This window comes from Nicotiana tabacum, chromosome 4 (genome assembly GCF_000715075.1).
Source record: "Nicotiana tabacum cultivar K326 chromosome 4, ASM71507v2, whole genome shotgun sequence".
NCBI classification, from domain to species: domain Eukaryota; kingdom Viridiplantae; phylum Streptophyta; class Magnoliopsida; order Solanales; family Solanaceae; genus Nicotiana; species Nicotiana tabacum.
Window position 1 is genome coordinate 68,738,877 of NC_134083.1, and position 72,089 is coordinate 68,810,965.

At 38.6% G+C, this 72,089-nt stretch overlaps 2 protein-coding genes and 1 long non-coding RNA gene across 6 annotated transcripts; all 3 read left to right on the top strand.

Moving 5' to 3' along the window:
* The first annotated feature begins 33,274 nt into the window (after positions 1-33,274).
* LOC107760527 (E3 ubiquitin-protein ligase BIG BROTHER-like) lies at positions 33,275-38,087 on the top strand. Of its 4 annotated transcripts, none has more exons than XM_016578588.2 (8): positions 33,275-33,601; positions 34,650-34,837; positions 34,937-35,156; positions 36,323-36,363; positions 36,455-36,511; positions 36,647-36,771; positions 37,110-37,218; positions 37,800-38,087. In XM_016578588.2, exons 2-8 carry the CDS (start codon positions 34,712-34,714, stop codon positions 37,836-37,838), a joined length of 717 nt encoding a protein of 238 aa, XP_016434074.1. In that variant the 5' UTR covers positions 33,275-33,601; positions 34,650-34,711; the 3' UTR covers positions 37,839-38,087. The 4 variants fall into 4 exon arrangements, with proteins under 4 accessions (XP_016434074.1, XP_016434075.1, XP_075108083.1 ...); XM_016578589.2 differs by having other exon boundaries at positions 33,583-33,714; XM_075251982.1 differs by lacking the exon at positions 33,275-33,601 and adding an exon at positions 33,721-33,873.
* A 10,425-nt stretch (positions 38,088-48,512) lies between these two features.
* Positions 48,513-51,529, top strand: LOC107760528 (F-box protein PP2-A13-like). The gene is made up of 3 exons (XM_016578591.2): positions 48,513-49,148; positions 49,461-49,576; positions 50,812-51,529. Exons 1-3 carry the CDS (start codon positions 48,819-48,821, stop codon positions 51,212-51,214), a joined length of 849 nt encoding a protein of 282 aa, XP_016434077.1. The 5' UTR covers positions 48,513-48,818; the 3' UTR covers positions 51,215-51,529.
* Positions 51,530-58,417: 6,888 nt separating this feature from the next.
* Positions 58,418-59,177, top strand: LOC107797314 (uncharacterized). The gene is made up of 2 exons (XR_001650663.2): positions 58,418-58,589; positions 59,001-59,177. It is a non-coding gene; the product is annotated as an uncharacterized LOC107797314 (long non-coding RNA).
* Positions 59,178-72,089: the final 12,912 nt, after the last annotated feature.

Genomic DNA, 72,089 nt, shown 5'->3' on the forward strand with positions numbered 1-72,089 from the left:
ATATGAGGATGATTTTGATACTAGAAGCTGTTATTTTAATATCGCCGGTTGAAGTTGGACTACATGTAATTTTAATTTTTATTGTCACTTAGTCATACATTTAACCGATACATCGCCCAGTAATTACTAATCTGATACCGAACCGCCTGCTATCTTATTGGTTGGCTAACAGATTAGTACATTTAAAAATCGATAAGCCAAACCGTTAAGCGTATTATCGACCCGATCCGCCCGATAAGCACCCCTAGTGTCTGTGAAGAGGAAACAAAATTTGCACATCGTGATCGCGAGGTTTTGGCCGCGATTGCAAAGAAGAAAACCATGCTAGAACTTTTGTTAATCGCGATCGCATGAATAATGACCGCAATCGCGAAGATGGAGGCCTGACAGGTGTATTAAACATCTAATTTTGGGATTTTGAGTTCATTTCATCACTTTTAAGTTCTTGGAGCTCATGTGGGGCGATTTGGGGTGATTCTTGAAGATCATTTTTGCCATATATTATAAGGTAAGTTATTCCTACTTCGTTCGAGTTAAATACATGGGTTATATATGGATTTTAATACGGAAATTTGATAGAAATTATGGAAATTATGGAAGAACACCTAGAAATGGTATTTTTAGATTTTGACCACAAAATTGGACATGAAATTAGGAATAAATTATATACTTGAGTTCTTGGTATTATGGGTAATGTTTATTTTAGAAAATTTTTAGAATCCGGGCACGTGGGGCCGAGTGTTGACTTAGTTGACTTTTTGAGCGGAATTGAAAATTATTATAAATTGATTACTTATGAGTATGGGAGTATATTTTTATTGGTTTGCACGTTGTTTGACTAGTTTCGGATCGATGGGCATTTATTTGAGGTGTTAGAGAGGCGTTGGAGCTGGTTATGGAACTTCGTTGCGAGGTAAGTCTCTTGTCTAACTTTGTGAGGGAGAATCTGCCTCATAGGTATTAAAATTATTATGTGCTACTAGTTGTGGGTGCTACGTACGTACGACGTGACGAGAGTACGTACGTAGCTAAAAGCATATTTATGTCCGGGTAGACTTAGGACTTTATCATGTAATATTTTAATTATGTTCGGGCAGTCATGTTTACTTTATGCTCCTGCACCTGTGTTGTAAGCACGTGACTCGCAATTCGATAAGTTTCTTCCTTTCCTGTAGATTGGGCCGAACGCCTCGGCGGTATATTAAGATGCATATCTGATTCGCGCCATTGGACTCTCTACAGTGTACACAACACTCTGGATTGAGCCGTACGACCTCGGCATAATCATGCGTTATACCTTTAGAATTTCGGATATTCATGAGATCCCCCTTCTATTGAGGCCTGGCATTTTATATGGTATTCCTTATCCGTTTGAGATTGCACTTGATATTTCAGATCTGTTGAGATGGCACATGAGATTTGAGAGATTTATATCGTTAAAAGAAATTTTTGGAGCATTATGTTAGTTACAGTTTTTATCCCACTACTACTGTTGTGCTTCATATATGTTATGAGTTATCATATTGATTTATTGGACCACGAGTAAGTGTCGATGTCGACCCCTCGTCACTACTTCTCTGGGGTTAGGCTAGATACTTATTGGGTACGTGTTGATTTACGTACTCATGCTACACTTCTACACTAAATGGGCAGGATCTGATAGGTTCATTTGGTGGCCATATTGGTGCGTAGGCACAACTGTTGAGGGGACTTTATGGTGAGCTGCTTTTTATGCTATGCAGCGCAGCCCATAGAGTCTCCATCTTATTTATTTACTTTATCCTGTCTATTTTATATTCCAGACAGATGTTGTATTATTATTATACTCTTCAGTAGACGCTCATGCACTTGTGACACCGAGTTTTAGGATGTTCTAGAAGTTGTTTGTGGTTTTGCTTAGCATTTACACACTTTTATTATCTATTCTATTTAAATTGTAAGTTTTCATAATTTTAATATGTTGATTTCTTTATCTAATAAAATTCACGATTTCGAAAATAATAAAATGCATAATTAAGTTAATAGTTCATTGTTGGCCTAACGGCGATGTTGGGCGTCATCACGACCTATAGTGGGTTTTGGGTTGTGAAATATCACGTATAAAATCCGTTGTGGCACGCAACCTGATCCTACCATATCATCATCCTCCTTTATTCCACCATATCATCATTATCAATATCAATTAATACATATACAAACTGTTGTGGCGCGCAACCCGATCCCGCCATATCAGTATTAATCAATTTCATAATCCTCCATTATTCAACCATATCATCATTATCAATACCAATTAATACATACACAACCGTTGCGATGTGCAACCCGATCCCAACATATCATTATTCATCAATATCATAATCCTCCCTTATTCCACCATATCATCATTACCAATATTTTTACGGCGTGCAACCGCTCCCCAAGCTATATGAACTAAGCAAACAAATTACAACCAACTATGGCATATCAGAAAATCAATGCAATAACGAAGCTACACACAAGAAGTCACAACGGATGAAGAAGTTGCACAATAACTTACAAAATCAAATAGCAAGAATGTCGATTCATAAACCAAGACATGATTTTTGAGAATCAATTAACAATGAAGGGTGAACTTGTACAAACGAAAGATAGAACATGTACTAACAACTTCAAGTATAGCACGTAAGGGCATGCCTAACAACAAAAGGTATAATATGAAACGATAACTTTAATTAAATACATGAAAGAAGCCTAATAGTCTAAACCAGTCAAATACCACATATAATCCCGTGTACACACTCGTCACCTCGTGTACATACCTTCCACATAATACAAATAGTACCATCAATCTAAAACCTAAGGGGTAATTTTTCCCACACAAAGTTAGGCAAGACACTTACCTCAATTTGGCCAAATCAAAGCTCAAATTAGCATTTCCTTTACAAATTCTCCTCCACTCGGTTCAATCTAGCCAAAGATGACTTAAATACATCAAACAATGCAAGAGAAAACAATTTCAATTAACAAAGCTATTATACAATTTCCAAAAAGTCAACAAAAGTCAACTTCGAGCCCGCCGGTCAAAACCCGGGTCCAAGGATAGGTCTTCACTACCCATAACCCCACAAGACCATATACGTGTTTTGTTTCCAAATCCGAGTCCAATTCGACTCTCAAATTCCAAATTTTTATTTTTCAAAACTTTGACAAGAATCCCCAAATTTCCTCTTAGATTCTCATGAATTTGATTTTAAATCTAATATATAATCATGAAATATAATTGAAAATTGATTAAAATCACTTACCCGGTAGTTTGGTATGAAAATCTCTCCATAAAATCGCCTCCCACTGAGTTTAGGGTTCAAAATATGTTAGAATGAAGCTAAGTCCCGAAATGAAAGTCTTAATACCATCCTCAGATGTCACATTTGCGATATGAGGTTCGCAAATGTGACAATGGCGTCCAAGACTCATCCAAACCCTCGAGGCTCTAAACCAAACATCCACACAAGTCTAAAAACATAACACGAACTCGTTCGCGCGATGAAAACACCAAAATAACATCTAGAATCATGAATGGAATGCTAAAACGCATGAAAATCACTACGAACTTCAAGAACTCCTAGAATTACAACCAAGCGTCCAAACCACATCAAATTAACTCCAAATGACACCAAATTTTGCAAGCCAGTTCCAAATGATGAAATAGGTCTATTCCAAGTCTCGAAACCAAAATCTGAACCCAATAGACCTAAAGTCAAACCATGGTTAAACTTAGGAAAATTCCAAACCTTTGAATTGCCAACTTCCGCCAAATGGTGCCGAAACCTTCTAGAAATATCCAAAATGCAAATTCGGGCATACGCCCAAGTCCAAAATCACCATCCGGGTCTACCGGTACCATCAAAACTTCAAACCGATGTCAAATACTCAAAAAGTCAAACTTGGTCATCTCTTTCAACTTCAAGCTTCTCAAGTGGGAGTCCACCTTCAAAATCAACTCCGAATCACTCAAAACCAGCGCCGACCATGCACGCAAGGCATAATACACTATGTGAAGCTACTCATGACCTTAAACTTCCTAACTGGACGCAATTGCTCAAAACGACAGGCAGGGTCGTTACATTCTCCCCCACTTAAACATACATTTGTCCTCGAACGTGCCAGGAGTTGTTCCAAATCTATCAAATCACTGCATGAGGTCACCATACGTACACCCGAGGGTGATCGCACATCACCACAATCCACGTAGTCCTGACAACACAACTTAACTGAAGATCCCACCTCATCCTTAGTCCATAAACCTTAGAACCCAATCCTCAACAACTGAAGCTCATCATATTACCCGAATCTCGCATCAATACACTGTATAAGCCTGAACAAGCTATATTAAGTCACTACTTCAACCCAAGGTATAATCACCTAATATTTCTCATAACTTAGACGTCCCTGGCAGTAACTTCCGACCACCATAGCTGCCCAATAGCAATCTCAGTACTGGTAATACACTTCATATCGAAGAAAACCTCGTTTCGGACCTCCGCAACGCTGCCAATGATAAAAGAAACAACCAAAAACTCATAACCACCCATGAAATCAACAAGCCAAGAAGCTCTCTCGTTTGGCAAGGGACATTGCCCAAATTCTAAGCGGAAATATAGCATCATCCTTCCAAACACTCCTCATCCCGATACGATAGTGCAAATCTCAGGTCTAGAAATCTCATCTCAGCCCATATATGCAGCCCACTGACAAGTCACACCAAACGCATGGATATTCACACAACACGATCTGTACACTAAACAAGCAATAACTCAGAAAAAGAAATTATCTAAAAATAGGAAGAAATCAAGGTAGGAAGACTATTTAACAAGTACAACAGATATAACAACAAAAGTACAATTTCATTAACTCATCCCACAGAAGAAAGATAAAACACGAAATAAGCACAAGGAAGGGTATCCCGCATAACATTCGTTGCGGCGTGCAATCCGATCCCAAATATATCAATTCACATAGGGATACCCTTCGAGCCAAAGTGCTCGGGTTCACTTATCACATGTATGCCAACATCAAACATGATAGAGTGCACAAATATAATTGTGGGAAGATGAATAGAAATAATATAACATGGAGAAAAGCAAGCACAACTAAGGTGTAATGAGCAAATCAACATCACGAGGGTCATCTTGCCCATATCACCATAATGCCTCAACAGGATTACAACATGTGTGCGAATAATCATATAACTTCACAACCCATCATAGTGTATGAGGGAAGCACATAACACATACTGGGCACGAATACATCCATTTTGCCGCTAAACCCAGGATATCAATTTCACAAGATTAACCAAACCAGATCTGAGATAGAATACACATTCTCATTGGGCTTTCAAATACCCCCAAACCAATTTCGATCATTCCCAAACAGGTAAATAACCTTCCAAAAGTCTATAGCAACCTGCCCATAACATATGCCATTAGTTATCACATTCTAAACATTTCTTCACAATCCGCAATCAAGGGATAACCCGCCTACGAGAACATCCAGTTCTGAAACCTCATGAATACCAGAATTTCCATACACAATCTCAACTACGCTGCACAAATGGCTGATACATCACTCACACCCCATCATCTTACGGAAACACCCACATAGATCTTCCATACTGCGTAGCAAAATCTGAAGTTCAGAAACCCCAAAACCCAGCAATCACCGTACCACTAGTCAAGCATCCGCAAACCAAAACACAAGGTGCCCTCCTAAAATGCACGCTCTCCACATGTGATACCTAATAGTGACAATATTCTCTTAACTTCTAATAACCATCTAGGAGAAAACCGTAATGCACAATATATTCCTTATGACAATAGCAGACAACAGGCTTAAGTCGTGGTCGACACCATCGAGAACTCTCCGAGACCTGCCCGCACATAACTAAGCCATCATGATTGAATCTCCCTAACTAAACCAAGTCACGCAAACCGTCCAACTCACGAGTACTATCAAAAAGATCAGTAGAGAATTACCACCCAAAAAGGACCAATTACCTCTATTGCTATGCTGGCCTAACACCACCAAGCAGACCCATTTCTTCGGATCCTCCTTGGCCTTTCTTCGGGGTAACACTTCTCCCCGTGGTACACAATGATCCTAAAACCAAAGCTCAATGCAAAAGATCCCAGCACGAACCACATAGCCTGGAAGCTCACAAACCATTGAATTTCCTCCGAAGCACCCCATAATGCCGCAACTGAGATGCCCACGCTGAAGAGACCTTTTGTGAATCTGAAGTTGCTTCTCCGACCTTTCTAATACTAAAATGTAGAATTATTAATGACTCAGAAATACCGTAAGTCCCAGCATTATCCCATGCTAATATTAGATTTTAATCATATACAAATTTTGAGGAACACTTCAATACCCCATATACATCTCAGGCCAAAACTGATATAACACATGACCCTCCAATATAATCGTCGATAGTGGACTCCCCCACTTGGCGCAAAGCCATAGGACATAGCATCTGATGATTCACAATACTAACCTTCTTAGATCCTACAACATCGATCATAAGATACCTCAAATCATCTGCTAAGTGCATGCCCATCCTCGTGACAGTCAAATTCGCTTCCTCCAGTGCCTTGAATGATAATATGTACCTTCCAATGAGTAGAAATCCTATACGAACCACATATTCCCTAATACCACCAACTATCCTCAAATCAACATCCATCTCGTGACCCTACCATGACCGCGATGATTAGACAACCAATTAAACCTTCCCAAGCTTGTACTTATCAACTAGATGCCAGAACCCGCTTCACCCCCATGTGAACAACTGAATGATAGATCAATACATCTGCATCCACAGTCCAGACGACACGTTGGGACAATGTTTGAGCATCCATTGCTCCCTCGTAGCTCATCCGCAGCAATCACGAACCATCGGCGCATAGCTAATACCGAGTGCGCAATATCATACACGAGTGGATGCAAAGGAATATTAAATATACGCTTCAAGCCAAATCAATGTCGCACGATAAGGAATTAAAGAAGTAGAGTTTTCTAATAGTTACGTAGCCTCTCGAAGATAAGTACGGACGTCTCTATACTGATCCGCAAGACTATACTACACTTACTTATGACTGGTAGCACCTATGAACCTAGGGCTCTGATGCCAACTTGTTACGACCCCAATCTCCCACCTTAGGATGTTGTGATGGCACCTAGTCTTTAAGACTAGGTAAGCCTAACACATGCTGATTATTAATGGAATTTAACTAACTTAACTGCAATACATTAAATAATATCTAAAACAACATAGCTGAACAAACATCAGTTACATAATTTCAAAATCGGTAGTATAAGTCATAAGCTTTTCTCTAAGTAATTAGAGATAACAAGTACATCGTTGTCCCGAAATAATAGGAAACAATGGTAAAATACAACAGAATGTGACTTTGGGGCCTACGAACATCGAACAGCTATACCTTGAAGTCTCCACCCGTGCAGCCATAAGTCTCAAACCAAGTCGATCTGAAGTACTTGGATCTGCACAAAAAATGTGTAGAAGCGTAGCATGAGTACACCACAACGGTACCAGTAAGTATCAAGCCTAACCTCTATAGAGTAGTGACGAGGCTAGGTCAAGACACCTACCAGACATGTAAACATGTGCAGGATATAACATAAAGCTAACAATGGAAAGAACATCAATGTAAGAAAAACAACAAAAGGATCACAAATTTACAATCAGCAGTGAAGGTAATAGAAGCACGAATGGAAACAAATAATAACCAGGTAATAAAGCAACAACATAGTAAGAATACAGATAAATTGTGAATGAATTCAAGTAAGGAGAACCGATGACAACTCAATCAATCAAATCATTCCTAATGCACGAATTACAACAAGCCTAGGGTTCAAAGTATGTTAAAATGAAGCTAAGTCCCGAAATGAAAGTCTTAATACTAGCCTCAGATATCGCATTTACGATATAAGGTTCGCAAATGCGACAATGGCATCGCAAAAGCGAAGCCTAACCAACTCTGCCTAAATCGCAAATGCGACATAAGTCTCGTAAAAGCGAGCTCAGAGTCTTCGCAAAAGCGACAGTTTGTGTCGCAAATACGGAAGGTGGTTCAATCATAAATGTGATGAAGTTGTTCACAAATGCGAACTCCCCTATCCTAGTCGATCGTCACAAAAGCAAGAATGATCTCACAAATGCGAACATTGCAAATGCGATGAAAACCTCGCAAATGAGAGAACAAAGCACTAGAACCAATCGAACTTCTACAAACTCTTCCGGAACGCGTCCAAGACTCATCCGAGCCCTCGGGGCTCTAAACCAAACATCCACACAAGTCTAAAAACATAACACGAACTCATTCGCGCGATCAAAACACCAAAATTACATCTAGAATCACGAATCGGATGTCAAAACGCATGAAAATCACTATGAACTTCAAGAACTCCTAGAATTCCAACCAAGCGCCCAAACCACATCAAATCAACTCCAAATGATACCAAATTTTGTACAAAAGTTCCAAATGATAAAACGGGCCTATTCCAAGTACCGAAACTAAAATCCGAACTCGATATCCTTAAAGCTAAATCATGGTCAAACTTAAGAAAATTCCAAACTTTAAATTGCCAACTTTCACCAAATTGTGTTGAAACCTTCTACAAATATCCAAATGCAAATCCGGGCATACGCCCAAGTCCAAAATCACTATCAGGACCTACCGGTACTATCAAAACTCTGATCTGATATCAAATACTGAAAAAGTCAAACTTGGTCAACTCTTTCAACTTCAAGCTTCTCAAGTGAGGGTCCTCCTTCAAAATCAATTCTGAATCACTCAAAAACCAATGCCGACCATGCCCGCAAGTCATAATACACTATGTGAAGCTACTTATGACCTTAAACTGCTGAACTAGATATAATTGCTCAAAACGACCAACCGGGTCATTACATGCTCCCCACTTAAACATATGTTCGTCCTCGAACTTGCCAGAAGTCGTACCCAAGCTATCAAATCATTGCATGAGCTCGCCATACGTACACCCGGGGGTGATCCCACGTCACCCCAATCCACTTAGGCTTGACAACACAACTTAACTAAAGATCCCACCTCATCCTTAGTCCATAAACCTTAGAACTCAATCTTCAACATCTGAAGCTCATCATATGACCTGGATCTCGCATGAATACACTGTATAAGCCGGAACAAGCAAGATTAAGTCACTACTTCAACCCAAGGTATAATCACCTGATATTCCTCATAACTCAGACATCATTGGTAGTAACTTCCGACCACCATAGCTTCCCAATAGCAATCTCAGTACCAGTAATACACTTCATATCGAATAAAACCTCATTCCGGACCTCCGCAATGCTGCTTGTGATAAACGAAACATGCAGAAACTCATAACCACCAATGAAATCAAGAAGCCAAAAAGCTCTCTCATTTGCCAAGGGTCATTGCCCAAATTCTGAGCGGAAATATAGCATTATCCTTCCAAACACTCCTCATCCTGATACGATAGTGAAAATGTTAGGTCTAGAAACCTCATCACAGCCAATACAAGCATCCTACTAACAAGTCACACCAAACATATGGATTCTCACAAAACATGATCCGTACACCAAACAAGCAATAACTCAAAAAGAAATTATCTAAAAATAGGAAGAAAGCAAGGTAGGAAGACAATTTAACAAGTACAACAGATATAACAACAAAAGTACAATTTCATTAACTCATCCCACATAAGAAAGATAAAACTTGAAATAAACATAAGGAAGGGTATCCCGCATAACATTCATTGCGGCATGCAACCCGATCCCAAATATATCAATCCACATAGGGATACCCTTCGAGCCAAAGTGCTCGGGTTCACTGGTCACATGTATGCCAACATCAAACACGATAGAGTGCACAAATATAAATGTGGGAAGATGAATAGAAATAATACAACATGGAGGAAAACAAGCACAACTAAGGTGTAATGAGCAAATAAACATCATGAGGGTCATCTTGCCCATATAACCATAAAGCTTGAACGGGATTACAGCATGCGTGCGAATAATCATATAACTTCACAACCCATCATAGCATAAGAGGGAAGCACATAACACAGACTAGGCATGAATAACATCCATTATTCCTGGTGCTAAACCCATGATATCAATTTCACAAGAGTAACCAAACCTGATCAGATATAGAACACACATTCTCATTAGGCTTTCAAATAGCCCCCAAACCAATTTCGATCATTCCCAAACAGGTAAATAACCCTTCAAAAGTCTATAGCAACCTACCCATAACATACGCCATTAGTATTTCATTCTCAACATTTCTTCACAATCTGCAATCAAGGGATAGTCCGCCTACGAGAACATCCAGTCCCGAAACCTTATGAATACCAGAATTTCCATACCCGATCTCAACTATGCTGCTCAAATGGCTGATACATCACTCACACTCCATCATGTTATAGAAACACCCACATAGATCTTCCATACCGAGTAGCAAAATCTGAAGTTCAGAAGCCTCAAAACCCGGCAATCACCGTACCACTAGTCAAGCATCCGCAAACCAAAACACAAGGTGCCCTCCAAAAATGCACGCTATTCACATGTGATACCCAATACTGCCAGCATTCTCTTAACTTCTGATATCCATCCAGGAGAAAACCATAATGCACAACATATTCCTTATGATAGTAGCAGACAGAAGGCTCAAGCCGTGGTCGACAACATCGAGAACTCTCTGAGACCCCCCCCTCCCCCCCGCACATAACTAAGCCATCAGGACTGAATGTCCCCAACTCAGCCGAGTCACGCAAACCGTCCAACCCATGAGTACTGCCACAAACACCGGTGGAGAATTACCACCCAAAAAGGACCAATTACCCATATTGTTATGTTTCCCTAACACTACCGAGCTGACCCATTTCTTTGGATCCTCCTCGACCTTTCTTCGGGGTAACACTTCTCCCTGTCGGTACACAACGATCCCAAAACCAAAGCTCAATGCAAAAGATCCTAGCATGAACCACGTAGCCCAAAAGCTCACAAACCACTATATTTCCTCCGAACCATCCCATAATGCCGCAACTGAGATGCCCACGTTGAAGAGACCTTCTATGAATCAGAAGTTGCTTCTCCGACCTCTCTAATTCCGAAATGTAGAATTACTAATGACGCAAAAATACCGCAAGTCCCAGCATTATCCTATGCCAATCATATCTTAATCATATACAAATTCTGGGGAACCTTTCACTACCCCATATACATCTCAGGCAAAAATTGATATAACACATGACCGTGCAATCTGATCGTCGATAGTGGACTCCCGCACTTGGCTCGAAGCAACATGACATAACATTTGATGATCCACAATACTAACCTTCTTAGCTCGTACAACACCGATCATAAGATACCTCAAATCATCTACTAAGTGCATGTCCATCCTCGTGACAGTCAAATTCGCTTCCTCCAGTGCCTTGAATGATAATATGTACCTTCCACTGAGTAGAAATCCCATACGAACCACATAGTCTCTAATACCACCAACTATCCTCAAATCAACATCCATCTCGTGACCCTACCATGATCGCGATGATTAGGCAACCAATTAAACCTTCCCAAGCGCGTACTTATCAACTAGATGCCAGAACCCGCTATACCCCCAGGTGAACAACTGAATGATAGCTCAATACATCTGCATCCATAGTCTGGACGACACGTTGGGACAATGTTTAAGCATCCATTTCTCCCTTGTAGCTCATCCGCAGCAATCACGAACCATTGGCGCATAGCTGATACCGAGTGTGCAATATCATACACGAGTGGATGCAAATGAATATTAAATATACGCTTCAAGCCAAATCAATGTCGCACGATAAGGAATGAAAGAAGTGGAGTTTCATAATAGTTATGTAGCCTCTCGAAGATAAGTACGGACATCTCTATACCGATCCGCTAGACTATACTAAACTTACTTATGACTGGTAGCACCTATGAACCTAGGGCTCTGATGCCAACTTGTCACGACCCCAATCTCGCACCTTAGGATGTTGTGATGGCACCTAGTCTTTAAGACTAGGTAAGCCTAACACATGCTAATTATTAATGGAATTTAACTAACTTAACTGCAATACATTAAATAATATCTAAAACAACATAGCTGAACAAACATCAGTTACATAATCCCAAAATCGGTAGTACAAGTCATAAGCTTTTCTCTGAATAATTAGATATAACAAGTACATCGTTGTCCCGAAATAATAGGAAACAATGGTAAAATACAACAGAATGTGACTTTGGGGCCTACGAACATCGAACAGCTATACCTTGAAGTCTCCACCCGTGAAGCCATAAGTCTCAAACCAACTCGATCTGAAGTACCTGGATCTGCACAAAATAATGTGCAGAAGCGTAGCATGAGTGCACCACAATGGTACCCAGTAAGTATCAAGCCTACCCTCAATACAGTAGGGACGAGGCCAAGTCAAGACACCTACCAGACATGTAAACGTGTGCATGATATAAGATAAATCTAATAATGAAAAGAACATCAATGTAAGACCCACAACAGAAGGATCACAAATTTACAATCAGCAGTGAAGGTAATAGAAGCACGAATGGAAACAAGAAACAACCAGGTAATAAAGCAACATCATAGTTAGAATACAAATGAAATGTGAATGAATTCAAGTAAGGAGAACCGATGATAACGCAATCAATCAAATCGTTCCTAATGCATGAATTAAAACAAGAACTACCCGAAGTACCACTCCTCGTAATCTCAAATCATAAGTCACAACTTTCAAATCTTACACGTATGGCACCTCGTGCCCATATTTCCCAAATCGCTTTAGCACGGCAAAGATTACGTGCTACCATGTACATTGTATCCGTGTCAAATGCTAATAAAAATATTCAAGAGATTTATTTATATGCAATAAGGCATAATAACAATCTGGAATAAAGTAGGGAATCAAATGAGAACATGAGTTTTATTTAGGAACCAAATACCATGAAATAAGATACAATTCATACAAGATATTGTATCAAAGGAGTTTGGTTTAGGAGTCATTTGGGTAAAGAAAATATCATTTTCAAATAAAATAAAGCATCGAGTAAGTCACCGAATTAAATATAGAATTTTTTAAAACAAAACATAATAACGATTTTTAAGTAAAGTAAAAAATGCCAGGTAGGATAAGGATTTTAATTCGAGAAATCAATTAAAGTAAAATATGACAACTATTAAGAATCATAAAATACCGAATGAAACGACGAATTTTAACATAAGAATCACATAAGGTAAGCATGCTCCTAATTCTTTCATTTTAAACTGTTATGTTACCAACAACTCAACAGGGCATGAGATAATGACTATGCACAGTAAATTCATCTTGAAAATCAATTCACCAAGTAACCATGGGAGCACAAGTTGGCACATTGAAGTAATACAATGGTTCACATAGGAAGCATGACTCATAGAAGACACAATAACAACAACAACAACAACAACACACACACACAATCTGTTGCGGTACGCAACCCGATCCCATCGTATCATCATACATCAATATCATAATCCTCTCTTATTCCATCATAGTATTATTAATCAATATCAAATATCATGTATACAATTTGTTGCGGCTCGCAACGAGATTCGATTATATCATCATTTATCAATATCATCATCCTTCCTTATTCCACCATATCATCATTCTCAATATCAATTAATACATACATAAACCGTTGCGGCGCGCAACCCTATCCCACCATATCATTATCAATAAATATCATAATCCTCCCTTATTCTATCATATCATCATTATCAATACCAATTAATACATACACAACCGTTGCGATGTGCAACCCGATCCCATCATATCATTATTAATCAATATCATAATCCTCCCTTATTCCACCATATCATCATTACCAATACTGTTGCGGCGTGCAACCCGCTCCCCAAGAAATATGAACTAAGAAAATAAACTACAACCAACCACGGCAAATCACAAAATCAACGCAATAACGAAGCTACACACAAAGAAGTCACAACGGATGAAGAAGTTACACGATAACTCACAAAATCAAATAGCAAGAAATGACAATTCATAAACCAAGACACGATTTTCGAGAATCAATTAACAATGAAGGCATGTGACAAATAAGGCATATATTCGACAAATAATTACAATTAACAATTAAAACATATAAGGGTGAACTTGACAAATGAAAGATAGAACATGTACTAACAAGTTCAAGTAAAGCACGTAAGGGCAAGCCTAACAACAAAAGGTATAATATGAAACGATAACTTCAATTAAATTCATGAAAGAAGCCTAATAGTCTAAACTGGTCAAATACCACATATAAACCCGTGTACACACTTGTCACCTCGTGTACGCACCTTCCACATAATTCAAATAGTACCATCAATCCAAAACCTATGGGGTAGTTTCCCCCACACAAAGTTAGGCAAGACATTTACCTCAATTTGGCCAAATCAATACTCAAATTAGCTTTTCCTTCACAAATTCACCTCCGGTCGGCTCAATCTAGCCAAAGACGACTTAACTACATCAAACAATGCAAGAGAAAATATTTTCAATTAACAAAGCTATGATCTTTATACAATTTCTAAAAAGTCAACAAAAGTCAACCCCGGGCTCACCCGGTCAAAACTCGAGTCCAAGGGCAGGTCTTGACTACTCATAACTCCACGAGTCCATATATGTGTTTTGTTTTCAAATGTCCAATTCGACTCTCAAATCGCAAGTTTTCATTTTTCAAAACTTTGAAAATAATCCCCAAATTTCCTCTTAGATTCTCATGAATTTTATGTTAAATGTAATATATAATCATGAAATATAATTGGAAATTGATTAAAATTACTTACACAATAGTTTGGTAAGAAAATCTCTCCACAAAATCGCCTCCCATCGAGTCTAGGATTCAAAATATGTTAAAATGAAGCTAAGTCCCAAAATGATAGTCTTAATACCAGTCTCAGATGTCACATTTGTGATATGAGGTTCGCAAATGCGAAAATGGCATCGCAAAAGCAAAGCCTGACCAACTCTGCCTAAGTCTCAAATGAGACACAAGTCTCGCAAAAGCGACAGTGTGTGTCGCAAATGCGGAAGCTCCTTCTATCGCAAATGCGATGAAGTTGTTCGCAAATGCGAACTCCCCTATCCCAGACCATCATCGCAAAAGCGAGTATGATCACGCAAATGCGGACATAGCAAATGCGAGAACAGAGCACCAGAACCAACTGAACTTCTACAAACTCCTCTGGAACGTGTCCAAGACTCATCCGAGCCCTCGGGGCTCTAAACCAAACATCCACACAAGTCTAAAAACATAACACGAACTCATTCGTGCGATCAAAATACCAAAATAACATCTAAAATCACGAATCGGACTCAAAAACGCATAAAAATCACTATAAACTTCAAGAACTCCTAGAATTGCAACCAAGCGTCCGAACCACATCAGATCAACTCCAAATGACACCAAATTATACAGGCAAGATCCAAATTATGAAACGGGCCTATTCCAAGTCCCGATAACAAAATCCAAACCTGATAGCCTTAAAGTCAAACCATGGTCAAACTTATGAAAATTCCAAACCTTTAAATTGCTAACTTCCGCCAAATGGTGTCGAAACCTTCTAGAAACATCCAAATGAAAATTCTGACATATGTCCAAGTCCAAAATCACCATCCAGACATACCGGTACCATCAAAACTATGATCCAATGTCAAATACTCAAAAGGTCAAACTTGGTCAACTTTTTCAACTTCAAGCTTCTCAAGTGGGAGTCCTCCTTCAAAATCAATTCTGAATCACTCAAAAACCAACGCCGACCATGCACGCAAGTCAAAATACACTATGTGAAGCTACTTATAACCTTAACTGCCGAACTGGATGCAAATGCTCAAAATGACCGGCCGGATCGTTACATGTATGGTGGTTTATGTAGATGTTTGGAATCAGCTCTTAGAGAAGTGAAACACCGCTGAGTGGAAGAAGAAGAGCGAACAGAGAAAGTTAAATAGAGATTCTACTAAGGGTGGAGCGTTGCATACTGGAGGTTCTATTAGTTTTGCAGTCCATCGTCTGAGATTGGTAATTTCATTATAAAATATTTCTTAGTTTTACAAGTATGCACATAGAACATATATATCTCTAATTACTTTATGTACATAGAACATATATATATATCTAATTACTTTTTAATTTTTAGGAAAAGGAACGTGGGGGAGATGTGACTTATGTTGAGGTCTTTGCAGAGACCCACAAGAAGAAGGACGACACAAGAGAAGGATGGGTCGAACCGCGTGCTTCAAAGACATTTATATGATCTTAACTCCAACACTATATTATTTTTTTAGGATTATTTTATTTATATAACATGTATTATTTTTATTTCAGGACAAGTATCATAATGATCTTGATGCATGGCGATAAACTCAGTCGGCCCCAGAGGATATGACTGCAATATAGACACACGCGGCAGGTGGCATGAATAAAGGTATAGATATTATATAATTATCTATTTTGGTATTAGTTTGAAAGTTGCATGTTTGTTTTCTTATTCATTTTACTTTCTTTTCTTTATTTCTCGTGAAAATAAATAAAGGTCGAGTCTATGGGCTTGGAGTACAGTCATCCTCGAGTCATCCAACAACATTATTCGCTAGTGCATCAGTTTCCCAAGAAGACATGGAATCTATGAGTCTAAGAATGGATCAAATATTGCAAGAATGGGACGCAACTCTAGCTTTGATCCAAAAATTGTTAAAAAGGAAAAGCAAGAAAGGCAGTCAATCTACAATGGAGTTTGAATCTGAGAAGGAGACTGAGTCTGACTAGGATTAGCTATTTGAATGTTCATGTTATATGTTAGAGTTGAAGTTAGAGACATATTTAATTTATGAATTTAAGTTAGTAATTTGATAACTGGTTGATCATAATTAATGTTGTTTGATTAGTTGGTTGGATTGTTATAAATATTACTATTCGGTGTTTATAAGACGGGTTGGATCGGGCTGGACATGAGAAAAATAACATGTCTCATTAGTGGGGCGGGCTGGTTAGTGGACTGGGGTTCTAGGTAGGTAGTGGGTTAGGATATTCCGGGTTTTGTTGGGGTCGTTCGGGTTCGGGCTTATCGGGTCCGGACCGGGTTAAATTTATTTTTAGTGTATTATGTTTCCTTATTCAATATAATTGATACTTAAGTGTTTGTAAACTTTTAAATAATAATATAATTATTTTAAGGCATAAAATTAAACTTTTAAAGTTTTAAATTTGAAATTTAAATTTTGAAAATTGAAATTAAGTAGCTACATAAAATTATTCAATAAGACCAATATGTAAGGATCAAATTTCAAAGACTTTCATTTGATATTTTCATTGCATAATAATACTTCAAATTAATTTATCTAATAAACTAACACATTAAGCTTAAATAAGTCAAACAAATTCAAAATAATACAAATTGTCTCAAATTAACTTAAATACGAATTTCTGGAGGACGCTCAAGACAACCCTTGATATGCCTCCTTAAACCAGTTGTGCCCTCCCACTTTCGACGAACATTAAAGACCCGACCACAGTTCTTGCACTCTACTTTGCAAACTTGTTCATTTTCTTCTACCACTTTATAGTGTTCCCAAACATGTAAGCGCACTCTAGAAGCACGGGGCATGATTTAACTTGAACCTAACAAAAATGGTAACCACACTTCACTTGATAATTGTAATTTTGTAGCGGCTACCGTAAATAATTGATAAAACTTGAAATATTAATTAATTGAAAACAAGAGAGCAATAAGCAATTCAATAATCAAGAGGGAATTGAGAGATTTAGAGTAGAAGAAGAGAGCAAGTTGTGAGAAAAAATAAAGAAGAGGGGGACTATTTGTAGTTTGTAAAAGGCTAAAAATATAATTTATCAATTATTTGGGGTGGAGGGGCTATTTTAGTAAGAGAATAGGTCGAAATGGCTAAAAGTGCAAAAAATGACCATTGCCCAACAGTCATTTTTTATTTTGACTGTTGGAAACGATTAGAATTTAAAAAACTGTTACAACTTAAACCGGGCTGGAACATGGTTAAAACCCTTGAACGGGTTACTGGGCTAGCCAATTTCCGGTGAACCGGTAGCCAAAAAAGGCTCGACCCCATCTAGCACAACCCCCTACTGTAACGATCCGGCCGGTCTTTTTGAGAGTCATAGCCCCGTTTCCCCCATTTCTGCTTCCTTTTGTACTTTTCAGCTATATTATGTTATACCGGGTTGGTTGGTTCGGGTCCGAAATGGTCTCAGAGTGGAATGAGACACTTAGTCTCTAAAGTAGAAGCTTAAGTTGGAAATATCAACCGGATGTTGACCTACGTGTAACCGATCTCGGAATTTAATTCTGATAGTTCCATTAGCTTCGTTAGGTGGTTTTGGAATTAGGAGCGCGTCCGGAATGTAATTTGGAGGTTCGTGGTAGAATTAGGCTTGAATTGGCGAAATTGAAAATTTGGCGATTTTCGGTCAGAAGTGAAAATTTTGATATCGGGGTCGGAATGGAATTCCGAAAGTTGGAATAGGTTCTTAGTGTCATTTGTGATGTGTGTGCAAAATTTGAGGTCATTCGGACGTGGTTTGGTTGGTTTCGGCATCGGTTGCCGAATTTGGAAATTTAGAAGTTCTTAGGCTTGAATCTGAGGGTAATTTGGTGTTTGGATGTTGTTTTGAGTGATTCGAAGGTTTGACTAAGTTTGTATGTTGATATATGACTTGTTGGTATTTTTGGTTGAGGTCCCGAGGGCCTAGGGGTGATTCCGGGTTGTTAACGGATTTGTCAAAGTTGGAAAATGCAACTGAAGCTGCTGCTTCTGCTATTTCCGCACCTGCAGAAGGAAGAGTCGCAGGTGCGAGGCCGCTGGTGTGCATGGGAAGTCCGCAGGAGCAGGCAATGCTAGGCTAGGCAGGATGCGCAGGTGCAAGTTGGAGGTCGCATCTGCGAGCCTGCAGGTGCGAAACCTGGGGCGCAGATGCGGAAAGGGGGACGCTGGGCAGGCTTCGCAGAAGCGGAGGAAACGCACAGGTGCACCTTCGCAGGCGCGAGATTTTGGGACGTAGATGCGGAACCTGGGCTCCTAAGTGAGTTCCGCACCTGCGATGGATGTTTCCGCAGGTGCGGTGGCACAGAAGCGTGAAATTTTCCACAGGTGCGAAAAACCTGGGCAGAAATCATAAATAGAACCCTTCGCGAATTTGGTTCATTTCCACCATTATCAAGTCGATTTTTGGAGCTTTTGGAGTGATATCTAAAGGATGATTCAAGGGCTATCAGTGAGGTAAGTTGCTTGAGTCCTAATACTTATATATATGGTGATTTCCCGTTATTTAATCATGTAATTAGTGAAAATGAGGGGTTAGGGCTTGGAATTTTTGGAGAAGTAATTTAAGGATTTGAAGGACCAAACGATTTTGAATTTTGATGAATTTGGTATGGTTAGACTCGTGAGTGAATGAGCTTTATAGTTTTGTAAATTCTGTCAGATTTCGAGACGTGGACCCAGAGGGCCGGGTTTGAGCCAGTTTCGGGTTTTGGTCTAATTTTTTAATTTTTCTTATAAATTTCATTCCATTAGCGTGTATTGATGGTACTGTACTGATTGTGAATAGATTGGGAGTATTTGGAGGCCAAGTTGAGAGACAAGAGCATCGCAGAGTAGGGATTTGATCGGTTTGAGGTAAGTAACGATTGTAAATATAGTCCTGAGGGTATGAAACCCTGGATTTTTGTATCATTCTACTATTTTGAGGTGACGCACATGCTAGGTGACGGGCGTGTGGGCATGCACTGTTGGGGATTGTGACTTGGTCCATCCGGTAGCAACTGTAAAGTTGCATATTTTGTGGAAATTATATGATACTTATATGATTTTGAAAGAGTTTCTGTAAATTGGGCTGAATGCCATGTTTGGGCCTTGTGTCAGTGCTGTTTGGACCCTTAGGGGCCTTTTCTTACTTTCCTCTCACTGTTTTCGATTGAAAATCTATACTCATTCATGGTTATACTTGTTTACTGCATAACTCAGTTTTATGACTCTATTTTGATACATATAAATTTTGTTTTGGGCCGAATGCCCTGTTTTTACTGAAATGCCCGAGTGGCTTGAGATGTTTATGACTGAGTGAGGTCGAGGGCCTGATTTGTGAGGATATTTATGGGATCGGGCTGCACGCCACATCATGTTTGATATAGACCGAGGGCTTGGGTGATTTATACCATGATTTGGCTTGATATAGCGCTTGGGCTGAAGGAGCCTCTCCGGAGTCTGTACACACCCCCAGTGAGCGCAGGTACCTAATGACGGCGAGTGCCGAGTGCTGAGTGACTGTGAGGCATGAGTGATTGTGAGGCATGCCCGAGTGGCAAGAGTGATGGTGAGGTATGCCCGAGTGGCAAGAGTGATTGTGAGGTATGCCCGAGTGGCACGAGTGACTATGAGGTTTGCCCGAGAGGCTGTTTATGATTTTATCATTTTTTCTCACCTTTGCATTGAGCCTTTGTTTGAAAAACTGTTGAAAAATATCTTTAAATGATTTTTACTGGAACCGGGTTTAAACGAGATAATTTGATTCAAACACTGATTTGTAAAGCATGTTGTACTTTACTGAATTTTTGTGATATGAACTTGATATGCTTTATTGCTCGTCACTACTGCTCAGTCTTTATTTATTGTTATTACTTACTGAGTTGGCGTACTCACGTTACTCCATGCACCTTGTGTGCAGATCCAAGTGTAGCTGGACACGGTTGCAGTTGTTGATTATTCTGGTTGCAGATTTTCTCGGGGATAGCAAGGTAGCTGCATGGCGACCACAGCCCAAGCTCTTCTCCCTCTTATCTTCCTTTAGTTGTATTTAGCTATTTTCTAGACTAAGTTAGTCTTGATATTGTCAGACAAATGGTAGTAGATGCTCATGACTAGTGACACCCCGATGTCGGGCTTCTTTTCCGCACTTTCGTTTTGATTTGAACTCCTTTACGAAGGTTTTTATGTTGAATAACATTGAAATTTATCTTTGAAATGAAAATATCGGTTTGTTTTGGGAATGAGTCGTCTTGCCTAGTTCGATGATAGGCGCCATCACGATAGGGGTTAGTTTGGGTCGTGACAGAATGGTACCAGAGCCTAAGTTACATAGGTCTCACGAGTCATGAGCGGGTTTAGTAGAGTCTTGCGGAACGGTACGGAGACGTCTGTACTTATCTTCGAGAGGCTGCAGAACCTTTAGGAAGATTCCACATTCTTGAATTCTTGTCGTGTGAATCTGTTGATTCTAGTAACTAAACATTTGTTGTTTTATTCTCTCACAGATGGTGAGGACTCGTACTACCGGTCAGGAGGGCCAGCCACTAGTACCACCAGCCAGGTCCGCGAGAGGCCGAGGCTGCGGTAGAGGCCGTGGTAAGGGCAGAGGTGCAGCCCGTACCGCAGCTGGGGCAGTACCTATAGATCCACCAGTTGTCCCGCATCAGGACCAAATTCCAGTTGTTGATGCACCAGCTCAGGCACCACCTGTGCCTGTTGTGATTCCAGGCCTTTAGGAGGCCCTAGCTCAGATTATGACAGCGTGTACTGGCCTTGCTCAGGCAGTCTCTATCTCGACGGCCGCAGCCACTTCTCAGGCCAGGGGAGGCACAGGCACTCAGACTCTCGTCGCTCGCACACCCGAGCAGGTTGTTCAGGGACTCCAGACACCAGGGGCTCCACCAGCCCAGCCGATTGCACTTGCTCAGGATTATGTGGTTCCTGCTATGCCTGAGGATGATCAGCGTAGGTTGGAGAGGTTTAGGAGACTCCAACCACCACCTTTCAGTGGCACAGAGAGAGAGGATGCTCAGGACTTTTTGGACAAGTGTCAGAGGATACTCCGTATTGCTGGTATTTTGGAGATTTGTGGGGTCTCCTTCGCTAATTTTCAGCTTTCTGGGGCTGCACTCAGATGGTGGGAGACTTGTGAGAGGTGTAGGCCTGTTGGCGCAGCACCCTTTACTTGGCAGCAGTTCTCTGTGGTCTTTTTGGAGAAGTTAGTGCCTCGATCCCGCAGAGAGGAGCTGCGCAGACAGTCTGAGCGGCTTCATCAGGGTGATATGTCTGTGACATAGTATGAGATGCGGTTCTCTGAGTTGGCCCGTCATGCTATCTGGTTGGTTCCCACGGATAGGGAGAGGATCATAAGGTTTAATTGATGGTCTCACTTATCAGCTACAGTTGCTCATGACCAGAGAGAGGGTTTCGGGTGCTACTTTTGATGAGGTTGTCGACATTGCTCGGCAGATTGAGATGGTTCGTGGTCAGGAGAGGGTTAAGAGGGAGGCCAAGAGGCCTCGTGGTCAGGGTGGATTCAGCGATGCTCCTTTTGGGGATCAGCTCCAGCACGGTAGAGGTCGTCATTTCATACAGGCTCAGTCAGCTCGGCCATTTCATCGTGGTGCATCATCTGGCCATGGTTCTCACAGCTCTCATCAGGGCCACTCATCACTTAGTGCCCTTCCAGCTCAGAGTTTGTCTCGTGCTCCACCTGTTCAGAGCTCTTCCAAACCAGGTTCTTCTACCAGTTATCCTGGTGCTAGGGGTTCCCTTCAGTTCCCGTCACCAGCACCAGGGAGTTGTTTCGAGTGTGGGCAGTTTGGGCATATGTGGAGACATTGTCCTCATCGTCATAGAGGTCTATCTCAGCAGAGGAGTCAGCCTCCTACTTTAGCACCAATTACCTCACCACCCACCCAGTCGGCTCGGGGGTGGAGGTCAGTCAGCTAGGGGTCACCCTAGAGGGGGAGGCAGATCAGGGGTGGCCAGGCCCGTTTCTATGCGCTCCCTACCAGACCAGACGCTATTGCTTCAGATGCTGTGATTACAGGTATTGTCTCAGTTTGTCACCGAGATGCCTCGGTATTATTTGACCCCGGTTCCACATATTCATATGTTTCCTCGTATTTTGCCCATTTTCTGGATATGCCCCATGAGTCTCTAGTTTCTTTTGTTCATATATCTACTCCTGTGGGCGATACTATTATTGTAGACCACGTATATCGATCATGTGTGGTGACTATTGGGGGTCTGGAGACCCAAGTGGACCTTTTGCTGCTCAATATGGTTGACTTTGATGTGATATTGGGTATGGATTGGTTATCTCCATGTCATGCTGTTCTAGATTGTCACACTAAGACGGTGACATTGTCTATGCTGGGATTTTCGAGAGTTGAGTGGAGCGGTTCTATAGACTATGTACCTAGTAGGGTAATTTCGTACCTGAAGGCTCAGCGTATGGTTGAGAAGGGTTGTCTATCCTATCTGGCCTTTGTGAGGGATGTTAGTGAAGAGACTCTTGCCATTGATTTTATTCCGGTGGTACGCGATTTTTCGGATGTGTTTCCTGCAGACCTGCCAGGCATGCCGCCTGATTGGGATATTGACTTCGGTATTCATTTGGTGTCGGGCACTCAGCCCATTTCTATTCCACCTTATCATATGGCACCGGCGGAGTTGAAGGAATTGAAAGAACAACTTCAGGAACTCCTTGATAAGGAGTTTATTCGGCCTAGTGTGTCACCTTAAGGTGCACCGATTCTATTTATAAAGAAGAAGGATGGTTCCATGAGAATGTGTATTGATTACAGGCAGTTGAACAAGGTCACAGTCAAGAACAAGTATCCTTTGCCTTGTATCGATGATTTATTCAACCAGCTTCAGGGAGCGAGGGTGTTCTCCAAGATTGATTTGAGGTCCGGTTATCACTAGTTGAAGATTCGGGATTCAGATATTCATAAGACAGCTTTCAGGACCCGATATGGACATTATGAGTTCTTAATGATGTCTTTTGGGCTGACCAATGCCCCAGCAGTGTTCATGCATTTGATAAACTGTGTATTTTAGCCCTATCTGGACTCATTCGTTGTTGTATTCATTGATGACATCCCGGTGTACTCTCTTAGCCAAGAGGAGCACGCTCAGCATTTGAAGATTTTATTACAGAGATTAAGGGAGGAGAAGCTTTATGCAAAGTTCTCCAAATGTGAGTTTTGGCTCGGTTTAGTAGCATTCTTGGGGCACATGGTGTCCAGTGAGGGTATTCAGGTGGATCCGAAGAAGATAGAGGCAGTGCAGAGTTGTCCTAGACCGTCCTCAGCCACGAAGATTAGGAGCTTTCTTTGTTTGGCGGGTTATTACCGTCGCTTTATGGAGGAATTTTTATCTATTGCATCGCCCTTGACCAGATTGACCCAAAAGGGTGCTCCATTCAGGTGGTCGGATGAGTGTGAGGAGAGCTTTCAGAAGCTCAAGACTGCTTTGACCACAGCTCCAGTGTTAATTCTGCCATCAGCTTCAGGTTCTTACACCGTGTATTATGATGCCTCGAGGATAGCCATTGGTTGTATTTTGATGCAGGAGGGTAAGGTGATTGCCTATGCCTCGCGCCAGTTGAAGACCCATGAGAAGAACTATCATGTCCATGATCTTGAGTTAACATCCATTGTTCACGCCTTGAAGATTTGGCATCATTATTTGTATGGGGTTCATTGTGAGATCTATACTGATCACTAGAGTTTGCAACATCTGTTCAAGTAGAAGGATCTTAATTTACGTTAGTAGAGATGGTTGGAGCTTCTTAAGGACTATGATATCACTATTGTTTACCACCCGGGGAAGGCCAATGTGGTGGTTGATGCTTTGAGTCGCCGGGCAGAGAGTTTGGGGAGCTTAGCATACCTTCCAGCAGCAGAGAGACCTTTGACATTGGATATTCAGGCCTTAGCGGGACAGCTTATGAGATTGGATATTTCAGAGCCTAGTCGGGTATTGGCTTGTGTGGTATCCAGGTCTTCTCTTTATGACCATATCAGGGAGCGTCAGTATGATGACCCCCACTTGATCGTTCTTCAGGACAGGGTTCGGAGAGGTGATGCTAGGGATGTGACTATTGGTGATGACGGCGTGTTGAGGATGCAGGGGCGGATATGTATGCCTAATGTAGATGGGCTTCAGGAGTTGATTCTTGGGGAGGCCCACAGCTCGCGGTATTCCATCCATCCGGGTGCCGCGAAGATGTACCAGGATTTGAGATAACATTATTGGTGGAGGTGGATGAAGAAGGATATAGTTGGGTTTGTAGCTTGGTGTCTCAACTGTCAGCACATTAAGTATGAGCATCAGAGACCGAGTGGCTTTCTTCAGAGATTAGACATTCCGGAGTGGAAGTGAGAGCGGATCACCATGGACTTTGTAGTTGGGCTCCCACAGACTTCGAGGAAGTTCGATGCTATTTGGGTTATTGTGTATCGGCTGACCAAGTCCGCGCACTTCATTCCAGTTGGTACTACTTACTCTTCAGAGAGGTTGGCTGAGATTTACATCCGAGAGATTGTTCGCCTGCATGGTGTCCCAATTTCCATCATTTTAGATAAGGGCACTCAGTTTACATTGCGGTTTTGGAGGGAAGTGCAGCGAGAGTTGGGTACTCAGGTTGAGTTGAGCACAGCTTTTCACCCTCAGATGGATGGGCAGTTCGAGCGCACTATTTAGATATTGGAGGACATGTTGCGCGCTTGTGTTATTGACTTTGGGGGTTCATGGGACCAATTTCTGCCACTCGCGGAGTTTGCATATAACAACAGTTATCAATCGAGTATTCAGATGGCTCCGTACGAGGCTTTATATGGGAGGAGGTGTAGATTTCCGGTTGGATAGTTTGAGCTGGGTGAGGCTAGGCTCTTGGGCACAGACTTGGTCCAGGATGCATTAGATAAGGTGAAATTGATTCAGGAGCGGATTCGCACGGCGTAGTCTAGGCAGAAGAGCTATGAGGACAGGAAGGTCTGTGATGTATCTTTCATGGCTGGGGAGAAGGTTTTGCTGAAGGTATCACCCATGAAGGGTGTTATGAGGTTTGGGAAGAGGGGTAAGTTGAGCCCCCGGTTCATTGGGCCTTTTGAGGTGCTTTAGGGGATTGGGGAGGTGGCTTATAATCTTGCCTTGCCACCCAGCTTGTCGAGTGTGCACCCAGTATTTCATGTTTCCATGCTCCAGAAGTATATTGGAGATCCATCCCATGTTTTGGACTTCAGTACGGTTCAGTTAGAGGGTGATATGACTTATGATGTGGAGCGGGTGGCTATTTTGGATACGCAGGTTCGAAGGTTGAGGTCAAAGGATATAGCTTCAGTAAAGGTGCAGTGGAGAGGTTAGCCTATGGAGGAGGCCACCTGGGAGACCGAGCGGGAGATGCGGAGCAGATATCCACGCCTATTTGAGACTCTAGGTATGTTTCTAGACCCGTTCGAGGACGAACAGTTATTTAAGAGGGGGAGGATGTAACGACCCGGCCGGTCGTTTCGAGAGTCATAGCTCTATTTCCCCCATTTCTGCTTCCTTTTGTGCTTTTCAGCTATATAATATTATACCGGGTTGGTTGGTTCGGGTCTGGAGTGGTCTTAGAGTGGAATGAGACACTTAGTCTCTAAAGTAGAAGCTTAAGTTGTAAAAGCCAACCGGATGTTGACCTATATGTAAACGATCTCGGAATTTAATTATGATAGTTCCATTAACTTCGTTAGGTGGTTTTGGAATTAGGAGCGCATCCGGAATATAATTTTGTGGTTCGTGGTAGAATTAGGCTTGAATTGGCGAAATTGGAAATTTGGTGATTTTCGGTCGGCAGTGAAAAATTTGATATCGGGGGCGGAATAGAATTACGAAAGTTGGAGTAGGTTCGTAATGTAATTTGTGATGTGTGTGCAAAATTTGAGGTCATTCGGACGTGGTTTGGTTGATTTCGGCATCGGTTGCCGAATTTGAAAATTTAGAAGTTCTTAGGCTTGAATCCGAGGGAAATTTGGTGTTTAGATGTTGTTTTGAGTGATTCGAAGGTTTGACTAAGTTTGTATGTTGATATATGACTTGTTTGTATTTTTGGTTGAGGTCCCGAGGGCCTCGGGGTGATTCTGGGTCGTTAACGGATTTGTCGAAGTTGGAAAATGCAGCTGAAGCTGCTGCTTCTGCTATTTTCGCACCTGCGGAAGGAAGAGTCACAGGTGCGAGGCCGCTGGTGTGCATGGGAAGTCCGCAGGAGCGGGAAATGCTGGGCTAGGCAGGATGCGCAGGTACGAGTTGGAGGTCGCATCTGTGAGCCCGCAAGTGCGAAACCTGGGGCGCAGATGCGGAAAGGGGGACGCTGGGCAGGCTTCGTAGAAGCGGAGGAAACGCACAGGTGCGCCTTCGCAGGCGTGGGTTTTGGGCCGCAGATGTGGAACCTGGGCTCCTAAGTGAGTTCCGCACCTGCGATGGATTTTTCGCAAGTGCGGTGGCGCAGAAGCGTGAAATTTTCCGTAGGTGCGAAAAACCTGGGCAGAAACCAAAAATAGAACCCTTCGCGAATTTGGTTCATTTCCACCATTTTCAAGTCGGTTTTTGGAGCTTTTGGAGTGATTTTTGAAGGGTGATTCAAGGGCTATCAGTGAGGTAAGATGCTTGAGCCCTGATACTCGTATATATGGTGATTTATCATTATTTAATCATGTAATTAGTGAAAATGAGGGGTTAGGGCTTGGGATATTTGGAGAAGTAATTTAAGGATTTGAAGGATCAAACGATGTCGGATTTTGATGAATTTGGTACGGTTAGACTCGTGAGTGAATGGGCTTTCTAGTTTTGTAAATTTTGTTGGATTTCGAGACGTGGGCCCGGGGGGGCGGGTTTGAGCCAATTTTGGATTTTGGTCTAATTTTATAGCTTTTCTTGTGGAATTCATTCCATTAGCTTGTATTGATGGTATTTTACTGATTGTGAATAGATTCGGAGCATTTGGAGGCCGAGTCGAGAGGCAAGAGCATCGCAGAGTAGGGATTTGATCGGTTTGAGGTAAGTAACGATTGTAAATCTAGTCCTGAGGGTATGAAACCCCAAAACCTTTGTATCATTCTACTATTTTGAGGTGACGCACATGCTAGGTGACGGGCGTGTGGGCGTGCACTATTGGGGATTGTGATTTGGTTCGTCCTGTAGCAACTGTAAAGTTGCATATTTTGTGAAAATTATATGATACTTATATATTTTAGAAAGAGTTTCTGTAAATTGGGCTGAATGCTATGTTTGGGCCTTGTGCCAGTGCTGTTTGGACCCTTAGAGGCCTTTTCTTACTATCCTCTTACTTTTTTCGATTGAAAATTTATACGCGGTCATGGTTATACTTGTTTACTGCATAACTCAGTTTTATGACTCTATTTTGATGCATATAAATGTTATTTTGGGCTGAATGCCCTGTTTTTACTGAAATGCCCGAGTGGCTTGAGAGGTTTATGACTCAGTGAGGCTGAGGGCCTGATTTGTGAGGATATTTATGGGATCGGGCTGCACGCCACAGCATGTTTGATATAGGCCGAGGAACTGAGTGATTTATGCCATGATTTGGCTTGATATAGCGTTTGGGCTGAAGGAGCCCCTCCAGAGTCTGTACAAACCCCCAGTGAGCGCAAGTACCTACTGACTGCGAGTACCGAGTGCTGAGTGACTGTGAGGTATGAGTGATTGTGAGGCATGCTCGAGTGGCAAGATTGATGGTGAGGTATGCCCGAGTGGCAAGAGTGATTGTGAGGTATGCCCGAGTGGCATGAGTGACTGTGAGGTTTGCCCGAGGGGTTGTTTATGATTTCATCATTTTTTTTCTCACCTTTGCATTGAGCCTTTGTTTGAAAAACTGTTGAAAAATATCTTTAAATGATTTTTACTGGAACCGGGTTTAAATGAGATAATTTGATTCAAACACTGATTTTTAAAGCATGTTGTACTTTACTGAATTTTTGTGATATGAACTTGATATGCTTTATTGCTCGTCACTACTGCTCAGTCTTTATTTATTGTTGTTACTTACTGAGTTGGCATACTCACGTTACTCTCTGCATGTTGTGTGCAGATCTAGGTGTAGCTGGATGCGGTAGCGGTTGTTGATTATTCTGGTTGTAGATTTTCTCGGGGATAGCAAGGTAGCTGCTTGGCGACCGCAGCCCCTGCTCTTCTCCCTCTTATCTTCCTTTAGTTGTATTTAGCTATTTTTCAGACTATGTTAGTCTTGATATTGTCAGACAAATGGTAGTAGATGCTCATGACTAGTGACACCCCGATGTCGGGCTTTTCTTTTTCGCACTTTCGTTTTAATTTGAACTCCTTTACGAAGGTTTTTATGTTGAATAGCATTGAAATTTATCTTTGAAATGAAAATATCGGTTTGTTTTGAAAATGAGTCGGCTTGCCTAGTTCCATGATAGGCGCCATCATGACAGGGGTTAGTTTGAGTTGTGACACCTACCCTAGCCAATATGTCCCACCCCTTACTGGACAGGGCTGACCCAGGCTGAACCAGGTCGAACCGGGTTGTTAGTGGGCCTGCCTGTCCCGATTAACACCTTTGGTTTGCAGTACATATTAGATTTGGATTGTTATACTAAGTGTTTGGTTAGCTGATAGGTGTTTGGTTGGCTGTTTTATTTGGCAGGTGGTGTAATTGAAAATACAACAGAATTCTGCTAAAAACTTTCCATAGTTGGGGCTGATTTGTGGTCGAATCAGTCACAAATATCACTAGAAATTACCTAGATTTGCGACTGATTCGGTCACAAATTGTGAATTTCTAAAAAAATAATTAATTTATACTCAATATGTACGACTATTTAAATCGGAATATTTAATTAAATATTAATTTTATCATTTAAATTTTCGAACGAATCGGTCAGAAAATTTAATTTTTATTTTTTTAAAATTTTGATTAGCGACCGAATCAGTCACAAATTTACCAACCAATTCGATCGCAATCACTTCAAATACATCCTTTATTTTTCAGTTTGCGACCAAATCCGTCGTAAATTTCCGACTGATTCGGTTGCAAATTTTTTGCGATCACGTGTTTTCCGATCGACCTTTTTCGATCGAAAATTCATCGGAAAAACTCGATTTCCGATCAATTTCTGACCGATTTGACAGTCAAAAATTAGCCTTTTCTAGTAGTGATATATATGTAACCGTCAAAGAAAGAATTTTAAGCCGATTGGTCAAATTGGATTTAAGAGGAAATGGTTCTAAGTTGAGTATGGTCTATTTTATGCTGATATGGGAAGTATTTTTAGATTTTCTAAGTATATTTTATGCCATGTCAGATTCTTATATGAATATGTTAGGGTTTGAGAACTTTTAAGTAAAAATAATAAAGTTTAATGACTTTTAAGTGACAAGAAATAAATAAATAATTTTATTTAGCTGAATATTAATTGAATGACCTCAAGTGAAATTTACCTGCCTGCAGGGCTCTGCAATAAATACTTCATTAATAATATTGACCTTTGAAGGGAAATTCGCAATAGAGTATAATTTTGAGAACATGAAATTTTCTAATGTGGAATACTAATATTTCTGAGAAATTTTGAGAAGTGAAGCTATTCTGTATTTTGTTTCTACAAGTTCTTGCATCTTTTAAAGTTTGAAAATGTTTGGTCTATTTTCTATCTATACATGCTAGTCTTTTCTAATAGTATCCGTTAGAGTACCCAAAGGATATGGTGCAATGGATGGGGTTGCTCCTCCCTTAACCACATGTCTCGCATTCGAGCCCTGAGTATGGAAAAAATTTTGGTAGGTAGCGCTTCCTCCCGAATGGAGCCCTATCCGGCGCGAATCCGGATATAATCGGGCTCCAATGCGGGCACCGACCACCGGGTGAAAAATCAAAAAAAAGTATCCATTAGAGTGATGGGGCAAAAAAGAATGTTCTTAATATCTTATTTAGCAAATGATAATAGGCCTTGAAAATAGAAAAGAACAAGGAAAAAGTGGGAAGGATGCCGAAATTAAATACTACATCATTATCTTGTAGAACAAAATTGTGGAGCAATATTTATAAGTCTCAAAAACCAACTAGTGATAATATCAATGAATAGAAAATTTTGGCCGCGGGAAATTGAACATCATGAACTTCTGGAATGCCTCTACTGCTTCGCAAAAGGAAAAAAAAACAATTTTCGAGTAAAATATTGCAACGAATTGGGAACTAAAGTTTTGACTTAGGTCAGTACTTGTGTATAGGGAAAAAAAAGAGCATCAAAAAAGAAAGAATAAAGAGCAAAAGATATAAATGCTCACCAAGTGTGTTTGTCGTTGAGATTATATTCCTCTTTGCATCTGCATTTTGAAAAATACTTATAGGTGTTACTTTCAAAGTGATGCGTCTACACTTTATTGTTGTTGTAGAAGTGGTTATTCAAATAATATTGAATGCAATAATGAGTTTCATATTTGCCTTACTTCTTATATGGTCACCTTTTGCTTGGCGAATTAGCAATGCTGGTACCATTTTATTTGATATTTTATATTGTGAGTAAGTAAGTTGACTTTTAGCTACTTTAATTGGACTCAAATAGCTCGAATGAGACCATCCATGTAGGACGCACAAAATTGCATAATATGGATTTTAAATATTTATGATTCGTACGTGAATGAGTCGAATGACTTAAGTCTTGACCTAGGAACAGATTTATAGCTCAGATTACCAATAATTTTGCCGTCAAACTAAATATTTTATGTATGTATTTTCTAAATTAATCTAATATTATATGCTAGTCCCTATATTCAAAGAAAAAAATACACTTGATTGAATATTAAATTATTTACCTAGAATCAATACCCACTTAAAATTTTGTTTTGTCATTTTTAATAGTGTATCCATGTTTTAAAATACCTAGATCTTCTTGTCTTGATCTATTAGTAAACCAAAGAACAATATAACACCTCCAATAAAGTAACCTGTACACGACAACTTTACAACTTAGCTCTAACGTAAAAGTTTAATAAAACAATCGAACTAGGACAATTGCAATTGAACACGTCTAGCAGTAGCAATTACAAATCGAACCAAAAAACTGCACCAAATCAAAAAGTCAAACCAAATCAATTAAAAAATCCAACTTGGTTTGGTTTGGTTTGATTTGGTTTGGTATTGAGTAAAAAAATTCGAACCAACCCGATATATAAATATATAATTTTTATATATACTTTTAAGATCTTATATAGAATTTTCTTTAAAAAATATTTAGAAATATTTGGGATTCTCTTGCGAGATATAAATTTTATTAGAATATGAAGTGCTCCATATTTATTGACCTTAAATAATAGGTTGTATGATTACTTTCTTATCAAGTGTTACTGAAATATGTCTATCTCTTTATTCTTCCATATTCATATCATATGTTAAGATCTATTAAATTCTTATATCTTTTTCGCATGTGAAGTGATTATTATTATTTAGGTATCATATTGATTTTTATGTTTAATTACTAAATTCGATTAACCTGAAAGTGTACATCAACGAAAAATTATTGTCAGGCGATTAAAAAATAACTATTATGTGTTACTAATAGAATTCTCCGTAAGAATATTTTAATCGATAATATGTTTGTCAATTTTTTATATTTTTACTAAATATATATTTACTTATCAAATATTTAACAAAGTAAGATTGAAATAATATTTAAGTAACAAAAAATTCAAAAACTCGACAAAATCGAACCAATTCAAATCGATATAATTGGTTTGATTTGATTTTGATAAAAATCGAATCAATCCGGTGCAGACAACCCAGTAGAGTTTTATGGGCACATGAGCTCAGTTGATAGCGGTGAACAACTTTTTTGCTGGTTTGACGTCTTGAGGTGACGATTTATCCCATAAAAAAAATACCTAACATTTTGTTGTTTTTATAAATTATAGAACATCGAAGCCTGCTTATATCTTTCAATCATTTAATGTAATGTACATCTTTCAACAATCAAAAGATGGTTAGGTGCAATTTCCCATCTTAAATTAAATGAAACTTCCTTATAAGAAAACGACATAATACATTTAAGATTATAAGAATACAAGAGTATTTTTTTACCTGTTATACACACTTCTAATTTTTATAGCTATTAAATTACGACACATAAAAATGGCCGATATCTTTTTCTCTAGAAAAATTCACATCAGTGTGGAAGTGGAACCCGTGGCCTGCATTTCCCTCAACGTGTCCAGTGTCCACATTCCTTTCATCTCTGTTATGTCTACACTATTAGTCGTCACTTTTACTGTCTTTTGCAAACAAACAAGCAGTAAATATGGGAAACTACACATTGCAGTTTTTAGCTCACCGCTAGTAAACACTGAAACTTTATCCTCAAATAATCTAACAAAAGGGCAAAAAGGTTTGTGTAAGAAAGAGATGCAAAATGTAAATAGGCTATATTCACTGTTGTGGCTGCTTGTGAAACTTACCATCAGTGGCACCATTATAAACCAGTAGTAGCACTTTTCAAAAAAGCAAAGTGGACCCCTTCTATGTCTTGCGTTCCCACCAGCTTCCTTGGATTTAATATTCATCAGTTGCTATCATTCGACCTTTTCTTCACTATTCTACACTCTCAGTTAGTAAGATGACCTGCTTAGCCTTAGAGTCAAGACCCCCATCTCGTTTGCTTCTCTGAAAAAGGTAAATTTTTTTCTCTTCCTGTCTTTTTAAAGTTGCGACATTTTCATGAATAATAGCGAGTCAAATTCAAGAACGCATCTTTTCTTGAATTTGCATTGCAAGATTCTAAATGGGTATGTTGATTTTGATATAAAGTTACAATCTTTGAATCTTGCCAGTTCTTCTCATTCATATGTTTCCAATTTTTGTCATAATTGAGTATGAGCATAGGATTTGCCCGGGTCGAGCCTGGTGACCCGGTAATTATACTGGGGAAGGACAATTAATGTAAGGTGTAAAATGCAATTAAATCATGATTTCCTGCTTTTGCCTTTCTTTACCATCTTGAATTTTCTTGATTTGTGAATTTATGGGGGTAATTAAGGTCATCTTAATTTTCAGGCATGATTTCTTTTTCAGAATGCATATAGTGTGGGAAAGTCAAGTCAACTTAGAGAGCCCTTTTCTATTACTGCATAGATAAGCGTTTGGCATTTTTCCTTGTATTTGCAATGACATTGTATATTGCCTATACCTGAATTGGTACTTTTCCTTGTCTGGTGCTGGTCAAGTGCTTATTATTAATTCTCATAGGAGTAAATATTTAAGGTGTCAAAATCAGTCATTATTGGCATTTTGTGGAATTGTCGAATTAGCTTAATATATTTGCAGAGTATTTTTGGTCGTCTGCGGTGTCTGATAGTAGTCTAATTTTCAAAAACTTTGCACCTGTGGCATTATGTACAATATTTTGAAGAGGGCAGAGATGATCAAAAGCTATTAAGAGACAATCTTGTTCTTCAGAACTCTTTGGTTTATAGTCATGAATGGTTCATCATAATCCTTTTAGGGGCACATATATTTCTTTGTCCTGTCATTTGTCCTCTAATGTAGCCCATTTCACAATTCACAAAAGAGGTTAGATACATTCATATAAAGTGAATCTGAAAAAATCACCTATTTGTGGTAACCACCTTTTACATACTATGAAATATGAAATTCTTTATAAGCCTCTTTCAAGTTCTTTATTCAACTATACCTTAGTTCTGATCAACTTCAAATTCTATAGACGGTGAAAGGGTCCTGCAGTCTGAAGAAGGATAGTGCATAGTCATACCTGAAACGTTTACAATGAGTAATAGCTTGTTGCATACCCATTATTCAAGTGGTGGAATCCCATCCGAGATCGCTGAGAATATAAAAGATCTTTTTCCTGAGGATGGTGATTTGAGTTATGAAGAAGTTCTTTTGCAACAGGTATTATGGAATGAAATGAATGTTCTGCACAGGGTTCAACACTGCACACACACTTTTGTTAAAAGAATTTCTGTTGACAATTGGTTTCTTATCTTGCAGGAAACTGTTTACTTGTCATTTCAAGCAAATGGGAAAAACAGGAATATGAGCTCTGAATATGGTCAAACCAGTAGAGGGCAGCAGGTATCAGCACAAAAGGGTGATTCTTCTCGAAGCTTTGAATCACAATTGGCTCTGGATGAAGCTTTAGCTAGATCGTTGCAGTTAGGGGATGATTTTGAGGATTTCTGCAGAGATGAGCTTAATTCTACTGTGGCTGGTAATTTTGTAAGAACATTATTTAGCCAGTAAATTCTTGGTCATACAGCTCTTATCTCTGCTTTTTATTAGGGTACATTATTGCCCGGGTTTTCTTATTTAGACGAACAAATATCTCTAATTGCCTCATAATCCTAATTTGTCTTCTTTCCTCTGTTAATAGGGATTTGATATTGTTCTCTGAGATTAAAGAAGATGTTAATCATCTTATTATGACCGATCTATAAGTACAACTGCGACCAATGATATATACATACCAAGATGTTAAAACTTTGCCAAATTTAAGGCTTTTCTACACTGAACTTTAGAATGAATGAAACACTAGTACTTTGTAATCTAAAAACTTAAATACTAAGGATAAGGAACTCACTGAATGAACATAATCATTGGGACAGTGAAGAACGCTAATGTATTGGTAATTGCTGAAAGAGTGTCGTTTTTCCTGGATTCCCCAGTATGCGAGTGTTATGAACTGTTTATACAAAATTCAATCGATTAAGAAATTTGGAATTACGTCCTGAGTGGTATGATGTAAAATGTACTCCCAAAAAATGTTTTATCATAGAAATCATTTCCTAGTATCTTTTTGGTGATTAGTTGAACATTTAATTGGTCGATAGTGCAAGGCTTTTTGATTAAAAAAAATTGGTCGATAGTAGACTGGGGCTTGATGATTTGATGTTTTGTGATTGTTATGAGTAGCAAAAAGTGGAAATAATCTTTACATATTTATAGGAGCAAGTGATATGGAGTAGGAGAGTGAGTAGAGAATGATTTATTACCACAATGCATGCAAGTTGTGTTCACTATTTTGTAAAAAGTGTTTTCCTTAAAATGATTTCTTCCCAAGGAAGATGTTTCGTGGAAAATATTTTATATCACCCTAGATAGGGAATTGTTGTTGATTTGTTCTTCATTCTTCTAAAGCCATTTCTAAAAGTGACTCAAAATTTAGAGCGTCTTGTAGGTGCGTGCATGTTCAGTATATTCTAGCGGACAGGCTATATTGTACATCTGAATAACTTTGTGGGTGAATAGAAGAGTATGAAGTAAATTAATTAAAATAGGATCTACTTTGTGGGTGTTTGAATTATAGTTTCTATTCATGTATTATAGGATTTAGTGTTCACCTTACTCATAACCAAGTGACCTCCACATTATCTGCAGGCAACAGGGGATCCCCTCCTAGAGAATCACCTCCGGTTAGGGTATGATGCAACTATTTAGTTCTCTACTGCTGTTTTTAGCTTAATAAGGTTCTATGCAAGGGTTAATACAGATCTCTATTACTGAGTGCAGTCTGGGAATACGAGCACAAGACAAGATGATATTGATCCAGATAGCATGACCTATGAGGTTAAACTGCAATCACTTTTTCTTTTTTCGTTTTGATTAAGCTTGAAATAGTTTATATTACTGTTGCTGTTTTTTCTTTTGCCGTCATGTGAACTTTCATTTATGCCGTTCCAATTGTTTCTTTCATTTTGGTAGGAATTACGGTCCTTAGGAGAAGCTGTTGGCCAGCAGAGCAGAGGGCTTTCACAAGATCTCATAAGTCGATTGCCAACTTTCAAATACAAGACCGGATTCTTCTCGAAGAAAAAGAAAATGGGAGAGTAGGATAAATACCCTTGTGATTTTATTTCTTCTATCCTGCCTATCTATTTTGCGTTAGCATTTATAGAGAAAGTGCATTTCCACCATTCACTGTTCACACATGGCTGACAGGCACAGCTAAAACTGTGGTGTATTAGTGTTCTCAAGCAACCCATTTGACAACCTTTGGAATAGGTTTTGTTTTGAAAAGGTTTTCTGGAAAGAAGTTTGTTAGAGGTTGATCCAGTAAATAACTTCATTTAAAAAAGAAATGCATAAACAAACACCATCAAACAAGTTTGAGAAATAGATCTACGATCATCTAACTATGTTGGTCCTTGCAATTTCATTTATGCAGGTGTGTTATATGTTATGCTGCATACAGAAGCGGAGATATGTTGACCACTTTACCTTGTGCACACATGTTTCATTCAGAATGTATAAACCGCTGGCTTAAAGAAAGAAAGGTGAGAAACCATATCCTCGTACTTAAGATCCTGTCCCCTTCAGTCCTGTTTAAATGTTTGTTCTCCAGTGCTTGAGTAAGATCATATGATAAAAAAACACAAATAGACTCAAAGACAAGCAAAGCTTTTGAATTGCTTCGCGAGATGCAGTAGATGTGAGGAGATTTTCACAGAGATCAAAACTCTACTCAACTTATAGTTATTAGTCTCGCCTTTTAGACTTTCCTTCTAAAGCTCACATATAAAACTTAACAAACGAATAGTATCGTCTTCTTTTACATCAATTAAATGCACAAGTTCTAGAATCCCTCTCTGTATCAGAAAAAATGGTGAGGGGATGAATATTTAGGGGTTGTAAGCGGATCACCCTGGACAAGAAGTGCAAAAGTCAGCACTTGTACAATTGACATATGGTGGTAAAGGATACTAAGTTTCAACTTACTATTCGTTTGAGATCAATATTCCACTTTTTACTGGAAAAACACTGTCCCTTTTCTTTTCCTTCATCTTTTGGGGGAAATTGTGCTGCAGCAAAAGTGACTAATATCTGTGTGTTTGTTTTTTTTGTGTGTGTGTCACAGAACTGCCCCCTCTGCTATGAAGAGGTGAAAGACGAGTGACTTTGCAAATGCAACATCCCATGGAAAGGATAAAGTCTTGTTGCTCAATTACCTGTTGGTGGTATTTGGACCTTGCCTTCAAATTCAGTTTTCATACATGTAGAGAGAATCAGCCCCGTTAAAGACTTTTAGTATTTGCTTGTAAATAGCTTCTGGATTGATTCTCCACATTTAACAATCTGTTGACATATCCTGCATTCATATGCATTATGGTGTTTCTTCTCTAATGAAATATGAATTGGAAATTTATATAGGTTTTGCTAATGAGACCAACAACAACAACAAACCCAATAGTTTCTCACAAGTGGGGTATGGGGAGGGAGGATAAGATGTACGCAGTCTTACCTCTACCCTTAGAAGGGCGGAGAGGTTGTTTCAGAGTTTTGCTAATGAGACCATTCAACCAAAAAACTGTATAGTCCTCACTTGTGGTAGCAGCTCATTTCGCAATTTTCTTGTCACCACTAATTATATGAATTAAACAATTAGTTAGCAAGGTAGATGTTATGCAGGGAGATCAGTTGGAGTCCATTTAAATCATCGTAATTTCACTTTAACGTGCTAAGTATTAGTTTCTATTTCTAAGCTGTACTAATTATATTAAAATTTATATGGTTGGGCAAGTTGTCTCAATTTAATATGTTCAATTTTTTTTTTCAAAGGATATATATAAAAAAGGGAGGGAATAAACAAAGAAGATCGTGTACGAAGTGGTTCACGTGTTATAAATATTATTTTCTGTTTCTAAGTTGTAATTCTTATAATATTCATAAAATGTGCCAAATTGCCTCAATTTAATATTTCCAAAAAGAAAAAATGTAACTGATATTGCAAAAAGAGGGATGAGAAAGAAAAAAGTAAACTACGTGATTCACGTGTTTTTAGTATTAAATTTCTGTTTCAAAGTTATAATTATAGTTTATATTCGTAACATGGGCCAGGTTGTCTCAATAAAAGTTAAATATAAAAGTACTACAAGTTGCTAGGAGTAGTTTGAAATGTTCCATAATAGGACCTAAAGAAAACGTGAAGAGAAGTCGAATCAAAATGGATCATAAAAATTGAAGGATGAAGAGTGGATTTGGTTGGATAATTAATTAATTAGATTCAAGCCCCCTCATTAGCCTATCCCAATTCTTTTCTTTACATAGATCGTTTGGTACAATGGAGTCGCAGTTACGTGAAAGACCTTTCCTTATCTTTCTTTTTTTCTTCTTTAGAGGAGGTTACTTAAGAACGGTTTATACGATTTTAGCATTTTCCTTCCAAGTTGGTGTAATTGTTCTAGTATTCTTTTGAATAGTTTTACAGCTCTAAAACTTATACTTGTTTCCCCTAAAACGTAGTTCATTTTGATCAGTATTATTCGTTATATATTAAACTAGCTAATGATAGTTTAACATTTTGCATGTTATAAACATAAAATCGATATAAGACCTATTTGCTTTCAATTTCAAACTTCACTAATGTATATTATTATTATTATTATTATTATTATTATTATTATTATTATTATTATTATTATTATTATTATTATTATTATTATTATTATTATCATTATCATGTGTTTATTGATTAAATTAGTTAAAATGTAGAAAATTAAATAAAACTTAATAAGGGTGGAATCATTATAATTTAAGAGCAGAAGAACAATATCATATTAGTAGCATATTTGGCCAAGCTGAAAAATTCAGCTTATTTTGATAAGTGCTTTTCTCAAAAGTACTTTTGGTGAGAAACAGTTTGTGTTTGGCTAATTAATATGAAAATTATTTCCGAGCAGCAATTAGTATTTGGTCAAAGTTCTTAAAAATTGCTTCTAAGTATATTTTTCTCAAAAGTGTTTTACAAAAAAGTAATTTTGAAAAAAAAACTATTTTTTTCTGCTTCTACTTAAAAACACTTTTTTTTCTTCTAAAAACTTGTCACACATTAAAACTTTGAGAAAAAAAAAATATTTTTGACTTTGTAGAAGCTTGACCAGACTATAAGACTTAATAGTAAATTGTTAGGAAACTAGGCCCTTCACATGTGACTTGAGTGCCCAGTGTAAATGAAAGTAGAACTTAGTAGTAAAGTTTCCTTAAAATACCTTATGGAAAAGGCTATCGCTCACCCTTATAATAAGGGATACCATATTACTGCTACATACACTTTTAGAGAATTTAAATTATTTTAAAATCAGTTCCTTTTTTACAGGGGATGATCAACTACAGAACTACACGGTCGGATTGAATTTGATATCTTCAATAGAGAATATGACCATAAAATTATTATGTTCTTTTTCTAGTGGTAAATGACTAGATTCTATTTTTATGCAACAAATATCGTTAAATACTTAAACAACTCACACTTCTTTTGTTTAAATTTGTATGAAACTCTTTCTATTTTGGGATGTTTCAAAATGTTTAACACAATTATATTTCTATATAAAGTTTTCACAACTTTTGAATATTTACATCCATTAAGTTATTCTTACTTCAATTTTAATATGAAGTTTGCTCTTCTACCAATCAGTTGTATTCTAACATTTTCTTTTATCATCAATAATATACGTATATAAGTTAAATTAACATACTAAATTTGGTGTCAAGTTAAATATCTTTAGGTAAAGTGAAATGAAAAGAGGAATCTCTTTCAAAATGCAACTAAAGCAAATTAAATGGACAGTAGCAATCGACTATAGCAGTGTGAACCCAATTTAAACATGCAGACAAAGCTTTCACATGGTGCTAATGACTGTGGGCTCAAAGATATCTACTTGATTTTGACATCAGTAGTTAGAATAATAATCATGCATATTTCCACAAGACGTGATTCCCTTTCTCAAAATAAACTTCTACCTATTGTGTGGAGAGTGGGCCATTTTTCTCTCGTAGAATCCATGTATTCCAATTTTATAATGAATGACGTAGATTTAATTTGTTAGTTCATGCTACATGTTTAATATATCTAATAAATTCAAAGACGTAAAAGATGAAACTCAATACAATTTACTATATCCTATGGAATCCGTCAAAACTAATACGGAAAGCCAACCAATATTTTCAAATCGTACGTATTGATTTATTTATGTGGGCATGTTCAGTGGTGTAAATAGAATTTGCATAAGCAATATCGTTCTATTGTTATAATTTGTGATGGCCTGACTTAAAGTTTCATTTTGTGTCCCAAATTGCATATATTGCATATGCTTAACTAGGGATGGATTTATAGTCCTGGTGTACGTCAACTGTCATGGGCGGCTTTCCAACCATGCCCCATGACCCCTTGGACGCGCCCCGTGGCGTCCTGGCCAGCCTCCCAACGCCCGTCGTCACGGTCGGCCCCGTGGTCTCGGCAGCTCCAAGTAACAAGCGCGCATGTGCCTCTGTCGCCCCACCGATAGCCATCGCCAGCGCCCAGCCACAGGCAAAAGCCAACAGTGCCGCGCGCGCAGACAATGCCGCGCACGCAGACCCTGATGCTAAAGACAAAGTTGCTGCCAACGGACTTGTTGCTGCTTTGTAGAAGACTAAGTCCTTTTCATTGTAAATATAGAGTAGTTTTGCTGCATTTTCTTTAAGTGTGATTTTCCAGCTTTCATAGGTCTAGTCATGTAACTTTAGTTTATTTTTTTTAAGCATTATTAAGGGGGACCAAGCAATCAAAACTTTCAAGCAAGCAAACAATTCCCTGTACTGGTGTCTCTCCCCCCCGACACCGTCTTATTTTCTGTAATAGCTTTCATTCAATGCAATCAAGCTTTCTTTCATTCTCAATTCTCTTTTCTGTTCTCTTTCAATTGCTCATGACATTGGTTTTCCCATACGGCACTGACAATCTAGTCTAGCATACGGAGGGGACCTCAGTTGGCGGACAGCAACCGTACTGACATCGGTTGCCTAGCCTTACTTCGCCCTTCCAAGGAACTTCAGGAAGGCGCCGCGTAACAGTTGGTATCAGAGCCTAGGCTCGACATCGGACGAGGGATTACATTGCAATTACCACCATTTCTGACCATGGTGAATTATGGGGATCGCATCGCGACCCTTGAGGGAACGGTTGACGCATTACGGCCCATCGTGGAAATGGTGCCCGATCTAAAGACCAGCCTAGTGCAAAGGTTGGACGACCTGGACCGCAGACTCATCCAGGCCGAAGTTGACATAGAAAACATTAGTCGCGACTCTGAAGGAGGCCGGCAAACAGCAGCCACAGAGGCAGCTGAAATTTTTGGTAAATTTGAGGTCCTCCAGCAGGAGCGTGCCGAGGATTTGGCCAACAGGGAACAAGAGGCAGACAGGGTGACTGCCATGCAACAAATCATAGACAACTTGACAGGCCAGCTCAATATTGTCAATGCTGCTTTACAAGGCCTACTTCGAGGAGGCGGAAACCAATTTGGGGGTGGTGTGAACCTCGCCCCCATGGCACAAAAGCTGAAAATTCCTGAGCCAAAGCCATACAGTGGAGCTCGGAATGCCAAAGAAGTGAAAAATTTCATTTTTGACATCGAGCAATACTTCGATGCCGTGGGAAGCCTAGAAGAAGCTAAGAAGGTAGCAATTGCTGCCATGTATCTTCAGGGTGATGCCAAACTCTGGTGGCGGGTGAAGTACGAAGCCATCAAGGCTGGTGAAGATGCCCTCGAGATATGGGCGGAACTGAAGGCAGCCATACGCCTACAGTTCTTCCCCGAAAATATTGAGTACAATGCCAGGAGAAAGTTGCGAGAGCTCCGCCAGACCAAATCAGTGCGAGATTACGTACGGGAATTCTCTGCGCTCATGCTGAACATCCGTGACATGGGGGACAAAGACAAACTCTTCACCTTCCTGGAAGGGTTGAAACCTTATGCCCGGATGGAGTTGCAGAGACAAAGGGTAGACACGTTGCCTAAGGTAATCCAAGCAGCAGAGTGCCTTGGGGATTACCAAGTGGAAGCCCGGAAGGATAGGCCTCAACAGCCTGTCCGAGGAGGATACAAAGGGGGCCAACCAAACACTGGTGGCCCTAGCAGAAGTGGAGGAGACCGGAGTGCACCCAAATCCAAGGCTCCCTCTTCCAGCAGTACTAGTGCTGCATCTAACAACAATGATCGGGGGAGGAAGCCCCCCTCAGGATGTCGTCATTGCGGCGGACCACATTGGAATAATGAATGTCCACATGCACAGATGAACGCCCATCAAACTTTTGAGGATGGGACGGATGACGACGCCGATGATGCGGACCAGACCGAGCCAGTAGGTGCATTCAATGCAATTGTTGGCTCCATTTCTGAGCCCTTAGCGGGAACCAGTGCCGGTATCCGCAAGAAGAAGGACCCATGTCCAATTGCCAGGAAAGGAAATAAGAAGGCGAATTTGAGAACTCCTCCTCATCAAGAGAGGACCCTAATGTTCGTTGACATGAAGGTAAATGGCAAGCCCATTCGGGCAATGATAGACACGGGTGCCACCCACAACTACTTAGCCTCGACTCAGGTGGAGCGTCTTGGACTAGTTGTAAGAAAGGGCAAAGGTCGTGTGAAGGCTATCAACTCACCACCTCAACCAGTGGGTGGAATAGCCAAAGAAGTACCAGTGAAGCTTGGCCCTTATAAAGGAAAGTTCAACCTGCGCGTAGTGATCATAGATGACTTTGAGTTAATAGTAGGGTTAGAATTCCTGAGACAGACCAACACCATGCCCGCACCGTATGCAGACATGCTACTGATGATGGGGGCAAATGGGGCCAAGCCTTGCATTATTCCGTGCATTCCCATGAAGATGGCAGCCGAGAACATCTCGGCCTTGCAGTTAAAGAAGGGGGTAAAAAGACATGAACCCACGTTCCTGGCTACCCTCTGCATGGAAGATATAGAACGCTCCTCGGGTCCCATTCCTGCACCCGTGAAGGAGTTACTTCTGGAATTTGAAGACATCATGCCACAAGACATGCCAAAGCGTCTTCCGCCTAGGCGAACTGTGGACCATGAGATTGAGTTGGTGCCGGGTGCGAAGCCACCTGCCCGGGCGCCATACAGAATGTCACAACCCGAACTCACCGAGCTTCGGAGACAATTGACGGAAATGCTAGACACAAGGATCATTGTGCCCTCCAAGTCCCCATACGTGTCCCCTGTGCTATTCCAAAAGAAACATGATGGTATTTTACGACTCTGCGTGGATTACCGGGCTCTAAACAAAATCACCGTGAAAAACAAGTACCCTGTTCCGCTAATGGCAGACTTGTTTGATAGACTGGGTGGTGCGACGGTATTCACCAAAATAGACCTGAGGACAGGTTATTGGCAAGTTCGGATTGCAGATGGTGATGAGCACAAGACGACTTGTGTGACAAGATATGGGTCGTACGACTTCCTAGTTATGCCCTTTGGCTTGACTAACGCGCCAGCCACATTTTGCACCTTGATGAACCAAGTCTTCCGAGAATACATTGATGAATTCGTCGTGGTTTATTTGGATGACATTGTGGTATATAGCCAGATACTAGAAGAACACCTGGAGCATTTGCGGAAGGTCCTAGCCCGATTGCGGGAGCACGAATTATATGCGAAGCTATCCAAGTGCTCCTTTGCTCAGAAACAAATTGACTTCCTCGGACATGTCATCGAGGAAGGGAGGATCAAGATGGACCAGCAGAAGATTCAGGCCATTACAGAATGGCCGCCTCCTAAGGATATACATGCCTTGAGGTCGTTCCTTGGCCTATGCAACTTCTATCGGCGGTTTGTGAAAAGTTACTCCCTCATTGCAGTGCCGCTGACAGAACTTCTCAAGAAGGCCACCCCGTGGGATTGGGGCCCCAAGCGGGCAGAGGCCTTCGACGCATTGAAGATGGCTATGTCTAGTAGCCTAGTCTTGGCCCTCCCTGACTTGGCAAAGCCATTCGAAGTGCAAACGGATGCCTCCGACTATGCACTTGGTGGAGTATTGCTACAAGAAGGGCATCCCATAGCGTACGAGAGCCAGAAACTGAAGGATGCAGAGCGGCGCTATGCCGCCCATGAGAAAGAATTATTAGCTGTCGTTCATTGCTTACACCTTTGGAGGCATTATCTACTGGGAGCCCCATTCGTGGTCAATACAGACAACACAGCCGTTAGCCATTTCATGACCCAGCCAAAGCTGAATGGACGACAGGCTAGGTGGCAGGAACTCCTAGCGAAATTTCACTTCAACCTGGAGTACCGAAGTGGAAAGACCAATCATGTTGCTGATGCACTCAGTCGGAGAGCTGATCTAGCATCGATGTGTGTACTCGCCGCCCTAAAGGGAAGCGAAGTAACCACCACCATAAAAGACCAGATACAGGATCTACTCATCAAGGATCCTGCTGCACAGTATTTGGTTGATTTGGTAGGACAGGGCAAGACTCGCCAGTTCTACACTGAAGATGGGTTCCTGAAGGTGAAAGGGAACCGACTTTATGTTCCTAAAGGAGGAGATCTGCGACGGACTCTTCTTGCAGAATGCCACGATACTTTGTGGGCCGGTCATCCCGGCGAGGAACGCACCATGGCATTACTTCGCCGTGCATATTATTGGCCTCAAATGGTCGATGACGTCGCTCAGTATGTGAAGACTTGTCTAGTATGCCAGAAAGATAAGTCAGACCGCTTGACGCAGGCAGGGCTCTTGGAACCACTAGCTGTACCAAAAAGACCTTGGGAAAGCGTTTCCCTGGACTTCATCATCGGATTGCCCAAGGTCGGAGATCTCACAACTATCTTGGTTGTGGTGGATCGGTTTTCCAAGTATGCTACCTTTATAGCAGCCCCACAATATATATCAGCAGAAGATACAGCTCGACTATTCTTCTCTCATGTCGTCAAATATTAGAGCTTACCTAAAGACATTGTTAGTGATCGTGACTCACGCTTCACTAGCAATTTTTGGACCCAACTCTTTAAGTGCCTCGGGTTAAAATTGAGTCATAGCTCAAGTTTTCATCCGCAATCTGATGGCCAGACGGAGCGATTCAATGGCATGCTAGAGGAATATCTCCGGCACTTTGTGACCGGATCGCAGAAGAATTGGGTGAAGCTTCTGGATGCTGCTCAACTGTATTTCAATTCACAAAAGAGCTCAAGTACCAACAAAAACGCTTTTAAAATTATTACCGGACAGCAACCGCTACTCCCACACACAGTGAACGCACCAAACATGTCAAAATCTCCTCGGGCTGCTAGCTTCTCAAAAGAATGGAAGCAAAATTTGGAGATAGTGCGGAGCTATCTTGTCAAAGCCCAAAAGTGGATGAAGAGGCATGCTGATCAGAATCGCCGCTTTGTGGAATACCAGGTGGGAGACAAAGTTATGGTCAAAATCCCAAAGCGGTACTTGTTTGCAGGGGTCCATAACCCTCGCCTATTGCAAAAATATATTGGACCCTTGTCCATTGAAAGGCGCATTGGGAAAGTTGTATACCGGGTGGATACCCCAGCTTGGTGGAAAATCCATCTTGTTTTCCATGTCAGTCTCCTGAAACCTTTTCGGGAAGATATGGAGGATCCTTCACGAAGCCAACTCACAATACCAAGTATTCGAGGCCCCAATTCAACCGGAAAAAGGCGTGCTGAAGCTATTCTTGATGATCGAGTGATTCACGCCTCAAGAAAAGATCACCAGGAGTTCTTGGTGAAATGGCAGGGATGTGATGCAGAGGAGAATACTTGGGAGAGGGGAACAAACCTCAAAGCCTACAAGAGCCTGATTGATGATTACCTTGCAAGAAAGGCGCCGAGGACGTCGCCAACTCAGGTGGGGGAGAATGTCATGGGCGGCTTTCCAACCATGCCCCATGACCCCTTGGACGCGCCCCGTGGCGTCCTGGCCAGCCTCCCAACGCCCGTCGCCACGGTCGGCCCCGTGGTCTCGGCAGCTCCAAGTGACAAGCGCGCATGTGCCTCTGTCGCCCCACCGATAGCCATCGCCAGCGCCCAGCCACAGGCAAAAGCCAACAGCGCCGCGCGCGCAGACCCTGATGCTAAAGACAAAGTTGCTGCCAACGGACTTGTTGCTGCTTTGTAGAAGACTAAGTCCTTTTCATTGTAAATATAGAGTAGTTTTGCTGCATTTTCTTTAAGTGTGATTTTCCAGCTTTCATAGGTCTAGTCATGTAACTTTAGTTTATTTTTTTTAAGCATTATTAAGGGGGACCAAGCAATCAAAACTTTCAAGCAAGCAAACAATTCCCTGTACTGGTGTCTCTCCCCCCCGACACCGTCTTGTTTTCTGTAATAGCTTTCATTCAATGCAATCAAGCTTTCTTTCATTCTCAATTCTCTTTTCTGTTCTCTTTCAATTGCTCATGACATTGGTTTTCCCGTACGGCACTGACAATCTAGTCTAGCGTACGGAGGGGACCTCAGTTGGCGGACAGCAACCGTACTGACATCGGTTGCCTAGCCTTACGTCGCCCTTCCAAGGAACTTCAGGAAGGCGCCGCGTAACACAACCCATGATCTTTTTCACAAACTAGGTATTTTATATATGTATTTTTTAAAGTTGGTCTAATATTATTTGTTGGCCCTATTGCTCTAAAAAAGTTGAATGGTATACTTGTTTGAATACTAAGTTGTTTACCCAAAGGAATAGGAATCAAATCTCACTTAATAGTATTTTTTTCCTCTTTTTTTTGTGGTGTACCCATCTAAAAATTGAAGGGGAGCCTTGATGTAACTGGTAAAGTTGTTGTCATGTGACCAGGAGGTCATGGGTTCGAGCCGTGAAAAACCTCTTGTGAAAATGCAGGGTAAAGCTGCGTACAATAGATCCTTGTGGTCCAGCCCTTTTCCGAACCCCGTGCATAGCGGGAGCTTAGTGCACGGACTGCCATTTTTTACCCATCTAAAATTCTAGATCCGCCTATGTTAACTTAACCATGGTTGAGAACAAGTCCGGGTCTAAAGGCTTGGGCACGTGAGGAGTTGGCTTCAACTGTTGAAATGAGTTACCTATTTTATTTCTATTATTGTTGTTATTATTATTATTATTATTATTATTATTATTATTATTATTATTATTATTATTATTATTATTATTATTAATTTATACAAATAAGTACTATAAAGAAAAGTGTTACAATATTTTTTTTGTTATTTGATTGAGGTTATTTTATACCAATAAATTTATAAATTATGATAATTGTCTTCACTGATTAATTAGTATATTGACAACGTAATGAATTTCTTTTCCAATATTTTCTGAAACTGCATGAACACAAAAGTATCCATACACCGGTTTCTTTTAGTGCAATTCGACATATTATAATAGGTTATTTACGATTTATTTTAGATATTCACTAATAAGTGTTACTTAATATAATGAACTACAATTATAACTTAAATTGATCAGAAGAAGTAAATATTTTTGACACCGTTAATGCTCAAAACTTAAGTTATTACATTATGTACGTTTATTTCTTTTTCTTGTTTGTGATGATAAACAAACCAAAATTTGTGGACCTCTTGCTATTTTTTTCTTCTTTTAAATCCGCTATTTTTTGTCTGATTAATTTGTTGTTTAGAAAGCAAATTTTGTTATTAGTATAAATATTTTATAAAATAAATTTAAAAGGTCTCAAGATACATGGATAACGTAGAATTTGATGCTCCCGATCAATATGTCTGCTAACTCATAAAAGTGCGAGACAAAATGACACAAGACCCCTTCACAGATGTTCCCAGGGTGACCTGCATACTTATTACTGTGACACTATGCTCCAAACTTTGTTTTGGTTTTTGGAGCATGCATCCTATCTGATATATATACACTTTATTATAAAGTTGAAAAGTCTTGAATTCCAAAAGCATACTTTCTCCCTTTCCCAGTTCCTTTAGTACTAGTTCTTTTCGCCCTTCTTCTTTACTCAATTGTTGATACCATCCCAATTAGTAGCTAGCTTTAATTACTTAATCTCTATATTTTCTTCTCATAAAAGCCCGGCCCCTTTATGATTCCATTCTAGTAGTTTTATTTGCTAAATTTGCATATGGGGGCTGGATTTTCTAGCTTGGCGGATCATGAGAAATTAACAAGTGATGGTTCCTCAAAGCCTGGACTTGAAGACTTGTCGGAGAGCTGCATAGCTTTGGTCCTTACGCACCTCGACCCCACTGAGATCTGTAAATTTGCTAGCGTGAATACAACATTCCGTCAAGCTTCCTTGACTGATGTTGTCTGGGAAACAAAGTTGCCTGAAAATTATCGAATTCTTGTGAAAAACCTCTGGGACGAAGGTTCATGTTCCTACAGCTTAACCAAGAAAGAGATGTTTGCCAGGTTATGTCGTCCTAATCATTTTGGCACTAGCAAAAACAAGGTATGTACCTACGACTCAGTCTTTGGGATCTCTCAGCTCGATCTATTCTCGTGTAATGTTTATTGCTAAAATTAAGAAATTTGACTTTCAAATAATTGGAACAGATAGAGTAGAAGAAAAATCTTAACTTTTTTTTTAATTGAATAAACCGTACTTTTTGTGAAATAGAATTTACAAGAACTCTTCTTCACAAAATGTGTAGTAGCTAGGAGTCCTACTTATGTTATTCTAATTTCTTGCTTTCTTCTTGTTTCGTCCACCTTGGTTTAACGTTAATTGTAGTACGTACAGTTTCTAATATCATTATTGCAGACGTTTTGGCTGGAAAAGAATAGAGGGATATGTGTGTGTATATCGTGGAAGGAAATGAAGATAACAGGCATAGAAGACAGGAGATACTGGAGCCATAACTCTTCTGATGAATCAAGGTTTTTCCATTAATTCTCTGACTTTCAGTTAAATCAGCACTTCTCAATTTTAATTTAACATATATGGTAGCATTACTTTAATTTTACATAGTAAATGAAGGAATTAGATCGAGATGGCTTTGATTATGGAATATGAATGCTGCTGATATTCGTCAGGCCAGAAGCACTATGAAATTAAAAGGCCGTACATGTAAAAAAAAACGTCTGTTATGTAGAGCACAAATGAAAGTAATCGCTATGGTAAGGCCTCGGGTTAACTAGAGGTCTAAAGTTGGAGCTTTAGAAATAAAGTCTGTGGTAAGTAGCCCTTTACCTCTAATTAACGTGTTACTTTCTATAACAAATCCGAATTAATCGTGCCCTTTATTATCAAGAATTTGAGTTTTAGGAGTTGAGTTACTTAAAAGAAAAGAAATAAATTAAATTAGAGGTGGAAATGATGCATCTCAAGCTGTCAAAGAAGTGATCCTTCCAAGGATACCATTCTATCTTTTTTAACTTTTCATGTATAGTTTGTTTGACTAGCGCATAATTATTTTAACACTTTATACTATTGGTTTCTTTGATATTGGAGATAACGTGCCAAGAAAAAGTTTACTACTAGTAAAACATACTGTGGACTGTTGCCAGCAAACCGCAGGATCAAGCTCTAATAATTGAAGGAATGAAATTTGACATCTGAATCAACATGTTGAAAGAGGGAACTATGAGTTTTGCCTCAAAGAACAGAAAAACAAAAAAGATTTTTTTCCAAATCATGAGTTTAATTTGATAAATTACAGTATATATTTACATTATCATTTTACCTAAAAGATAACTATAACTGTCTACAAGTAACTGTTTATAAAAAAAGGTTACTGCTACATCATGTTAAAATACGTGATTAATAGTGTAAAACAATTTTACTCTTCAATGCATATAAGTTGTACATCTTTTCAGTATTAGGTCTAGCGTGCATATTTACACGACAAATTCTTTATTTGGTTACCATTTTTCAGCTCAGCATTAGCTGTCATCCCATGTAAAGATGCTCTTATGTATATAAGAAGTCAAATACATGTGTTTGAGAAAAATGAAAACCGGTTCTACATATATCCTTTTGATAAGCTTTCAAGATTATAATATAGTAATCTCTTTCCACTTTGTTCTTATTTTTTATGTATAATAACTTGGTTTATACATATAACGTTTTCCCAACCAATCCTGACTATACAAATATATTATCAAATCCACAGATTCGGTACAGTTGCATTTCTTAAACAAATATGGTGGGTAGAAGTGGAAGGAAACCTGGAATTCGAATTCCCAGTAGGGAAATACAGCCTATTCTTTCGTCTGCAGCTGGGAAAAAACTCGAGAAAAGTACTAGGCCGACGAATCTGCAATGTTGAACAAGTCCATGGATGGAATATCAAACCGGTGCAGTTTCAATTATCATCATCAAATGGTCAGCTTGCCACTGCACAATATTATTTGAATGAGCCAGGAAAATGGACACAATATCATGTGGGAGATTTTGTGGTGGAAAATTCTACCATGCCAACAAAGTTAAAATTCTCAATGACTCAAATTGATTGCACCCACACTAAAGGTGGTCTTTCCTTAGACTCTGTGCTCATTCTCCCTGCTGAGATTTGACCGACAAAAGTAGGTTAACGTAAATTGTAGGTACAGATCAGTAAACATGTGGGTTCGAAATTTCAGTAGAGACAAGAAAGGTAGGTGATTTCTTAACTACCGTTATTTAATTTTAGGAAAAATGTAATCATATAAATTCCAGTCAACTAGCACATGTTGCAGATGAAAATAAGTTTCTTTTGCTTCCTTCTTACCTAATTATCTTAGCTACTATGAATTTGTAATCCATTAACGTATTGTGTCATACTCTAACTTGTATCAACACGTTAACCTTGTATTCCTGTGGACGCGAAATATCAAATATGATTTCTTGTATACTACACAATCACTTTTTACAAGTCAAATTCTACGAGCCTATCAAGACAATGCTTTCTGACTCATTGCATGAAAATTTATTAATCTCTGATGTTATGATAGAAGATTCTAAAAAAGAAGTAAGAAAAAAAAGAAAAGAAATTGAAACGAAGATACGAACCTAAAATAATTTGTGAAAAGTATAGTTGATCTATGGAGATCTTTTAAATGTAATTCAATTGAAGTCGTAATTTGACCACAAACAATAAAGTCTGTTTACGGCTGACGAGATGATAGTGAGATAAATAGACCCTAAAACCCATGATTGGTACCATTAAAGGCATCAAGTCAAATCTCCTGGATGCAAGATTTTGAGGAAAAATGATACCTCACTTTTAATCGCGTTATTTAAAATATATATACAGTTTATAATGTATTTAATGATTAGTCAATTTTGCTTAAACTTCATAACACAACGTCCTAGAATTTAAACCTCAAAGTTCAAACTTCAGGACATCGTGTCCTAAAGTTCAAAAATTATGTCTAAAAGTTTGAATCTTATGTCCTGAATTTTAAATTAGTAATTCAAAAATTCAGGACAATTTAGCTAAAAAATTCAGGATACTAAGTCCTGAATTTTCAAATTCAGGAAACCTAATCCTGAAGTTTGGGTGAATTGGCTAATCCTTAAATACACTATAAATTGTGAATATATTTTAAATAGCGGGGCCTAAAAGTGGCCATTTGCACTTCGCCTAAAATCATAACTAGCAATCTGCTAGAAACTTATATCAGCCGCTAGCCACAAATTACAACATACATTTTATAGCCCAAAACAAATTCTAATGGCTAGCCAATGAAATTGAGGAAAAATCAGAAATAGTCAGATTTACAATTGGTAATTGAAAAATAGTCACAGTTTCAAAAGTAACCGGAATTTAGCCGCTTTTTCATGTGAAGTTAAAATCTGAACAAAACACCCTAAAAATTCGCAAAAGTTCCAGTATAATATGCTGGAGTTCGAATTTTTTACATATGAGATTCCAACATAATCTGCTGGAATTTCATAATATGCTGGAAGTTTATATGCAGGAGCTCCAAAATCCAGCATATTATGCTGGAACTTTCTGTGTGTTGAAGTTCAAACATAATATGCTGGAAGTTTATATGCCGGAACTCCATAATCCAGCATATTATATTGGAACTTTCCGTATTTCAGTAAAATAGTGGCTACTTCTCAATGACTTTACAAATGTTGGCTATTTTTCAATTAGCAGTCCAAAAATTGGCTAGTCCGTGCTATTTTTATACAATTTATACTACAAAGACGGAATCTTTTAGATGTTTCACTACATGCAGTTCATGTGCACCCTTGTATAAAATGTATATACGCTTTTTACACGTCATAGAATAATATATATAATTTTTATACATTATAGAACAATTTATACATTTAGGATACATAAAAAATGCTCGGGATATATTAATGATATATTGGGGATACATTACGAAACTCATGATACACTCTAGATACATTACGTGTACACATTATACATCAAAAATGTGTATATAATTTATATACATTTTGTTTATACACTAGTCAATACACAATGTGCATACAGTTTTGGTACATTGTATGGACAGATTATACACTCATGATACAAAAATACACACGGGATACGTTCAATATGCACTTTGGATACACAAGCACACTCAAAATACACTCAATATACACTAAGGATATACTAGCAAACTTGGGATATTTATACATTGCTAAAAAAATAAAATACAACTTTATACAAAACTGTAATAAAATCATCGTGTATGTACACAACTTCAGTTGGAATATAACTTTTATAATATACACTGAAAAATATATGATACACTTTATATACAAAAATTTATACAAATGTGTGTGTGTGTGTGTGTGTGTGTGTGTGTATATATATATATATATATATATATATATATATATATATATATATATATATATATATATATATATATATATATATATATATATATATATTGTATAACTAAGTATATTAATTTTTTGTAACAAAATTATTATACAAAATATAACTATATAAATATAATAGTGCATATATAATTTTTAGATTCTATGTATATAAAACTTTTATATGAAGTTACATTGTATCTTCCAATCACCATTAAAATTTTAACTCACCGCCAATACCCACTTCAAAAGATCTTTATTTATAAAATACCATTAGGACCCGAATAATAATAAAAAAGATGATGAATAAGAAGAAGCAGTCACATAAACTAAAATAATAAGAAGAAGCAAAATTATTGCATTTCTTAAGTTTTTTTAAATTAATAGCTCAAAATTACAAAATGAATCAATAAGAAATAAGAAAAGAGATAAATATAAGAAGAGGGACTGAATTTAAATGAATTGAGCTAGTGAACAAATGCATGTCCAAATTTATATAAGTGTCTTTGTAAAATTGACTTGCTAACTGTTAAGTAACCAAAATAAATAAATAAAATATGAATGCAAATTGGAGAGAGAGAGAGGGGAGAAAGATATGGGGAAAAGGAAAGTAGTGGGGGGAAGACGTAAAAAGAGAAAATAAGTTATATGGAGAAGGAAAACATACCATGGGTAGAAAAAAAAATAGTACTTATTTATCTAATACTTCAAAATTAGGCTAAGTTCAATCTATAGGTTGTTGGCGGCCCAAGAGGAGAAAAATCTGTGCATTGAGAAAAATGGGGGATTTACACTCGTATTTTATATTTGTAGCATATTTTAATCTGTATTCTATTTTTAAAAATTATTGATTTGGTAGCCAACTGATAAAAAATCCGTAATAATATGACAATTACACCCCTGACAAAAAATATAAAACCTGCATCACACATTAATCGCGTGATCTGCAACCTCATTCGTGAAAAAAGATCTCCTCCTCTCCTCTCAACAACTTTATTATAAAAAATAGAAACTTGTTCAGATTCATCTTCAGAATCACATTTGCATGAAATTCTTTCACCTTGAAACTAAAACTTCATATTAATATAGCATGGAGTTGTTTCATGTTGAAGCAAAAACTTTATGCTAATATAGTATGAAATTGTTTCACATTGAAGCTAAGACTTTAAAACTTCATGCTAATGCATGCTGAAGTTATTTATCCCGCAGTCTACAGTTTTGTCATGAGTTTATCCGAATTTTCAGTCTAAACATGCTGAAGTTATTTAGTTCATTTGCTAAAATTTCAGACTAAACATACTTAAGTTATTTAGTTCATTTGCTAAAATTTCAGATTAAACATGCTTAAATTTTTATGTAATTTTCTAATGAGTTTTTGCTAATGCATATTGAAGTTATTTAGTTTATTTGCTAAATCTTCAGACTAAATATGCTTAAGTTTTTTAGTTCATTTGCTAAAAATTCAGACTAAACATGCTTAAGTTATTTAGTTCTTTTGCTAAAACTTAAGACTAAACATGCTTAAGTTTTTTAGTTCATTTGCTAAACCTTCAGACTAAACATGCTTACGTTATTTAGTTCATTTGCTAAAACTTCAGACTAAACATGCTTAAATTTTTGTCTTGCAGTATGTAATTTTCTAATGAGTTTTTGTTAATGCATGCTGAAGTTATTTAGTTTCTTTGCTAAAATTTCATACCAAACACATGCTGAAAATTTGTCATTCAGTCTACAGTTTTGTCATGAGTTTTATCCGAAACTTTAGTCTAAACAAGCTGGAGTTTTTTAGTTCATTTGCTAAAACTTCGGACTAAACATGCTTAAGTTATTGTCTTGCGGTATGTAATTTTTTAATTAGTTTTTTCTAATGCATGCTGGAGTTATTTAGTTTATTTGCTAAAACTTCATACCAAAACATGATAAAGTTTTGTCCTGCAGTCTATAGTTTTATCAATAGTCACTAAAACATAATGCATTTATAGCTACAAAATCTCATCTACAAATCTAAATTTCGTGGCTAGTACCTAACAATAGCCACAAAAATTAGAGTTGCGTCGCTTTTTACAAATTCGTAAAATTTCTTAGCCAAAAAAATTAAATTGACAAAGCTAATTCCTCATTTTTGCTATGGTTGCTAATTATCGTGGCAACAATTACCTAAATAGCTATAAATTTATTGCTACGGTATAATTTCGTAGCTAATCATAAGTTTTTGCCACACATTAAAAGTTATTGTAGCAAAAGTAATCTTTTAGCTACAATTAATTTTTTGAAACAAACTATTGTAGCTAAAATAAATATTTTTGCTTCAAGTTATAAAATATCGTGGCAATAGTTGATTTAAAAGCTATGATTATTTGTCATGAAGACATGATATAGCCACGGATCTTTTGATATGATAAAATTTCGTAGCTAACCATTAGTTTTTGCTACATGCTAAAACTTATTGTAGCAATACTAATATTTAGTCCCAATAAATTATTTAAAATAAAGGTTGTATCTGAATAAATAATTTTGCTTTAAGTTCTAAATAAACTATTGCTACATTTGGCTTAACAATTATTTGTCACAAATGATATAAACCACAGATTTATCACTATGATAAAATTTCGTAGCTATTTAAGTATTACCACGAATTGAAACGTACTGTAGCAATAGTAATATTTTACGACTATTAAATTAGTTGAAACACAATCCTCTAGTTAATGGATAATTTTGCTTCAAGTTAGAAACAAATTCAAAATAGTTGGCTTAATAGTTACAATTTTTTATCAAGAAAAAAATGAATAGTAACAGATTCAAAATTTCAATAAACTTTTATAGTTGACTGTAATTATATAATCGTGCATTTGAGGTTACCATTGCAATAATAATATTTTAACCATAATAAATTAGGTCAACATTTTTTAAAGATGAATATTTTTGCTTCGAGTATGAAAGTCATGAAAAGACTTGGTCTAACATTTTTTAAAGATGAATATTTTTGCTTCGAGTATGAAAATCATGAAAAGACTTGGTCTAGAAATATTAATTAAAAAATTAATTAAATTTAAAAATAACAAAGATTAAAAAGGATGAAAAATAATCTTCAGTCTTAAAATTGAATCTAAACAGTATAAAAACTATAATAAAAAAAGCGTATAGTAAAATAGCAACGATTCTAAAGTGAAAAACAAAATTTATTGTTGGTTTTTATGCTAACTAATAGCAAAAAAATTAGAAATAGAACTTTCTGCCGCTAACATTATTATTCATATTAAGTTTTCCGGTTAGTTACACAAAATACTCCTATAGTATTAATCAATTTCAGATATATCCGTTGTATTTTAAATTTAAACTTATATCCCATATATTATTGAAATTCTACACTTACACCCTCTATGAGGTATATCTGTAACTACTTTTTTTAAAAATATAATGTTAAATGATAAATTATAATTATAAATAATTTTTTATGTACTTATTTTTTATGATATTTTAAGAAGAGAAGAAATATATTTTTTGAAAATATTTATTAATGTCATTGATTAGAAAATTAATAAATATTTTTTGAAATATGTATCTCTTGAAATTCTTAAATAGAAAATTAATACAAATTATTTATTTAGAAGACTAGAAATTTTGTGTATTTTGCATAATCGATTTATCTGTCGAAGCTCTTACATATAGTGATGTTATTCTTATTTTTTTATATAAATATTTAAACCTCCTATATAATAAAAATATTACACAAATGAAATTTTATCCAACTAAGTAAATTTAAAATAACTTTGAAGCAGATGAATAAATAAACAAACTAAAATAAAAATGAGATATTCATATTATGAGTTTCGAAAGATATATGTTTCAAAATATATTTATTATATTCCTTCGTCAATTGGGTGAATACAACTTTTCGACAAAAATATTTATTTTCTTTGTAAGTTTCATGATAGTAAATACATAAAAATTTTATATTTATAATTTAATTTTTCTTTTAATAAGTATGTTTTGATGTACTTAGTTATGGATATACCTCATAAGAGCTGTAATCGTAAGATTTTCATAAAATATAGTAAAGTTTATAAGTGTTTAGGTCCTGGGTTTGAGTCACGCTGGAGGAGAAGTGTGGAGACACTATAGATCCTCCTAATTTGCAAGGGATTTAAAAGAGAAAAAAAATACCATTATTGTGTGCATGCCTAATTACAACATCGAATTTAAACAAATATAATTTTATACCAATTACATTGTACAACAAATTATTTATATTGTACACCGAATCAAAGAATTAAGAATTTAATATAATTAATATGCAAGAAGGGGCTGTGTCTCTTTTACGACTATTATTCGATATTTTATAAACTTAAATAATTTCAATATTATTAGGTTCTATTTCAAAATGCTGATAATTTAATATGGTTGATAAAGGAGTTTATAAAAAAAATTACTCCATTAGTATATCATTATTCATACTAAACAAAGTATTACTTGTGATTTTCAAATATAATTTAAATAAAAATTAACTTTTTGCTTGTATCTATTTACATTGATCGCTAATTGTATTCAATTTGAATATGCATAATTAATGGTCTAATGTTATTTTGATAACTTAATAATTACTATCATAAATCTAATTAAGCACTAATATTTTTTAAAATTAATATAATTGAAATAGGAGAATATAGCAAACTAAGAATATCAAATAGTACAAAAGAAGCTTTAAAGAAAAAGGTAAATTAGAATACCTTCATTTTATTTAAATAGTTTATTGTTTCTATGTTACTTATTATAAATTAAGTATTTATAATATTATTCCTTTTGGTTTTTGGTAGTTGTTTTTATTACTTATATTCGTTAGCACTCACATTTTTTGCATTTAATGTATTACGTGTCTTATTAAAAATTAAAAGAAAGTAAAAATCTATAGTATAACAACAAGTAAAGAAACGACAAAGGCCCAAAGCAAAAATCCCTAAAACCTAAACTACACTCTGACCTCCTTTCTCTCCCGCTGCCACCTCCCCTTCCCCACTTTTCTATTTCATTCTTTAACCAAGGCTAAATTAAGAAGATCGAGAATGACAAAGAAGAGCGAGAGAGAACCCAATCGCTTCTCTATTCTCGGGCAGTCGGGCAGAAGAGGTAAGCTCATATCTCTATATTTTAGGGCTTGTAAATCTTTTTATACCTACTTCACTTGGATTTTTGGGTACAATTTTGCGGACTATTCCAGCAATTTGATAGATATTGTATCTTATTTTTGATAAGTAGTGATTGATAATTTGAACAGAAGCAATATTTCAAAATTCGGATGAAGATAATTTAAGTTGTTTAAAAAGTGTTCAAATTTTTTTTTTTAACTTCTTTTGTTGCTTTGTATATTTTTCTTTTGTTATCTATTAGAAATTCTTGTAAAATCAATACATATTTTTTGTCTGCTTGAAATTCTATCAATATTTTTACTAATTGAACTTTCAACTCAGTTGTACTTGTTAAAAACATATATGATCAATTATTTTTGCTTCGTGGTGTTAAAAATATTTTTTCATGTAGATTGGTGGAGTTAGAGCAATGACAAGTTAAAACCAAGATAAGGTGCAGTTAAAGACCCGAGGAGGAATGAAAGAAGAAGACGGTGTCCTAGAAAAATTGTGCATCGTGAATGCTTCGAAATTTACAATTATGTGTAACTTGAAACCTATTGTGGAATATAAATTCTTTTTATCCTTAGCTACGTTATTAAAAGCTTATGTGTAACTTTGAATTTGTTTTGGAATCTAAAATATTTGGAATTTTAGCTATTATGAAAATTATTTTGACTAGTTATTCTTGTAGCAAATTCTTTAATTTGTGGCAATAAAAGTTTGAATTCGTGGCTATATATATATATATATATCACGTAACAAAAATATGGTTATACGTTCTCACTTTTTGTAGCAAATGAAGAAATCTTTAGCTATAATTTTATATATTTCATGGCAAGAGAATGGATTCTTAGCTACCTAAATATTTGTGGCAAATACTTCAATTCATAGCTATGAATTTTTGAACTTGTAGCTGAAAAACATACTATTGCCATGAAACTAAAATACAAAAATAGCCGCAAGATTTGAATTTTCGTGGCAAACAAATTAAGTCTTTTGCCACAGTAAAATACCTTGTAGCACAATATAAAAATTGCTATATAGTTTATTTGCCTTGGCAAAGGACTAATATTATTTGCTAAGAGTGGGTTGCTTTAGTGGTAAGCACCCTCCACTTCCAACCAAGAGGTTGTGAGTTCGAGTCACCCCAAGAGCAAGGTGGGGAGTTCTTGAAGGGAGGGAGCCGAGGATCTATCGGAAACAGTCTCTCTACCCCAGGGTAGGGGTAAGGTCTGCGTACAAACTACCCTCCCCAGACCTCACTAATGGGATTATACTGGATTGTTGTTGTTGTTGTTGTTGTTGTTGTTATATATTTCGTAGCAAAAAAGTATTATCAATATAGCTACAACGCATAAAACATTCGTAGCAATAAGTATTAGTCCTTAGCCACAGATCATATAAAGTCTGTAGCTAACTTTTAGCTACGCTACATTTTGCTACGGATGCTACGAAAAATAATATTGTGGCTAAAGTGTTTAGCTACGGAAAATTTTATATTTAGTTATAATGTATTTTGTAGCTACATATGCAAAATGTTGTAGTGAGTCTTTTATTAAAGAAGGGCAAAATTATCTTTTTAAAATACTTTTAACAAAAATATGGGTACGGATGCAAATGAAAAAATAAAATGGGTATAAGTTAAAAACGGGTGATCAAATAGGCCCCATGCATTTTTAATAGAAAAATGGCTATAACTTATCAATAAATTGGGTCTAAAGGCTTTTTCGGGTCAATGAAAAAAATATGGGTTATTAAAAATTTTAGGAGCTCCTGCATTTTAATAACCCATATTTTTTTCATTGACCCGAAAAAGCCTTTAGACCCAATTTATTGATAAGTTATAGCCATTTTTGGTACATTGTGAAAAATTATACCCAATGGACAAATTATACACTCATGATACAAAAATACACTCGGGATATGTGCAATATGCACTTTAGATACACAAGCACACTCGAAATAAACTCAATATACACTAAGGATATACTTGCAAACATAGGATATTTATACATTGCAAAAAAATAAAAATACAACTTTATACAAAACTGTAATAAAATTATCGTGTATGTACACAACTTCAGTTTGAATATAACTTTTATAATATACACTGAAAAATATATAATATACTTTATATACAAAATTTATACAAATGTGATAGTATGTGTGTGTGTATATATATATTATACATTGTATAACAGTCTATATACAATTTTTGTAACAAAATTATTATACAAAATATAACTATCTAAATATAATAGTGCATATATAATTTTTAGATTCTATGTATATAAAACTTTTATATGAAATTACATTGTATCTTCCAACCACCATTAAAATTTTAACTCACCACCAATACCTTTTAATTGTTCTCAAGCAAATAAAATAGTTTCCACCTCCACAAGTTAAGGGCCATTCCAGCCAATCAAAAGTGAGTCATTCACACAACAATTGGGATCAACAATTACCCACACTACTTATGTATTATCAACAAGCTAACCAGTTAAACTTTTATGCATATGTAGTTCTAATGTGATACTTGAGCATCAAGAGTTGACTTTATTCATCAAAGAAGCTCGCTCTTTCATATAGGTCATTGTGGATCCCAAACTCCTCCTCCTCTACTCTCCATTTGCCTAGCTCACTTAAGAATTTTAGCACTCAATCCAAAGATTTGTGAAAGGTTCACTCATCTCTCTCAAGAGAATGTCTCAAGTACGGCTTCCAAGTACCATAGGCTTTCCTATCATGTAGATCGCCACTAATATAAGCTCACTCGGCTTGAAATCACGTAGGGCTTTTTCGGGATATAATGAAGGCTTTTGGACCAAGGTTGGATACACTATGGCTGAGTGGGTTCTCCTTTCCTTAAGCACTCCATTTTTTTAATTCTCGGCTCGTGCTTCGCTAATTCCTTGAAGCACTTTCTTTTCCTTGGGGAACTAGAGAGACTTAACATTACTCTTTCTTGATCATGACATTTATTTTCTCCCTCCTTGATTTCTCCATGCTTTGTATCATTACTTTTCTTTGAATCCCTTAAACTTTTTCACTTATACACTTTCTTTTTGTATTTTTCTTTTTGTTCTTTCCTTTCTTGCCTTTCCTTCTCATCATTTATTTTCTCTTTTTTTGCCTTGATACCTTTTCAAGTTCCTCGTCTCTCCTTCAAACTTATATTTTTATCCAATTATTTTACAAGAGTGTTAAGAAAAGTTCGGGTGCCAAGAGAGGGTCACGACAAAACGGGCAAAGGCTTGTAATATGGTTATCAAATGAGAAAGGCTCGAGGCTTAAATGGGTTGACTAGGGATAACAACATTGGTAGGTAATGAAAAACTTTAAGCGGGTCAAGGAAAGCCTACAATCACTTCTCAAGGCAAGCAAAACTTAAAATTTCGTCTTGGAACACATTCGGGGCAAGTTCTAGACCATTCGCACGAGTACTTGGACTAGCAACAAAAAATGCTCACCCCTTACGCAACTGGATTGTTAAAGAGGATAGAGTCGAGGGACCACAACGACTATATTCAAGATTGAAAATCACTATGGTTCGACTAAACCACTCGATGATTGGTTAAGTCAACACAAGAGTCACAAAGTCACTAACCAAAGCTATTTCTTTCAAAAACCTTGTTTCTAACCATAAGCACGTAGTTAAGTGTGTTGGTACCAAGTGAAGCATGTTTGACTCTTCGAGCATGACTTAATTAGGTCTTTTTATTCATTACTACTACTATTATTGCCTAAGCACAAAAAAAAATAGACTCAATCTCTTAAGAAGGTTGTCACACCATCCATCATTGGGAAGAGTCACCCGGTTCACACAAAAACTACCTTTGGAAAGAACCGTGGCATTAAGAAAATCAAAGGCTTATTATTCACTAAAATATAAAAAGAAGCTACTAAATTAAACACTAACTAGTAAGAGAATCAAACATGAAGAAGCTGCAAACAAAAACTATTGAAAGCAAAATGAATATACACAATAAGAGAAGATATATATATAATGAGAGAAGAGAAGAGAGAATATATACAGAATAAGGAAAAAGAAGAGAATATTGTCAGTTATTACAAACCAATTATTTCAGAATAGTGTTCAATGTGTGCTGGTCAAAACGCACCTTGAGGTTCCTCACTTTGGTTAACTTTGTCCCTTTCTTAATATGTGCCACATTGGCGTAGAACTCCCCGACAAGGTATTCCTTTGCATCCACCACGCTCCGGGTGAACCACATCCATCCCTTGCGCTCTCAGAACTACCTCAAAACTGCAGGTTGTACTTTTCTAGATCTTTCAATTGGAACTGTCGCTCAAGAGTGATCGACCTCACCGGCCACCACCCACGAAAGCTAGAGAAAGTAGCCAAACTGACGAACCTGTCCTCCCACACCTCTTTCTTTTTCGACCGCTCAAGGCCGACAATTGTAGTATCTTCCCCTCGGCCATCATCTGGGATGTCCTGAGCTGAAGTCTTCGGTGCCTAGGGGGTAGGTGTAGTGGAAGGCTTGGAAGCCTGACTGGCACTCTCCGTTCCTTCAGAGGTGCTATGTGATGAAGACGGCTCATCCCTGAGCTGATATCTCCCTAGTGGCCTTGATTGGACATCTGGCTGCTCATGTACAAAGGCTGAGTTGCCCTCTGATGCTTTCCAAGAACTGGTCTCGGAAAGGTCTATACCTCTCCCTCTGCCAGCTGTTGTCTTATTTCTAACTTTAAGTTGTTGGGCACTAGGCAAGGGTCTCTTCCTTCGTCCCCGGGAAGGGTCACCCCTTCTTTTTGAAGTGTCACCTCGTCCTCTAGATCGAACCATGTTCTGTACCAAGCAAAGGCGATTGTTAGTTGCAATTCAATTTCATACACAGAAAGAATGCAAGTACACACCAGAGATTGCAGTGAAAAACATTGTAGAAACATGCTTGCAGGGTAGGGAAGTGCGATTCGCAGAATGTGCATTGCGGACCGCACAATTTTCTAGTGTGTCCACAGAATTGGGTTGCAATCCGCACAATTTGCTTTGCGGTCGCACTTGGGATGACACCAAAATGCCAACTCTCTGATGATAGAGAATTGGTCATTTTGCGGCTGCACTCAGTGTTCTGCGATCCGCACAATTTGCCTTGCGGCCTCACTTAAGAGTCACCAAATTGACAACTCTCTGATCACAAGGATTAAGTTGTTCTGCGACCACAATGGGATTTCTGCGGTCCGCACATTTGGCATTGCGGCCGCATAACCATGCCTTACTATAGTGCCCTAATCTTTAACTTCTGTGGACCGCACAATTTCTTGTACGGCCGCAGATTCTAACAATTATGAACAGTCGGTCGTTTTCCACCTAGGGCTTCAAATGTTTGCACAATTTTGACATGGAAACAACATCTAAGCATGAAAATCAACTTACCCATTCCCCTTAGAGCATTTATCAGTCTACCCACTACATGTTTACCCCACATGATTGTTCAAATAGATTCAATCAGACAAATGGTCCAAAAGTTCACTAAAATTCTAAAAATTCAAAGAAATTAATCAAGATGATGATGCATACCACTTATGAATTTGTGCAAGAGATGAGTGATCACAGTTGCTAAGCTTGTGAGCAGCTAATGTAACACGAAACTTGAAATGTGTGCACTTTGTGAGCTTAGAGAGGAAAAAAGGAAACTGTGCCCTAGCTTTTGCTATTTATAATGAACGGGATCTCGCAAAGTAATAGGGCTTGAGTGTGGCCGCACAATTCCTATTGCGGTCCACACTCTGTTGCCTGAGGACCCAGTTGCCCTAGCATTTTGCGGTCCGCAGAATTAGTTGTGCGGCCACAGGTTTTGTTGCGGACCGCAGAATTTGTGTCATTGCCGCAGATCAACCATTTCTCTAACGGTCCAGCTTCACAGAGTTGACATTTTCCACCTTAACTTGTGCGGTCTGTAATGTATTTGTGTGGCCGCGGAGAACCTTTTGTTGCAGCAACTAAAGTTGTGCGGTCCGCACAATACAATTGTGGTCCGCAATTCTTTCCACACTTAGCCAATTTTTGCACAGTTTTGAAAAGTACACTCATCCACGGAACACACTTCAAATCAAGTTAGCACAAAAATAACACCTATCTACAAAAGAAGAAAAGAAAAGAAAAGAAAAAGAAATATGGGTTGCCGCCCAAGAAGTGCCTGATTTAACGTCGCGGCACGACGTAGATTACAATCATTTGAAATGAATCACCGCCACAACGTAGCCATCATCAACCTTTCCCAAATGGTGCTTCACCTGGTGACCACTAATTCGGAATACTTCATTGTTTTTGTTCTTCAAGTCCAATGCACCAAAAGGTGTCACACCCACAATTTCAAAGGGATCACTCCATTTAGATTTCAGCTTTTCGGGAAACATCCTCAATCGTGAGTTGAATAATAACACAAGTGTCACCACCCAATTCTCCCTCCGTAAGATATCGTGATGGCACATAGTCTCTACGACTAGGTAAGCCTAACAATTGCGGAAAAATCAAAAAACTAAAAGCAGAATTCAACAACTAACTTCAATTCATAACTATAAAACTGATAAAATGCCACTCGGCATGTACAAGTAACCAACAGCTCGAGTATAACAATATTTCCAAAACCAGGTAATCATAAGTCACAAGCTCTAAGAATTTGTCTAACTGTTTCTATACATTAGTAACGAGAAGAAATAAAGGAGGAACAACATAAAAGGGATAAAGGGTGAATCCGAGATCTACAGATGCTGACAGATATACCTTGAAGTCTCCGGAGCAGCAGTAAGTACGCAACTAATAGCGGGGCTGGTAGAAGGTACCTGGATCTGCACACAAAACACGTGCAGAAGAGTAGCATGAGTACACCACAACGGTACCCCATAAGTGCCAAGCCTAACCTCGATAGAGTAGTGACGAGGTCAGGTGAGGGCCCTACTGGTATATAATAATTTAAGGCAGAAAAATATAACAATGTAATAAGAGACTAGAAATTTAACGAGGAGAAACTACAGAAAGATAATAGCACAGCACATAGGGATAAACAACGGGGGTACTCCCGAGATACCGTCTCGTAGTCCAAAAGTAAATGCTCAACAGGGGATCTCCCTAGGTACCACCTCGTAGTCCCAAAAGTAAATATATAGGGGGATCTCCCGAGGTACCGCCTTGTAGTTCCAAAAGTAATTATGCAAGGGGATCTCCCGAGGTACCGCCTCGTAGTCCCAAAAGTAAATATGCGATAGGGGATCTCGCGAGGTACCGCCTCATAGTCTCAAAAGTAAACACGCAGCTCAAAATCGATGGAAACAACAATTACAGCAAGAAATCCTACAGCTTATGACTAAATACAAGTCAAGGACAAACAAGAAATCAACTAAGCATGTTGTACAAGTTTCAAATAAGCAATTAAGACACGTAGACATGCCATATTAGGCTAACGGGATAACTACGCATGCTGGTATAAATAAATTAAGATGCAACATGTTACTACTCAGTAAAAATTAGGTTTTATAACAATTAGCCCGTGTACGCACTCGTCACCTCGCGTACACGACACTCACATATCACAGAAGTATTACAACAGTACCAAATCCTAAAAGGGATTTCCCCCACATAAGGTTAGGCAAGCCACTTACCTCAAATGTCGCTCAATCGATCGGTAAGAATGCTTTTCCCTCAATTTTCCGACTCCGAATGGTCCAAATCTAGCCAAAACAATTTCATAACATGAATACAATTACAAGAAACTAATTTAAATCATAAATCTATGACTTTAGAAAGGAATCGAAAAATCGCCCCAAAAGGTCGACCCTAGCCCACGTCTCGGAATCAAGTAAAAATCATAAAATACGAATACCCATTCAATCACGAGTTCACCCATACGAAAATTACCAAATTCCGACACCAAGTCCCCACTCAAATCCCCAAATTACACTTTCCAAATCCCTACCCTCAACTTCCACATTCCACCTTAAACACACACAATCTAGGTGGGGAAAACAACGGGGAAACAAAATTATTGATCAAAAATAAGCACAAGAGACTTACCTCAAGAAATTCCTCGAAATATGCTCTCAAGAATCGCCAAAACCGATCTCAAAATGTCTAACATGAGCGAAAATCACGAACCCTTGCATTTAAGTGTTCTGCCCAGCTTTGTCGCTTCTACGAGGGATCCACCGCATATGCGGTTCCGCACCTGCAGAAAAATCATCTTAGGTGCGGACTTCACTTAAGCCCTCAAAGTTCGCTTCTGCGAACAAGGGCCGCACCTGCGCGCCCGCTTCTGCGCTCCATCCTCCGCTCCTGTGAGTCCGCTTTTGTGAGACCCTGACCGCATCTGCGGTCACAACTGGACAGACCATAATCGCTTCTACGGTTGTATGGCCGCTTCTACAGGGTCGCACCTGCGGCCCAAAGTGCGCAGGTGCGATTACACCAGGTGCAGCAAACTTCAGCCAATCCAACACAACTCCAAATGATCCGTTAACCATCCGAAATCAACCCGAGGCCCCGGGGACCTCAACCAAATATACCAATCAGTCCTAAAACATCACACGAACTCAATCGAGCCTTTGAATCACATAAAACAATGCTAAAAACATGAATTACACATCGATTCAAGCCTAATAAACTTTAAAGTTTCAAACTTCTACATCCGACGCCGAAACCTACCAAATAAAGTCCGATTAACCTCATATTTTGCACACAAGTCATAATTGACATTACGGACCTATTCTAATTTCCGGAATCAGAATCCGACCCCGATATCAAAAAGTTCACTCCTGGTCAAACTTCTCAAAAATCATCCTATTTTCTATCTTTTGCCAATTGACGCTAAAACGACCAACAGACCTCCAATTCAACATCCGAATATGCTCCTAAGACCAAAATTACCCTACGGAGCTATAGGAACCGTCAAAACTCTATTTCGGAGCCGTTTTCACACAATTTGAACTACGGTCAATTCCTATGACTTAAACCTCCATTTTAGGGATTGTGTTCCATTTCACTCCGAAATAAAAAAATAAATTTTCTCGGCAAGTTATATAACCACTAACTGATGCGGGGGGATTAATAAATAGGGGTTCATGGCTAATTCTCTCAAAACGACTGGATGGGTCTTTACATCCTCCCTCTCTTAAAACATACGTTTGTCCTTGAACGAGTATAGAGACATACATGAAGTGGTGAAAAGATGAGGATAACTGCTACGCATATTATGCTCGGTCTCCCAAGTCGCCTCCTCGACCAGATGACCCCTCTACTAAAGTTTCACTGAAGCAATGTTCTTTGACCTCAACTTTTGAACCTGCCTGTCCAAAATAGCCACCGACTCCTCAACATAAGATAAATCCTTGTCCAACTGGACTGAGATGAAATATAGCACATGAGACGGATCGCTGTGACACTTCCGGAGCATGGAAACATGGAACACTAGATGAACTGCAGAGAGACTGGGTGGCAGTGCAAGTCTGTAAGCCATATCTCCAATTCTCTCAAGAATCTCAAAAGGCCCAATATACCTAGGGCTCAACTTTCCCTTCTTCCCGAATCTCATAACACCCTTCATGGGCAAAACTCGAAGCAAGGCCCGCTCACTAACCATAAATGCAACATCACGAACCTTCTGATCTGTATAACTCTTCTGTCTAGATTGGGATATACGAAGTCAATCATAAATCACCTTAACCTTCTCCAAAGCACCTTTAACCAAGTTTGTACCCAATAGCCTAGCCTCGCCCGGCTCGAACCAACCCACTGGAGTACGACACCGCCTACCATACAGAGCCTCATACGTTTCCATCTGAATGTTCAACTGATAACTGTTGTTGTAGGTAAACTCCGCAAGTGGCAAGAACTGATCCCAAGAACATCTAAACTCCATCACACACGCACGGAGCATATACTCCAGTATCTGAATAGTGCGCTCTGACTGTCCATCCATCTGAGGGTGAAATATTGTACTCAACTCTACCCGAGTACCCAACTCACGTTGCACGCCCCTCCAGAACCGTGATGTAAACTGCGTACCCCAGTCAGAGATGATAGATACAGGTACGTAATGAAGCCTGAGAATCTCGCGAATATAAACCTGAGCCAGCTGCTCCGGAGAGTAAGTAGTAACCACAAGGATGAAATGAGCTGACTTGGTCAATCTATCCACAATCACCCAATCTGCATTGAACTTCCTCTGAGTCTGTGGGGAGCCCAACAACGAAATCCATAATGATCCGCTCCCATTTCTATTCTGGAATCTCTAACTTCTGAAGCAATCCACCCGAGCGCTGATGCTCATACTTCACTTGCTGGCAATTTAGGCATCGAGCTACATATTCCACTATGTCTTTCTTCATCCGCCTCCACTAATAGTGTTGTCTTAAGTCCTGATACATCTTTGCAGCACCCGGATAAATAGAGTACCGCGAACTGTGAGCCTCCTGGAGAATCAACTCATGCAAACCATCTATATTGGGCATGCATAGCCTACCCTTAATAAACCGTCATCTCCAATAGTGACTTCCTTGGCATCACCGTGTTGAACTATGTCATTAAGGATAAGCAGATGGGGGTCATCATACTGTCGCTCTCTAATACGATCATAAAGAGAAGACTGAGAAACAACACAAGCCAAAACTCGGCTCAGCTCGAAAACATCCAATCTAACAAACTGGTTGTCCAAGGACTGAACATCCAAGGCTAAAGACCTTTCTGCTACCGGTAAGTATGCTAATCTGCCCAAACTCTCCGCCTTACGACTCAAGGCATCGACCACCACATTGGCCTTCCCGGGATGATAGATAATAGTGATATTATAATCCTTAAATAACTCTATCCACCTCCGTTGACGCAAGTTAAGATTCTTCTGTTTGAACAGATGTTGCAGACTCCGATGATCGGTGTAGATCTCACAAGGAACACCATACAAATAGTACCGCCAAATCTTCAAGGTATGAACAATAGCTGCTAACTCAAGGTCATGGACAGGATAGTTCTTTTCATGCACCTTCAGCTATCTAGATACATAGGCAATCACCCTACCGTCATGCATCAACACCGCACCGAGACCAATCCGCGACGCATCATAATATACAGTATAAGACCCTGAACCTGTAGGCAATACCAATACTGGGGCTGTAGTCAAAGTTGTCTTGAGCTTTTAAAAGCTCTCCTCACACTCCTCTGTCCACCTGAACGGAGCACCCTTCTGCGTCATCATGGTCATAGGTGCTGCAATTGATGAGAAACCCTCTACAAATCAACGATAGTACCCCGCCAAACCAAGAAAAAAATTTCAATATGTCGAAGGTTTCCTACAAGTGTTTTAAATGGTCCACTGCTTGCAGAGACTTAACCAACATATCATCAATGTAAACCTCCATTGATTTTCCTATTTATTCTTAGAACATCCGGTTTACTAGGCGTTGGTAAGTGGCACCGGCGTTTTTTAACTCGAATGGCATTACGTTATAGCAGTATGTGTTGTATCTAGTGATAAAGAAGGTTTTTTCCTGATCATCCGGGTTCATCCGTATTTGGTTGTACCCAGAATAGGCATCGAGAAAGCTGAGGATCTCGTGGACGGTCGTGGCATCGATCATGCGATCGATGTTGGGCAGAGGGAAGGAGTCCTTGGGAAATGATTTATTCAAATCCTTATCGTCTACACATATTCTTAATTTATCCCCTTTCTTGGGAACTGCCACTACGTTTGCTAGCCAATTCAGGTATTTAACTTCCCGAACGGACCCTGTTTTGAGGAGTTTAGATACCTCATCCTTGATGAAAGAAGGTTTGACCTCGGACTAGGGCCTTATCTTCTACTTAACCGGGTGGAACTTCGGATCCAAGCTTAGCTTGTGAGTGGTTATTTCCAGCGGTATCCCTGTCATATAGTTATGGGACCAAGAAAAATAATCTTTGTTAGCTATAAGAAATTGAATGAATTTTTTCCTAAGCTCGGGGTTTAACCATGTGCCTAGGTATACCTTTCGATCGGGCAAATGTTCACTTAGTACGACTTGTTCCAGTTCCTCGACCGTTAATTTTGTAGCATCAGAATCATCGGGGCTATGAAAGACCTGGGGACTCCGTAGTCGTTGTCCTCGTCTATCCCTCGCCCCTCCAATTCTATCGAGGTTGGTATCGATGATTGCTATTTGGCCCCATTTTTGACCACTGGATTCAGATTCTTAGACACTGAGAGTGTGGATTTCAAGATCACCTCATCGACCTCGAATATCTCCTTAGCGTCCGGTTGTTCCCCGTAAACTATTTTGATTCCTTCGAGCGTCGAAAATTTCAGCACCTGGTGTAATGTCGAGGGTATGGCTCTCATGTTGGGAATCCATGGCCTTCCGAGCAAAGCGTTGTATCTCGTATACCCTTCGATTACACATAACTTAGCTTCCTGAATGGCTCCGGTGACGTTCACCGGTAATGTTATTTCCCCTTTAGTGGTCTCACAGGCCATATTGAACCCGTTTAGGACTCGGACTGCAGGTACGATCTGATCTTGTAGGCCGAGTTATTCCACGACCCTCGATCTGATAATGTTGGCCGAGCTACCTCGATCAATCAACACACATTTAACTCTATATTTATTTATGAGTACCGATATTACCAGTGCATCATTGTGGGGTTGTACGATCCCCTCTGCATTTTTGTCGTTGAACGACAAGGTTCCTTCCGATAGGTAATCTTGAGTCTGTTTCTCCCTTGTGATGGAAAGTTTGGTACGCTTCAGCATCGGTCCCTGGGGGATGTCGACCCCATAGATGATCATGTTTATGACGTTCTAAGGTTCCTATGGTTCGGTTCGTTTATTAGAATCCTTGTTCCTAAAATGTCTCTTTGCCCGATCACTGAGGAATTCTCGGAGATGTCCATTGTTGAACAGCGGGGATACCTCTTCCCTTAATTATCGACAATCTTTCGTTCTGTGACCATGAGTGTCGTGATATTTGCATATTAGGTTAGGATCCCTTTGGGCTGGATCAGATTGCAAAGGTCAAGGCCATTTGGTATCTTTGATGTGTCCGATGGCAGACACGATAGCAGAAATATCGATGCCGAAATCTTACTCTGATAGCCTCGGTGCTTCTTTAGGCCCGATGGGCCTGTCGAAGCTATTTTTACTCATGAGTCCTCGGTTATTCTTTCTTTCATTTCTCATGGGGTTTCGCTCGTACGCACTACTTCTCTGGTCCCTACTGTACGGTTGATACCGAACCCGATTTGATCTAGGTTCATGATCGGTGTCTCTCTTGGCTCGGTCGATGATCCGGACGGGGTGCACGGATCCGGAAGGGGTCCCGAGTTGGTCATCCTCAACCCTGATATTTGGTTGGTAACGGTTATGGACGTTGGTCCAAGAGATGGCTGGATATTCTATCAAGTTTTGTTTCAACTGCTGTGAAGCCAATGAGCTTCGACTGTTGAGCCCTTGAGTGAAAGCCTGAATAGCCCAATCGTCCGCGACCGGGGGAAAATCCATACGTTCTA

Coding starts and splice junctions, on each gene's coding strand:
- LOC107760527 (XM_016578588.2), top strand. CDS start 34,712: ATGAGTAATAGCTTGTTGCATACCCATTATTCAAGTGGTGGAATCCCA. Junction 36,364..36,454: donor GAGAATCACCTCCGGTTAGG/GTATGATGCAAC, acceptor TACTGAGTGCAG/TCTGGGAATACGAGCACAAG. Junction 36,772..37,109: donor AAGAAAAAGAAAATGGGAGA/GTAGGATAAATA, acceptor TCATTTATGCAG/GTGTGTTATATGTTATGCTG.
- LOC107760528 (XM_016578591.2), top strand. CDS start 48,819: ATGGGGGCTGGATTTTCTAGCTTGGCGGATCATGAGAAATTAACAAGT. Junction 49,149..49,460: donor TTGGCACTAGCAAAAACAAG/GTATGTACCTAC, acceptor TCATTATTGCAG/ACGTTTTGGCTGGAAAAGAA. Junction 49,577..50,811: donor AACTCTTCTGATGAATCAAG/GTTTTTCCATTA, acceptor TCAAATCCACAG/ATTCGGTACAGTTGCATTTC.